General features: G+C 45.9%; 1 long non-coding RNA gene across 1 annotated transcript; it reads right to left on the reverse strand.

Moving 5' to 3' along the window:
• Positions 1-41,411: 41,411 nt before the first annotated feature.
• LOC144227328 (uncharacterized) lies at positions 41,412-47,884 on the reverse strand. The gene is made up of 3 exons (XR_013333911.1): positions 47,777-47,884; positions 45,520-45,677; positions 41,412-45,217 (listed from the first exon to the last, which is right to left on the reverse strand). It is a non-coding gene; the product is annotated as an uncharacterized LOC144227328 (long non-coding RNA).
• Positions 47,885-72,089: the final 24,205 nt, after the last annotated feature.

The following is a 72,089-nucleotide window of genomic DNA, read 5'->3' on the forward strand; positions in this document are numbered from 1 at the left end:
ATCAAATAGTCCAATGGACCGTCTTAAACCTCACTGCTGATGTTGACAATGGGGTATCATGTCTCCTGCAAGAAGCCCCCCTGTAGACTGCAGATAACACAGCAGAGCCCTTACCCCCACCCACTCCTCCATGCCCACATATTTCCCCAGGCTGCTCCTGGCCTCTGGTCTCACCTGCCCCACCTAATTACAACCACCTGGCCAGAAAACACATCACTATCAGGCAATGACAAAACAAAACGAAGATACTCAGGTAGTACCAGGTTCTAGGCTGGACTCAGCTGAGCTGATGGAGCGCCATCTGTAGTCTTCTAGCATTTTGCTCCCTCTCCCTATTGGAATGACCTGTTCATGGGGCCAACTTCTTTCAGGGCCATAAACTGGACAGATATGGCCATGCCTTTTTGTCTTTATGTCCAGTGCCTAGTCCGTAGATGACATATGTTAAATAATAGCCATGGCTTTTCTATGTATTAAATGCTGTCACTTCACCCACACTTGACATTATCTCACTGAATCCTTCTAACAATCCAATCTTACAGGGTAGGCATTGTTATCACCAGCTTACAAACAAGGAGCTTGAAACTCAGAAAGGTTAAGTAACTTTTCTAGGATCACACAGCTAGGAGGTAGAGCAGCAAAATCCATCTGGGTGCAAGGCTCTTTTTTTTTTTTCCCCCTTCAGCTGAGATAGCAGAAAAGACTATTGATTGTACACGTTACATTCAACCAAACAGGCAAAAAGAATTAATCCTGAAAGTGACAGGTCCAGGGCAAAGGACCAAAAAAGAACTATTTTGGTGTGAGCAAGGCGGGTCTCCCAAAGGTGGTTGTTGCAGTCAGATGGTGATGGATGTTCTAGATCCATTAAGTCAAGCTCTAGGAAGGAGGCATGTAGCCCAATTGGCACAGCATCCCTGGCCTCTGGCTTTCCTCATTTCTGCTCCTGTGGCTCCACGGGGGCACCAGCTAGGGATTTACTTGGACCTTGGCCTCATCTTTCTTCTGTTACCCTTCAGCCTGAGCATTCATTTCTTCCTCCACTCGGCTCTGGTAGCAAAGGTTTCCAGGAAGATGGCGCTAAGGCCGAGAGTGAGTGTAAGGCCCTTCTTATGGAAGAAGGTTTATATGCATTGAACTGATGATAGCTATGTTTCTGGAATTGTAACACTTAACAGTGTCCCCACTAGATGAACCTTTTTAGAGGAAGCTTCCTTCCTACTCAGGAAGGTCACCCCAGGCTGATGTTTGGCAGAGACGTACAGGACCTTTGTTTACCATCTTCTAACTCTGCTTAAAACTGAATTTGCATCTGGAGGCTGAGTTATAGGGAAGGCACAAGAGTTGTTCTGTAACTCTTTCAAGGGGATCGCACATGGCAGGCCAGGTGAAGAACTTCCCCCAAGAAAATCAAGAGCAGGAGTCTGGACAGGTGACCAGGACTTGCAGATCAGCAGACAGGCCTCACGCACCCGCTGGATGCCCAGCAGTGGCCTCAGCCGCGTGCACACAGCCACAGGACGGCACTGTTGGGAGAAGGGCAGGAGCCGGCTCTGGACAGGAGCTCAGAGCCCTGGCTGGAGGCTAACGGGAACTAGAGTAAAGAATACCGGCCTGCTCAGGCTCATGTGAGTATTCAAAAGGTCACTTGTCTCAGGGAAGTCTTTTTTAATCCACTGAGAAATGAGTCCACAACCCTTCCAGATTTTTCCAAGAAAGAAAATTGGGCTTCTGTCACTGCCGGATGATGAGCAACAGCTGTTTTGTTCAGAACCACGTTCCACTGTCCATGAGTGTCCAGCTGCATCACGAGGCACGCCTGAAACAGCCGGGTGTACTGGCCTGCTGACCCCGGGGCAGGAGCCAGAGATAAAGATTGTGACTCCGGGCTCTTACCTTGAGCTTGGGTAAGACCGAGAAGGGATCCGCCCCTGCTGACAGCAGCCTGACCATCTGGTTCATCAGGATGAAATTATTTTTGTTTGCGGCCGCACCCACTGCTCCACCTCAAGAAATAACAGGTAGCAGCACCAAATCTGGTTTGAACCCAGCAGAAAGGCACGCACCCAGAGCGCAGGGCTGTGGCTGGACCCAAGAGAGCAAAACGTCTATGGAAATCCAGGAGGGAACAGACAAAGTCTGGAACAAAACGGGGGGGCGGGGGGAGGGGGGAGACGAGCAGGCCCAGAAGTATTTCCTTCTCTCCCTACATGGAGACCAGCTTGGGAAGTAGTGAATGATTTACAGCTAGACTATTTACAAAAAGGAGCACATTAACTTTCTGGATCATTCATCCACAATAAATTAAGAAAACTGAGTTGAAATGCAAGCTTCCAGAAGGCTTAAACTACATAGCAGGCAGTGGGTTAATAACGGCAACTTTTTTTTTAACCTTTGCCTAAATTCAGACGTTAACTCAAGGAATTAGTCCTGTTCAATTAAAGGCCCGTGTTTTCACAGACAAGCCTGAAGCTCATTCAAATCAGAAGAGCCTTCCAGAGTAAGGACTTAACTAATCAGAAAGGGAAGAGCTAGGTGCCTTTTTCTCTCCTGTGGCTCCCTCATCCTGAAAAGTTGCAAGTCAGGTCACTCATTTGCAAATGATCTTGTTTTCAGAATGCAGGATAAATGCTAAAATGATTAATTTAGCAAGGACATTGGAAAAAACTTTGTGAGTTTTGCTGAGTTAAACTGTTTTCAATTAACATCATTTTTCAACTACACTAATTTGGAGACCAGCCTGGAGTCATTATCTCTTTTCCCAGCAGCACCTGCTTCTTTCATTAACAATTATGAGTCCAAAATCAATTGACTAATATGAAATGTCAGGGGGAAGAATTGGGACCAGCAGGGCGACCCTGGTCTGTAGAATATGTTCCCAATCTTAGAATAACCAATTACAGAAGACACCGCACTGGGGGTATCCTGGGCTCGGCCTGTAAGGCATTCAAGTGACATCATAAGGGAAGACAGATCGCTCAAGACTAGAACTGACATGGAGCCTGTCTGCCCTGATATGACAAATGTACAGTGCACGGCCCACACAACCATACCATGCAGGTCTGGGTATGGCCTCACCAATTGTTTCAATCTGTCATCTTTCTCATTAGCTTGTGCCTTTGCAGGTTTTTAACCATTATGAATACCACTCTGTCAACACCCAACACTCTGCTGGTTAGAGGCTTGGCCACCCTTTCCCACTTCAGCCTTACTTGAAGCATCTTCTTCCAGTTTTGTGGGGTAAGGGAATCTGTACCATCAGTATTTAGTCTATATGCAGTCACTTAATCTCCTTACTTTGGCCATGGTGCCCATCTACCTGGTATCTCTCAACCAGAGACCTTCTGTTTTTTTCAGAAAATAAACTTCCGAACATCTTTCAGTGTGGCCCTCAGAGGCATGGGCTGGAGGAAGGTGATCTAGAGATCCAGTAACTTCTCAAATAGGTCCACCCTACTTCCTATATGAGTTCCCCCTTCATGCACAGTGTTCTAGAAGTATCTATGCGTTTCATACAGGTTCCTTTCCTCACTTCCCTCACTGCCATTTTGGGCTTTTTCCGATCTGCTAGGTCAGTTATTACGTGTCCATCTATTATCCAACTTCCAAAATCGTGTTGCTGCTGTCTCCTCTCCTGTTCTCCCTGTCCTTGGGAGTTTGTGGGTTTTTTGAAATCTTTTCTGTAATTTCAGTTGGATTTAGCAAGTGAGCTAACTTAGATAAGTATGTTAAATCCACCATCTGAACATGAAGCCAGAATAAATTCAGTTTTCAGATCTAGCTACACATCCAAGATTTCCCAATAAGACAGTTAGAAAATGGTTCTCTGAAAATAATTTTTAAAGGTTTTAAAAAATTATTATTGTTATTGCTGTTATTGTTGTTGTTTAAGAAAATCCATAACACTTGCAATACAAATCAGAGTTCCTAAACCATTGGCCAAAATGCTTTAAGAACTTCACGAGAACATTGGATCTTCTTTGTGGTGTCCAGAATACACTGTCAGTCTCTTCACTGGAGAATATGGCTCATATTATGATTGGAGTCAGCAGTGAGGATGTTTGATCAGGCTCGGATACAGAATAGGTATTCATTCTGACATAGTCCGGAATAATGGGATGTTACACACACTGGTATGTCAATGGCAGGAGAAATTGATCTACCACAAGAGATACCAATTTGAGTAGCCATTAAAGTTGTCTCATTCTCTTGAGAAAAATAATACAAAACAGCTCAACCATTCCTTGCAGGAAAGAGAAGGACTTAAGTCAGAAGTGGGTTTCCTCTTCCCTATGCTCCTTGGCCATTTTACTCATTTCTTCAAACCCCAACAGCTGCCATGGGAGACAGCATCCTATTATACCCATCCAGAGTATCCCTCTCTGGACCTCATGCAGTTAGTTCATTCAGCCAAGATTAAATGAGTCCCTACCAGGTGCTAGGCACAGTTCTAGGTAAAGCAAACAAAAGAAAGTCCCTTCTTTCACAGAGCTTTTATTCAGCGGGGTGGTAAAGTAATGTCCTTGACAAATGCGTATGTGATAAATGTGAAGGACTAAGAAGAAATTTAAGGAAAGCAGGGAACAGTGACGACAGAGGTATCCCATTTGGGAAAGACCACACAGGGATGTTCTCTCTGATGAAATGATTTGAATTGCTGGAGGAAGAGCATTCCAAGTACAAAGTGCGACCCGAGGCGGGCACACAGCCAGCATGTTTAAGAAACAGCGAGGACGTCTGTGTGGAGGTGAGAATGACAGGAGATGAAATCAAGAAGGTGGGTGGGTAGATCACGAAAGGTTTTAAAGGCCACAGGAAGAGCTTCTCATTTTATCCCGAGAGATTCAGGAAAGCACTGGAAGATTTTGAGCAGGGAATGCCACATTCGGCCATCGGTCTGCCTGCTGAGAAGAGGTCATAGAGGTGGGGCAAATATAGAAGCAGGTACATCAGTCGGAAGCCATTACAAGAATCCAAGCAAATGATGCTGGTGGCTGGAAGCCAGATAAGAACAGTGGAGGTGGTGAGAGGTGACTGGGTGAATTAAGAATGTATTCTGAAAGTACCGCTGATACATTGGATGTGGAATTTGAAAGCAAGAGAGGTGTCCATGTTGACTATAAGATAACTGGCTGGACCAGGGCTGGTTCCAACATCCATGGAACCATGGATCCAACATCCATGAAAACAGGACAGCTAGGAGAGAAGCAGGTGTGCACTGGACAAGGTCAAGAGTTTGATGTGGGACATGCCGAGCGTGAGACACCTACCAGACATCCATGGGCAGCTGTTACATAGACAGTTGAATATAGGAATCTGGCATTCCAGTGAAAGATACAAAATGGCACAGGAAGCGCTCCCCTTACCCGCCTTCAGAAGCCTGAGCTAAAGGAGGAAGGAAGAATTCAGGGGGCAGCGGGACTTAGGGCATCATAGGGTCCAGAAGCTTCTTCTAAGGTAGGTTTTCAGAAAAAAAAAGTGTAGACAAATTGAAATGTCCATCAGGATGAACAAGCAGGAAATCTGGCTTAGAGGACCTCAGAATAAATAAAGGAGAGCAAAAGTATAATATGAGCCGTATTCTCCAGTGAAGAGACTGACAGTGTATTCTGGGCACCACAAAGAAGATCCAATGTTCTTGTGACGTTCCAAAGCGTTTTGGCCAATGGTTTAGGAACGCTGATTTGTATTGCAAGTATTTTGGATTTTCTTAAACAAAAAGAATAACAGCAGTAATAATAATAATTTTAAAAAAAAACTCTTACAGATTATTTCAGAGAATCAATGACTAAGTATGTATTTCTTCCACTGATNATTCCTAGCTTCTCTGTGGCCACAGGGTGTGGCTTTGCGGCAGGCAGGTACCTGAGATGTCTTCAAAAATTTACTTATGTCCTTTTCCTGTGTATTCATCTAACTACACGATCGTTTTCTTTTCTTTTTTTCAGAATTTCCAGATCATCCTTTTCTTTACACCATAAGTATTTTTTGAATATGTACCTTCAGGTACATACTCACCTGTGTGTAAAACCCATGCTGGGCACGGGGCGCCTGGATGGCTCAGTCAGTTAAGCATCTGACTCTTGATTTTGGCTCAGGTCATGATCTCACAGTCTTCAGCTTGAGCCAGGCATTGAGATCTCTGCTGACAGTATAGAGCCTGCTTGGGATTCTCTCTCTGTCTCTGTCTCTCTCTCTCTGTCTCTGTCTCTCTCTGTGTCTCTCTCTCTCTGCCTGTTCCCCCCAAATAAATAGATAAACTTAAAAAACAACATGCTGGGCGCTGCAGAAGTACAAAAACATACAAATTGCAGACATGTGGATAAATGACAGCAATGGAAAAACACTGTTTCAAAGAAGCTTCAAACAAAGTGCCGTAGGATTTTTAGAAAAGATTCCCGACTGGGATGGTCAGCGCAGACTTCTCCAAGGGAGTGCCCTGTAAGCTGGGCTTTAAGAAATGAGTGCATATCCCTTTAGAGAAGATGGAGGGAGAGGAGAGCCATCTAGGTGAGGACAGAGCATATACTAAGAGAATTTATAATAACATTCCCCAGCCTTTTAAACTCATGCTTTCTTGGCTGCAGGTGCCTTGTTACTTGGGGTACAAACCTGCAACATGTAGATATATATAAATCCTAGAGACCTAGGACACAAGTTAGTGAATGCAGGCAACAGTATTGTATTATGATTATCCAACTGGCTAAGACATTAGATCTTAACTATTCCCACCACAAAAAAAGAAATGGTAATTATGTGAAGTGATAGAGGTGTTAACTATGGCTACAATGGCAATCTTATTACAATATATAAATGTACCAGAATAACATGTTTATACATGTTATTTTATACAATGTTACCTAAAATTTATACAATGTTACATGTATTCATTCCTCCCTTTCTTTCTTTCTCTTTCTTTTCTTCTTTCTTTCCTTCTTTTCTTTCTTTCTTTCCTTCTTTTTCTTTTTTCATTCCTTCTCTTCCTCTCTTTCTCTCTCTTCCTTCCTTCACTTCTTTCTTTCTTTTCTTTCTCCCTTTCTTCCTTCTTTCTTTTCTTTTCTTTCTNTTTCTTTCTTTCCTTCTTTTCTTTCTTTCTTTCTTTCCTTCTTTTTCTTTTTTCATTCCTTCTCTTCCTCTCTTTCTCTCTCTTCCTTCCTTCACTTCTTTCTTTCTTTTCTTTCTCCCTTTCTTCCTTCTTTCTTTTCTTTTCTTTCTTTCTTTCTTTCTTTCTTTCTTCACTTCTTTCTTCCTTTTCTTTCTCCCTTCCTTCCTTCTTTCTTTTCTTTTCTTTCTTTCTTTCTTTCTTTCTTTCTTTCCTTCTCTTTCTTTTTTCTTTCTCTTTCTTTCCTTCTTTTTCTTTTTTCTCTCCTTCTTTTTCTTTTTTATTTCTGTCTCTTTCTCTCTTCTTTCCTTCCTTCATTTCTTTCTTTCTTTCTTTCTTTCTTTCTTTCTTTCTTTCTTTCTTTCTTTCAGTATAAAAAAGCCACATCCTCCTTTAATGTTATCTGAATCTCAAAATATATTAAATATCAACTCTTAAAACAAATTGAAGTAATTAAATAAAACGAAGTCCTGAAACTGAATCCTACCCCCTCCAACTTTCTCTCTCCCTCCCTCTCCCTCTTTCTCTCTGTCTCTCCCCACCCACAATCATATACCCACCCAATTCTTATTAAAGGAACAAATAATGTGAAGGTAACCCTTTCCCAAACCAGAACACTACAAGCTAAACATTTTCTATCCTTCCTCCCAACTTCCCCCATGGCATCACCAGCCCTTTAAAAACAACAACAACAAAAAAAATACCACACACACACACAATCTCAGGGAGTACAGTGAAAACAACTGTGGGGGAGGGGCTGGGTGTTGCTGGGCTCACTATGGTTTCTGACAGGAGGAGGGGTTCCACTGAAACTGAAAATCAGAGTTTTCATTTTATTGTTCAAATGTGAGCTGACTTTACCTAAACCTGATAACCTGGCAAGAGTGTGCCTGCAGACCCCCTCTGTCCCCATCGAGTATGGAGAGAGCTTGAAGACTAACAACTAACAAGTGTATATTTTGCTGTAAGAAAAGCAGACATTTTTAAAGCAAGAGGCATGATTCATTAGAAATGCACAGTGGCCAAGTTGGTTCTAGATTTGGTGAGCGATGCATCATCAAAGGGACTTTTATATGAAACACTGAAAGGTCCCGCTGTGACAAGCCTTGGTCACAGAGCAAACAGAGGCCAACAGAATTCTTCCTCCAGAGGGACGGAAGGCAGCCCCCATCCCTGCTCTCCGGGAAAAGGCCTGCCCCTCACAGACCTCTCTCCCTACAGAGTGAAACAGCGGACCCTGGGATTCCAGCACCCAAATAAATACAGGGCTCATTTATGTGTCTAATGGTTAACGTGAGGTGCAAATGCCGCGGGTCACATGGGTTAATTCAGAAAGAAAACACATGCAATCATGCCATTAATCATTGACTTGAAATCTTAACTCCCGCGATGGGCTCAATTCTTAGATTTTCTTCTAAAGAACAGTAATAAAAGAGAGGGGAGCCAGGTTGAGTTCCCAGCAGCTTTTTAGCCAGAAAAAATTGCTGGAGCCATGAGATTTAACATTGGCAATGAGGCTTCGTGAGCTAAGTAAATGCACTGGCTGGCTGTGTCTCCCTAAACCCCATCTTCCGTAATACCGTAAACTAGAATTGCATCTCACAAAGGCAGCTGATTCTGTTGCGGGCAAAGCTCACAGAAGTTCACACTGAACTTGGCAGGCCAGGCCAGGGAACTCTGGCAATTCCACAGATCTGGATTTCAGTTCCCTAAATCTGCCCTCGGGATCCCGTTCTCCAGAGGATGGGCTGGCAGCAGGAAGGATTTATTAGCTCCTATACCTTATTTACAATTTGCAGGGTATTATTCCAGAGAAGAAAAGACGGTTCCGTGGAAGTTAAATCAAGTCTCATGGGGTTTAATGTTTTCTGGTAACCTTATAAGCTTCTCCCCTCCTAACCCCATTATTTTTTGGAGGCTGTATGAAGAAAACTTAGGAAAAGCTGGTTTTGGAGGATGTCACCAAATGAGACATAATTTGGGGGATTTTTGGTTGGTTGGTTGGTTGGTTTGATTTTCAAAAGCTCAAGTCACCTCTGTCCTTTAGGCCTCCCAACATATGGTAAGGCAGCCTGGAAAACAAGAAGAAGGGAGGGAGAGGGGTACAACATCAGGGAGTGGTCTAATCTATTGCTCTACACAGACACTAAGTAAACATTTGAGTCTACAACCACAATGTCTGGTCATTTCTTCCACAACCTGAGGGCGCTTTCTAATTATCAGATCAAAAAGCAGGGTTAGCTCGGTTTCCAACAGAGTAAAATCTAAGATTTTCCACTCTTTGAGTCTTATGTAGCTTTTTATTCTTATCTCCCACTACATCTTCCTCCCCCAATTTTGTCACCCCTCCCCACACTCACCCACACCCCTCCCTACCTGCTCGCCGCCTTCCCGCCCACCAGCCAACCCCCTCCCAACGGACACACAGGAGCGCTAAGGCGCATGCACACACACACTTCATTTCAAGCGCTTACTGAGAACCTCCAATGTGTCAGATACACAGCTGAAATCCTCCCAACAAACCTAAGAGCTAGGTACCTTTTAATGTCCCCACGTTACAGGTGAAGAAACAGCCTCAGAGAGTGACTTGCCTAAGGTCACATCACAAGGAAGCCCACATTGCAAACATGGGGCTAGAACCCAGGTTTCCTGACACATGATTAAAAACATTCCCCCTGTGGGGCGCCTGGGTGGCTCAGTCAGTTAAGCATCCGACTTTGGCTTAGGTCATGATCTCATGGTGTGTGAGTTCGAGCCCCACGTCAGGCTCTGAGCTGACAGTGAGGAAGGAGCCTGCTTGAGATTTTTTCTCTCTCCCCCTCTCCCTGCCCCGTCACAGTGAGCAGTCACTCTCTCTCTTTCTCTAAAATAAATAAACTTAAAAAAAAAAACCTTTAAAAGAAACCATTACCTCTGTTGCTTCCTCACAACTCCCACAGATCTGTCTGTTCAAACATAGTTATTTGCTTTTTCATTAACACATCACACTAGGATGACTTTCCCATAATCCCACTGAACACTCACCTCTCTCCCCTACATTCCCTTTGTACTTGACCTCTAGTAGGGCATTTAACAATATCCAATTTTACGTCAAAGTTGATGCATCTCTGCCTCCCTAAGTATATCGAGCACAGATGAAAGCCGAAAGCCGATGCACGTGTGAGTCCCCGGTGAGGCCCAGCATCATGCCCTGCACACAGCAGGTGCTTAAAATTGTGTTGCTTCTACTAAAAGAACAGAATTCCTGAACCCCTTCAGCAGTGTGAGCATGACAACAGAGAATGGGAAAACCCTGGTTGTCACCATTTTTTATTTTAGATTTTTCTCCTTTCTCTTACGCAAGAGCCAGCGCGGAGATAGATGGCAAAGTGCAGGAATTCTCTGTATCTCCCCTGCCTCTCCTCTCCGACTCTTCCTCCGTTGCCTGGTTTGTCTTTGTAATCTAGAACATCAGCAAATACATTTCATAAGGTGGATTATTACATCAATGACCAAGGCGTGGCCACAGGACAATTCCCCAATGAACTTTATTCAACTCAACTCACCAGAGTGGCTAAGAAACAACCTTTAAAATGATACACTGGAAGTTTTCGCCTGCTTTCTCCTCGAGGATTGTGATGGCTTCCTGTCTTACAGTTAGGTCTTTCATCCACTTTGAGTTTGTTTTTGTGCGTGGGGTAAGAAAGTGGGCCAGGTTCATTCTTCTGCATGTCGCTGCCCAGTTTTCCCAGCACCACTTGCTGAAGAGACTGTCTTTATTCCATTGGATCTTCTTTCCTGCTATGTCACAGATTGGTTGGCCATACGTTTGTGGGTCCATTTCTGGGTTCTCTATTCTGTTCCGTTGATCTGAGTGTCTGCTTTTGTGTCATAAAAATGACCCACTGGAAAACAAACAAGCATAATGAATATATATACTAATCAATATATCTTACAAAGGATAGAAAGCAAAATAGAGGAAGAGAGGCAGAGAATTTATGTCAAAAGGCTATGTAGCACGAGGTTAGTGGTACAGGTTTTTGGAGTCACACTGAGTTTGAATCAAAGCTCTACCACTTTTCGGGGCGCCTGGGTGGCTTAGTCGGTTAAGCGTCCGACTTTCGCTTAAGTCATGATCTCGCGGTTCGTGGGTTCGAGCCCCGCGTCGGGCTCTGTGCTGACTGCCAGCTCAGAGCCTGGAGCCTGTTTCAGTCTGTGACTCTCTCTCTCTCTGACCCTCCCCTGCTCATGCTGTCTCTCTCTCTCTCTCCTAGAAATAAATTTTAAAAAAGTTAAAAAAAAAAATTCAAAGCTCTACCACTTTTCAACCATGTAACCTTGGATGAAGTATTTCATTTCTCTATGTCTCGGTTCTCTCCTCTAAAAAGTAGAGAAAATACTAGCTCCAGTCTTTTATGAGGGTGAGATATGATATCACATGCTAAGTGCTTAGAACAGTGCCTGGCACAGAGTAAGTTGTCATCCAGACCCAGAATTCTACATGGTGATGACCACAATGCTCTAACAGTTGTGCCTATGGAATCTGGGAAAAGCATAGGTCTTGGAGTTAGAAGATCTGATTTAAATTTCAACTGTGCCACTGAACAAGCTGTGTGATCTTGGGCCAATCCTGTTCTTCTCTGAGTTTTAATTTCTTCACCTGCACCAGGGTTTCTCATCTCTCAAGTCCTACCCTATTTTGGGGGGAAGGGGAAGACACATCCTTGTCAGTCTCTCCTCTCTCCTTCAGGTCTCGCCCTGGGCCCCGGGTCATTCTGCAGTAGTGATATCCCCTTTCCTCCCTGGATATGGCGAGTATCATCTCATCCCACTGGTCGATTCTTGCTGGATGGCCCATTAGCCAGAAGCAGATTCACCAGGCATTGTCAGAGCAGAGTCCACCCAATCATAAGCATAGCTTCCTCGCTTCATTATCCATCATCCAGGTGAGGGATCTTAGTGTAAGTCCCTTTCGCGCAATGGCTCTGGGGCCTCTTTGCCAAGACCTATAATCCCAAGGTTGACAAACACCTTGCAGATTGAGGCTGGAAAACAGAAAGATGTTGAAAATAAACAATAAACAATAAACTATGTAAACATCCTTATACATCTGTGGGCCAAAAAAAAGGGCCACAAAGAAATTAGTAGAAAAAAATAACAGATTTGGGATAGAATATAATAGACATGACAGACCAAAAATTAACGTCTGTAAAATAAAAAGATCATTGAAAATTGCCCAAAAAAAGGCAACTCAGAAAAATAGACAAAAGATAATAAATAAAGGATTCAGAAAAGAGCTCATTCAAACAGCAAAATTATTTAAATTAATTATGGTTGGGAAATGCAAATTTATGCAACAATGAGATGTCACTTTACTCCCATTATATGCCAAGAGGTTTTTAAATTGAAAGCATCAAATGACTACAAATGGAGTAAAAACTCAGGGATGCAGTGAAAAGGGTCCTCTCATCTACTGCTGATAGAAGTGGAAATTGTCACAGTCTTTTGGAAACAATCTGACAATGTCTATTAAAATGTAATAAATATCGCATACCCTTCTACCCTTCAATTTCCCTCTTGGGAATCTATTCCATAAACATAAAACTACTGGTACAAAGGACGTGTTCAGAAGAATATTTATTGTAGCCTTGTTTATAGTGACAAACCCAGAAATAATGCCCATCAGTAGGGGAATGATCCAATAAATTATGTATATCTGCACAAAAGGAGATTTTTATAAGCATTAAGAGAATGAATTCGAGCTGTAGCAGTTGGCTTAGAGGGATTTCCACGAGGCATTATTGAGCGAAAAGACAAGTGTGTATAATATGAACCCATTCTTGTAGAATAAATAATGCCAAATTTTCCTTTGTATGATTACATGTGCATGGAGAAAAATCTAGAAGAACACATCCTGGGCCATCACATGTTTTATTTGGTGGAGGCTGAGGTCCATGGGTGATGAACAAGGAGAAATACAGGAAGCTCAGGAGAGGAAACTCAAGCACAAAATGACAAGGGAAAAAAAGACTATAGGATATGTTCACACTTATGAAAAATTCTGTTTGTGTGTCTGATAAAGAAACTAATTGTTTATTAGCTAAAAGGATAATTGGGGAAAAAATGGACAGCCTTTGATCATGTTTGCTTCATCTTCAGGGAGGAGCCTGCTGTGTGAAGCTGGTGTGGAATGGGCGCCTCCTACCTGTGTGGTAGCAGCCAGGACACCTCAGAGCACGGGAGATTGGTGGTGACGGAGGATTTCATTTCACATCCACCTCCCTTCTTATTCCTGCTCTCTCTACCCAGTTCCACTCCCCTGCCCTTCCAGAGGAAAGAAATAGAGACAGTGTGAACATAATATGACTTACTAGTGAGCTAGTAAAGGACCATCTACATTGGCCATAAAAAGGGGTGTTTGGTGTGTGGAGGTACATTTTGAAGTATTAAAGCCACCTTAGAAAAGACGCACAAGACCCAAGGATCAGATGCACATCCTGGAATTTGAAGCCAGAAACCTGGGAGCAAGAGACAGAAGACTTGGGGAAGAAAAGAGCGGAATGTCTTTGAGTCCTTGCAGCAAAAGAGATTAGACACCCTGAGCAAGCCGCCTACTGAAGACGGCTAACGTGCTGAACACTTCACATTTTATCGTTGTAGATGTATTGCTGGGCTGCTAAGAAAAGAAGTTCTCAGACGCCAGAAATAAAGTAAAAGTGAGAATTTAGGGGCACCTAGGTGACTCGGTTAAGCATCTGACTTTGGCTCAGATCATGACCTCACAGTTTGGTTTGTAGGTTCGAATCCCACATCAGGCTCTGCACTGAGCATGGAGTCTGCTTGGGATTCTCTTTTTCCTTCTGCCTCTGCCCCTTCCCAACTCACATGATTTCTTTCTCACTCTGTCTCAGAAATAAATAAACTTACAAATAAATAAAAATAAAGTAAAAGTGAGAATTCAGAGAGGTAATCCACTTTGCTCTTGGGGACTTAAGCCAAACCCTGGTGTTGAGCTTCTGTTTTGACTGTGAAAACTCAAAGCCTCAGTCTCATCCAGAGAAAAGCATGTGGAGGGTCCTCCTTGTAGATCTGAGACTTCAAAGAACAACCCTATCATTATTAGGGTAAATGGGAAATAAACCTATCCCACAGAAGAAATAAGAGCAGGAATCACTAGGGGCACCTGGGTGCCTCAGTCGGTTAAGCGTCCAACTTCAGTTCAGGTCATGATCTCGCAGTTCACAAGTTGGAGCCCCGTGTGTCAGGCTCTGTGCTGACAGCTCAGAACCTAGAGCCTGCTTTGGATTCTGTGTCTCCCCATCTCTCTGCCCCTTCCCTGCTCAAGCGCTCTCTCTCTCTCTCTTAAAAATAAGTAAACATTAAAAAAATTTTTAGAGAGCAGGAATTAATAAATACAAACATAAACATACAACAGAGAGGATCAATAAATCCAAAACCATTCTTTGAAAAGTGCTCTGAAGCTGACAAGTCTCTGATAATACTGATCAAAGAGGAAAGAAAAGAGCAATTAATTTTTTAAATCATATTATGGGAGCACTTGAGTGGCTCAGTCAGTTAAGCATCCAACTCTTGATTTTGGCTCAGGTCATGATCTCATGGTTTGTGAGTTCGAGCACCATGTCCAGCTCTGTGCTGACAGCACAGAGCCTGCCTGGAATTCTCTCTTTCTCTCTCTCCCTGTCTCTCTCTCTCTCTCTGCCCCTTCCCCACTTGTACTTTTTCTCTCTCATAATAAATAAACTTTAAAAAATAAAATTACATTATGAATGAAAAAGTAAACTACAGTTGCCGCAGATAGTAAAAACATTATTCTAAATAGATTTGTGCCAAGAAATTATAAACAGATAAAAAGAAAATTCTTAGAAAAATAAGTACCAAAATGTTATTTAAAAAAATAAAACCTAATGCATTGATGAAAAATCTAAAAATCAATTCCATAGTTAAAAATGTTCCCACTAAATAAACTTATCTTTCCAGTCTTGGATAAATTCTTCCACAAAATAGGAAAATGCGTAACACTTTTCACTTTGAGAGGCTGGTGTAACCCATACCAATAGCCAAGGACAGTCAAAAGGAAAACTACAAGATAATCTTACTCATAAATGCTGATACAAAATCATCAACAAAGCACCAGCACACTGAAACCATTTATAAATAATAAAAAAGACAACACAAGAGCATGAATTGACTGTATAACAGATCAAAACAGAAAGATCTCCTGATCATCTCAATAGATGCAGAAAAGCATTCTATAAAGTTCAACCTCTATCATGATGAGAAATAGATACTAAGCTACAAAAAGAAGAATGTATTATTTTTAATAACCTACCCTGGACATTATAGTAAGTGGTGAATGCAGAGAACTCAGGGGCCAAAAGCATTTCCTCGCAGATGGAAGACAGACAACAGCTATCACCACTTGTACTTAGTGTCACCCTGGGGGTCCAGGCCTCCCCAAGAACCAAGTGAAGAACCACAAGAGAAAACCTCCTGAGGACCCTCCCCACTCCGAGGCTGACTTTGTGGAAAAACAGTTTACAGGAGCAGGGAAAGTTTTCATACACCTTCTGCATGCTGCGTAAAGTCAAGTCCTGCTAATCATAAGGCTATGGGACACGATATGGCATTTTTGGAGGGAGATGTATGGAAGGCCCAGTGCCTGGTCCATATTACAGGTCAACTGAAAATTAATATTGGGAGAAGCAAAAGCCTACTGGAAATTGTTGAGGGGCGCTTGGCTGGCTCAGTCAGTTGATGTCTGACTTCAACTCAGGTCATGATCTCACAGTTTGTGGGTTCGAGCCACACATCAGGCTCTGTACTAACAGTGTAGAACCTGCTTAGGATACTTTCTCTCTCCTCTCTCTCTGTCTCTCCCCTGCTTGTGCTCTCTCTCTCTCTCAAAATAAATAAATAAACTTTAAAAATCTTATATATATGTGTATTGCATGCTTATACATGTGCAGGCATCTGTATTAGTGAAATCCATACAAATCCCTCTAACTGTATAGCAATTTCTACCCCAGAAACTTGGTGCACTTCTCAGAGAGACAGGAAGAAAAACACTTTGAAATTTTATATTAATGCTTTGTGCTAACAGCATGGAGCCTACTTCAAATTCTCTGTCTCCGTCTCTCTCTTCCCCTGCCCTGCTGGCGCCCTCTCTCTCTCTCTTAAAAATAAACAATAAAAAAAATGAAGACAGATTGTTGAAACATCGTACCCTATCCAGCCTTAGTGAATCACAATGCACAGTAGGATGGAATCAGCTCAGTGAGTCCACGAAGCTCTGATTCTCCACCACTCTCCCGGCCACCACTGCCTTCCTCCCATACCCTATAGAGATCAATAAAGACCTGCACTAACTAGCAGAGGTGAAGACTCCTTTCCTGGAGGAGCTAGTTTCTACAATCACTTGCTAGAAACAAAAAACACCAGACACCCTTATGTGAAATAAAACCACTTTTCAAGCAACGACTCTGTTCTCATAGCTCTTTGAACTGATCTGAGACATTCCCAGCATCTTCTTAGAGTTGAAGCATCTCTATCTGAAATCACAGGATTCCATCGGGGGAGAAAACCTTAGGAGAACAGACCCCGTTGGCCATAAAACAATTATAAGCTTTTTGTGACATAGTGAGATGATGCAAATAAAGTTGCTTTTTTGAAGTTTTAAAGCAGTGTGCCTGTACCACTGTCTTACTTTTATGACAGTATTTATTCCATCCCAGCGTCCACTTCAAAAATAGAACTTCCTCTTTCCCCCATCCAAGCTCATTTTTATCTCTCATCTACAAGAAAATATTTGCAATTTCAAAAATTTCTCAATGTTGACTGTCCCCAGACTCTGAACCAAGCAAGGCTTTCTGTAATAATTAGGTTCCCAAGTCAAGGGGGGATTTTGGTTGCTTCTGAAAGCTTAAATTCTGGGGCAGGCTTGAATTTCCTTCCTCTTTCTCTTCTGCGTTTTGCTTCCTTGCTCTTTGTGATTGGGGAAATTTTTTCCTCTCTAAGTCACAGTTTCTTACTGGTAAAAAAAAAAAAAAATCTTACAGCATCACCTTCACATTCCCTTTCTGCTTGTTATTTCTCAGAGTCCCTGTAGTGTTCCAGGGATAATAATGGAGTGCACGCTAGACCGGAGTCAGGGGAGCATGGTTTTACAAGGATCTCTCTCCTGGGTGTGGGGAAAAAGAGGTTGGGTTGGGTGTGAAAGGTCTTGGGTTAAAGTCCTCATTTACTTCATCTTGGGGGAGGATGTATCCCCTCTGTGGGCCTCAGTTTCCTCCTAGGTAAAGAAAATGTTGGTCTACCACAAGAATTCCAGAGTCAGGCAGCAAGTGTGAAGGGAGGAAGTGCACTGAGTGTCAGAAAAGTGCTGGCATCCAGAAGGCAACAGGGAGAGGTGGGGACTGCGGAGATCTGGCACAGGCACGAGCTGAAGGGAGGACTTCTCCACGACAGCAACTTGATTCAACTACCACAGGAATGTGAGCTCTGTTCTGCCAGCCTTCTAATTTCTTTGTTTGTTTGTTTGGTTTTGAGAGAGAGAGAGAGGGACAGAGTGTGAGTGGGGCAGGGGCAGAGAGAGAGGGAGACACAGAATCCGAAGCAGGCTCTAGGCTCTGAGCGGTCAGCACAGAGCCAGATGTGGGGCTCAAACCCATGAACTGTGAGATCATGACCTGAGCTGAAGTTGGACACTTAACCGACTGAGCCACCCAGGCGTCCCAAAAGACTACCTCTATCTATATTGTACCTACATTTATGTATATTGTAACTATATCTAAACCTATTGGTTCGGAAGAACCCTGACGAATCTATATGAGTTCTTATAAGGATTACATGAGATAAGGTTTATAAAGGACAAATTACGTAGTACCTGGTATGTACAAATCTCTTAATAAGTGGTAAAAAGAAACAAATGATTCCAGCTGGCTCCGTTTCTTCCCTCTTTCTCTCCACCCCTACAGAGCCCAAGGCTCCAGCTGCTGGCAGCCTCACCCCTGCGCTGCTATCTCATAGGCTGCAGGTGATGCAAGACTCGGGTTTAGGCTGGAGAAGGAAAGGGTAACATGCCACCCTTTCCACAACATTCTAGGAGCAAGGTCACCTACTTCAGAGCCACGAGTTCAGGTGCTACTGTGGGGTGGCTGCAGGTTTGGGGATTATTATGGCCACATCATTTAGTGCTTTCTGAAACTAGGAAAGCCCCAGGTCAGCCTACTCAAAGGCCACCAGGAGTTAGATGATCCTTGCGTGATGCAACACTAAACAAGAGGTCCAAATCCTAAACTCTCTCCAGATATTCAAACTCCTGGACCGGCCCACCATCCATCCATCCAGCAAGTAAAAACTATCATAGTATGTGCTAAGTCAACAAACCATACGAGGAAGCAAGGAAGACAGAATACATCTTCTGAAAGGGGAGCCCTTCTACATTCTTACCACCCTTTATTTCCTTAGGGTCTGGACACCTGGCCCTGCTGGGGATAAGCCAGACCAGCCTCCCTGCACTCAGCAGCTTTGCTGTCTCCACCAGAGACCCTATTAGAGTAGAAGAAGTCTCTAAAAACTTCTGCCTTTCTCCGGGCAAGCTACTAACTGGGAGCGGCAGCTATAGATTTCTGCCCCAATTGTTTTTGGCTTGGACAACCCATGCTTTTACAAACAAACCCTGACCGCTCTGAAGTCATGTCTGTCCTGGATCTCCATCCCAGGCCACTGTATTGTTTTCCTTTCCTGTGCTCCTGCACTTCTTTACCATAACATTATCGCACGTTCCTGGCGCCGCTGGGCGGCAGGCGGGATGATACGCTGTCATTTGGCATCAGTTGAAATTGTTTCGTAGAACTTCTAATCGCAGGTCCCTTGAGGTGCCCTGCAGGAGCGATATAGCAGTTCGGGGGTGAATGTCACAAGAACGCAAAGCCTGATGTTCGATGTGGTATCTATTTCCCAGATAGGCTGCCTTCTATTGAAATTGGTTAGTGAGGAATCCCACGTGCCCAGCAAGGAATTGGGAAGTGGAATGTACACAGTGAGGTATATATGGAATCCTGACCCTCCGGGCCTCATAAGTCAGATAAGTTACCATACCCCAAGAGCAGATGGCCATAGGCCTGGCACCCCTAAGGGTCCGTCCCCTTCATGGGCATGCTGCCCCAGCTGCCTCTTCCATAAGAGTATACGGCACCAAACAGGTGAAATCAATAGCCTTTATTTTATCTCAGGTCTCTGAAATGATAAGATTTCAGACACTTTAAAATGGGGGTGGGGGAATGGTTAATAGTGACTATAAAACATCATTCGCCAACAGGCACATTCTTATTTCAGAAATGTTAAAAAATTGGGGGGGGGGTCTAAAATGGATAAAAAACAATATTAAAGACCTGGTATTTTAGCAGACAAGTAATTTGTTTGGGGTACAAAGCATATCTATTCTATCATCTTATATTACTGATGATGTTGATGGCTGCAAAAATCACAGTAATCTATTATATTTTCATCATGTTTTACACTTTATAACATGTGAAAAGACTTCATGGTCCTTCATCCTTCCAAAAGAAATCCTGAAGTGCCAACCTGATTTTCCTCCTCTGTCCAGAAAGAATTCTTTCCTACTGGGAAAGAAGCTAAGTTCATCCACACAGGGAACTAAAGGAGGGCGTGGAGAAAGACACAAAACCACACAGCAGGGGAAGGGAAGGGTTTGGGGGCGGCGGGACTTGAACTGAGGGTGTGAAGTATGTATGTGTGAAGAAGGGATTTTCTGTGTATCCTGTGCTTGGATCTGCTTTGCTCTTCTTCCAGAGACGTGAAGAAGGGGTGGAATTCCTTTTTAATTACTTTTGGGTATTGTACTGTGCTTCTTAGTTAAGTATGATACCATTTTGAGAGTGAACCACTTGGGTTGAGGGTTTTAAGGGGAACATGATGATTGATGCTGTAATGTGAGAGAGCAAATATCATTTGGTGAAGTATTTAAAGCAGTTATAAAAATGCTATAACTGATCACTTTTCACTGAGTAAATGCATAATTCTCCATATATTCAAAATGATAGAAGGGGCAATGTCAGTTCAGAGATAAGATAAATTGTCCTGCTTCAATGAAGATATGGCAACTAAATTGAATAACTGTTCGAATGTTTGAACCGAATGATCAACTGGCTTTGAGAATTGTTCCCCAAATTTAGTTTATCTGTATGTTCTTAATCATGACACTGTTAAAATTACTATTGAAAAGACGTGTGCCTTCATCAATTCCACACCTGAGAATACCGAAGTGAAAGGAGAACCCGTGTATGTCCACACAAAGACTTGTATGCAAATGTTCAGAGCAACAGTATTCACAATAGCCAAAGAGTGGACCCAATCCCAGTGTCCCTCACCGAGTGGTAGGGTAACCAGAAGATGGTAGATCGGATCAATGGATTCTATTCGGCAATAAGAAGCAACAGAGTACTGATAGATGCTACAACAAAAAGGAAACAGATACGCTATGCAAAGTGAAAAAAAAACAGACATAAAAAAACTATTTAATTTACATGAAATATCTAGAAAGGGTAAGCCTGAGGATACAGGAAGTGCATTAGAGGTTGCCTGGAGTTGGGGTTGGGAAAAATGGCCACGATAGACATCATGGGGGGCAGGGGGGATGGAAATGTGTTTAAGCTGGATTATGGTGATGGTTACATAGCTCTGTTCATGTACTGAAATCACTGACTTTGTGCACTGAAAATGGGTGCATTTTATGGTATGTCAATTATACTTCAATAAAGTTGTTAAAAGAAAAAGAGAGGAGGAGAAGGAAGTGTGCTATTATTTACGGTGAAACTCAAAGAGATTAATTAGGAAGTGGGGAGAAATGGGTGAAAGTGGCCTGTGTACACAGGAGGGATTTTGGGCTGTAGGATTAGCGTGAAGGACACATAGTGAAAGCTGCACCACAGGAAATATGTGCTATGGCTATGCATTTGGTGGTAATAACGGAGGAGGGAAAGTGATTAACAGAAAGGCAAAGTATTGATTTGCTAGGCTAGAGAACCACCATCAAGTTTTGATGCCTGTTAATGTAAATTCAGGAAATCAGAAGTTTGTATTAAATCCATCGTCAGAAACTTAACCTGTAGGTTAGATGAGGGAACATAGTTTCCGGCCATCACATTTTGCTAGTAAAGTCCTAGCATAAGAACCTTTGGTAAATTATCATCTAATATTGTACAAAGGAAACCAATCTACTAGAATCTTTACAATCTATTGTTCCAAGAGAGTTCAGTTATTGCCCTAGGTAAGTGCTTGGTATTTGGACACAGTCCAAAATATTATTGCTTTGAAAATACTTAATTTGTTTCTACTTTTACAATGTATAAAATCATTTGTCTTGTTTTACAGTACAGTTTTATGGTGCCAAATGAGTAAACTTCTATTGACCGAAAACTTCAAAAACCGAAAGAAACACCTGTTCCTGGTAAGGATTAAAACAAACAGAAGGGAGTATTAAATTCTAGGCAAACAGTAGCTTCCTTGTATCACCCAGAAGATATAGGGACTCAGAAAGACAAAATGCAACACCGAGAAAGAAATTCACAAAGGCATCTGTGCCCACAATTTCTAGACCTTCCTCCACCTCGCCCTTCTTCCTGTCCCGTCTGTCAAGCCACCCAGGAGGTACAGGAAAGGAGATGAGTTAATCTACCTGCCTACCTGGATGATTCTAGAAAGGGTGAGTTCCTACCTTTTGCAATTTGAGAAGGTCCCTAGGAGGTATAGCCGAATAAACACATGGCTAACCATATGTGGGCATTCTCCAGAGGAATCAAATCCCCTCCCAAGTCTCCTGAATTACTGAAGCCAGGTCTTGAGACTAGAAAGGATGAGAATAATTGATACGACTTAAGCTCATGCTTTCCCACCATGCTACAGGAACCCCTCAATCAGACCAGGAGTTGGTAGCTTTATGATAGTGGGGGCCAAGTTCACGTTCTTGTTCAGCTCCAGCAGAATGAACTTACCAGTTGTCTGGAGGAGGCCAGGCTGGGGAGGAGAATGTCAACTCTGTCAAAGAGCAGGACAGTGGTCTACTGGCACTGATCTTGGGACCCGGGGGTGATGCTAAGTGACCTCGCCAAGGCAGTTGGTACACCAGATCTCTCTCCCAACTTGTGCTTGTCTATTTTTAAAAAAAAATGTTTCTATTAATTTTCTCTTGTATGTTTTGGCCCGTTCTAAAGAGTATAGAATTTGAAATCAGAAAACCGAGGACGTAAACCTGGGTGCTCTGTGGTATAATGTTGAATGATCTTGGGGAATTTATGTAAACCCTGAGCCTCATCGAAAATGAGAATAATTGGTCATACCTACCACATAGAGTTGTTTAGAGACTTAAATAAGATCATTCTTTAGAGAAGGGCTTTGTAAGGTGCTGTACATGTGCATTATTATTTTTGAAACCTTGACCCTCACTTTTTTTGGGGTGTTGGCCACTCTCCCTTTGTTCTTGCCACCCACTGATTTTATAAACCAGCCTCCTGTATCTTCATCCAAGTTGTTCAAAAAGAGACAAAGAAGGGTAGGGGGTTAAGGGAGCGAGGTGGGGGAGGACCCGGACAGGATCTGACTGAGGACAGAGTTCTATTGTTCAACACCAGCAGCTCCCTCAAGCTGTCATTAATCAGCACATCTGATTAATGACAGCAACATTTTTTAACCAGCCAAGAACTAATCTATTTGTCCTAAATCAGTCTGTGTTTCCCAATCTTCTAAAAGAGATCATGAAAGGATTTGTCAAACCCCTTAAAATCCAGGATGCTACCCTCATGACCCTCCCAGTCCAGTTTTTTCACAAAGGAAATCTGATTTCCTAGACTAGGTTCACCCTTCCTGAGTTCGTGCTATGCCCATGCACCTTTCAGAAATCCCCACAGGCCACTTGTTCTAAATTTATTCTAGAATGTTCCAGGGAGAATCTCTCCTTGGGGTGATAGGCCTTGGAAGAATCCTGATGGCATGCCAGGTTAGCAAGGAGAAAAGGGGGTCAGGTGCCAGGCTTTGTCTGGGAGCCATCTGCAAGGCAGTGTGGGTGAGCAGCAGGAATGTACTCGGGCATTCACACAAGGAGCCCACAAAGCCACCCTGAAGTGACCCATATCAAAGGTCTGGGGAGTAGGTAAATTGAGAATTAGGGTAGTCAGGCATTACAGAGCAGCCCCTGACCGCAAGAGTATAAAACCAAGATTGGGAGCAGAAGGGATTGGCTGAATGTTACCCACCCCAGGTGAGGCATGAGGAAGCTCAGATGAATTCACCAGTCTCCTACCAGCGTCCAGCCTGATTTATTAGCCCAGCCACAGGAATGATGGCTTTTTCTCTAGAGTATTTTATAGGACCTGTATCCGGGACACAAAGAGAAACTCAAACTTATATATAGTTTCTGGAACCCCCTTTCTCCCACCTCTTAAAAATTCATCCATTTGGGTGTGTCTAGTCTTCTGGCCCTTTCTCCATCAGCCCTGGCTTTTGAAACCTTACTGGCAGTTCCTCCTCCATCATGGCTGTTGGTTGACTCGATAGAATTGAGTCAGGGCTAAGAATATGGGCATTGGTTACCAATAGACCTGGATGTATGTCTCCTTCTACTTCAGTGAGAACTTGAGAAACTAACCAATTTGAGCCTAAATTTTCTTGTTGAAAAATAAGGATAACAGTAATCCCACCAAATGGGCTCTTTGTGAGGCTTCCACAAAATCATGTATTTAAAGCATGTGGCACAGTCCCTACATATCGTGTATGTTGCACACCATGCATGTTCCATATGTGTCCCCATGTCAACCACACCATTACTCCCCATGGTTCACTCTCCCAGGATCAATACTCTTTGCCACGTGGCTCTCCCCACCGGTTTTCCCCACCAGAGACGGTATGTATCATACTGTCTCATTGGCATTGACCTTGGCTGCATGTGACTTGCTTCAGCCACTGGAATGAGGGCAGAAGGAACAATGTGCCCCTACTGAGTCCAAGCCTTACATATCATACCACGTACTTCCCATCCCATTGTGCTCTGCCACCGCCGAGGGCAGGATAGGCCCCCCGGAGGCCTACTGGTACCCGGGCAATGCAAGACTCATTCAGCAATCCTGGACCCACCCCAAGCTTGAAGCCAAGTCTCGCAGAGCTCAGCCTAGATCAGCCAAACCCCAGCCAGCCCACAAGCACACGAACAAGAAATAAGTGCTTGTTTTTGTCCACCACAGAGTTTTGAAATGGTTTTTAAAGCGGCATTATTGTGGCAATAATTTATACTTACCTTGTCCAAGCCTTGGAGATTTAAGCGTATTTAGAGCAGTTAAAGGGTTTATTTCTCTTTTACTCTGTTTCCTGCCAAGCCTCAATATAATAGAAAGAGAATGGGTTCTGGAGCCAGAGAGACTTAATTCATTTCGAGCTTCCTGAGTAACCTAGGACAGGTCACTTAACTTCCCTGGACTCGATTCTTCATCCGTTAAATGGCAATGAGAATACCAGCCCCTATTAGTGTGAGAGCTAAATGGCATAATTTATATCACATATGCATTCTTGAGAACAGAATGGGTTCTCAAGAAAGGTGAGTAGCTCTCCTCTTTTTTTTATGAGTTCATTGTCCTCTGGAGAGCCTCATGTCCAAATCTGGACAGAGCAGAAAGAAGTGAATAGAGTTTGGATGCCTCTTCCAGAACACAGAGGTTGAGGGATTTGGCTTTGTCTCAGACTTGGGTTCATTCATTCACATTTATGGGGCCGTGTCATGTGCCAGGCACTGGGAATCCGGCGGCCAGTAAGACCAGTGAAGTCATTACTCTCACGGAGTTTACATCTTAGAAGAGATCAAAGTAGATAATGAATAAGAAAACAATAAATAAACTACACAATGCCAAGCAGCAAAATATGTCATAAAATAAATACAAAAGGGCAATGTGACAGATAGTGGCAGAGTCGGGACCAGCGATCACGCTGACCTCATTGAGCCAGTGACATCCTCTGCTTTCCAAATAGCAGAAATAGTCCTTTCTAGCCCTTCGCACTCCACACTTACTTACCCAGAGAAGCTCTTGTCATCAACACTTTAACAAGTTACATTTTTTCTTTCGTTAACCACCTGCCATCTTTGGTATAGATCCAAGTAAGTCTTTCTAAATTCATGCTCGATCGTGTGTTCTTCCTTCCTCCTTCTGTGCATGTCTGGATTCTATAAGTTACCTTGGGCAGCCACACCCACCTTCTTAGACACCCTCCTTTTCTTCCTCACTGGCACCATTTCTGGTTTCGTACATAGCGGAGGTTCTGTTTGGAAAGGCTCTCACGTTGTCACGCCATCTTCCCTTAAAAAACCTTGCATGGAGCTTATCTTTGACATCTTCTCCTCTGCCGCCTACAATATTTGACTGTGCCCCCACGTCCCCATCTTGGCTCTCAAGAACTCCTTAAGTGAGGAGATCACCTAAATTGTCCCAGCTCACGTCAACTTCAGTCTTCTTCGCGGCCAGAGGAGAGCTCACGCAGGCAGTTTCCCTCACTTTTGGTGGATGCACTTGTCAGGAACACGTGCCAAGAATTTAGTAGATGCTTTTTCTGCCTTTAACAAAATGAATTTCCAGCTGCTGTCTTGAGTAGACTGGTGATTCGGAAAATGTATCGGTCATACAAACGACCCAGGTAGCTTGTCAAAAATACTGATTCTGATTCACTAGGTCCAATGCCAGGTCCAACACTCTGCATTTCGAAACACATTCCCAGGTGCTGCTTGTGCTGCTGAGCAGCAGAGCATATATTGAATAGATAGTTTCAACCCTACATTATCTCTACCTCTAGGTACCTACCTAGAAAGTAGTCTGGGGCACATGCCCACAGCACTATTTCTTCTCTTTGACATTCTGCCTCAGTTCCAGGGCCACACTCTCCAATTTCCTCCCTTCTACATATTGTTGTCTACAATCATGTCAATTTCCCCAGCTTGCTGTCAAGACAAGGGGAAAGACAAGGGGTACATCTTAGGAGGCCGAGGAGGAACAGGACAGAAGATCTGCCATCATGGTTCAAAGAAAAGAAATGCCACCTGAACCTTAAAGGAGAAAAATTTACAGATAAAACCCTATAATCACATTCAAGGGGAAAAATCATCCATTAGTATAACCAGAAGAATAACCCAGTGATTTTTAAGGAAAAAAAAAAAAAAAGGAGGCGGAGAAGAAGAAAAGATCACAAAAAATACTCATTCAGTTGTTCATTCATTTATTCATTCATTCATCCATTCAATTCACCTAATACTTGAGTATCTATTCTGTGCCAGACTCTTCCAGGTGCTGGATATATATGCTGAAAATGACAGAATCCATCCCATTCCTCATGGAGCCAACATCCTGGGGGAAAAGACAGACACTAAGCAAGGCAGCAGACAAATAGACACATAATTACAAATAATGTTTGACTGCGAAGGAAATAAAGTCAGGCCCCCACCCCCGCCTGCTGTGCAGAAAATGGTGAGCAGCCCCTCTGAGGGAATCATGTTTAAGCTGAGTCCAAAGACGAGAAGCAGTTGGACATGTGAAGAGTCGGGTTGTAGGTGGAGGGAGGAAAGATCACTTCAAGGAGAAGGAACAATATCTGCGACGGCCCTGAGGCAGGGAGAAAAATCTAGTGGGTCTGAGGAACTGAAATGAGCCTGTCTGGCTGGAGCCTAGCATGGTAGGTGGGGAGAGCAGCAGCGGAGGAAGTTGAAAGCATGCTTTATAGTCTCGGACATTTACACCCATGGACTAACTGTGGCTGTTAAGCAAAATGAACTTGAAAGCTTAGTACAAGTGGGTAAATCTGTAATTTGGAGGGACGGGACTTGTTTACACAAATATTCCCAGAGTGTCTACTTGCTCCAAGGTTGGTATATGGAAATCGATGGTAGATTAAACAGAAGAAAAGGATTTGATCGAAAGGAATGGGCAAGACCATTGATCGCTGTTGAGAAAGCTGTTGATTTACTTGGGTAGATATAAACCCAAGAAGGGAATTTGGTAGAGAGTGTTGGGTGGGGGGTGGCAGACATCACTGTAGCCTTGGATTGGACGGGCCTTGGATCATGGAAGCAAGAAGATGCTAAATGCACTGCACATGCTTGTGTGTATGAGAGAGAGAGAGAAAAAAAAAAAGAGAGAGAGGTTAGAAATATATATGAATCATATTAAAGAAAACCCTCCATAATCTCACCAAGCTCACCTAACCTCTTCCATTTTTGCCACATCTTTCTAGCACTTGTTGGCATGCATAAGTGGCCCGCTTGCTATATCCATCGTACAGGTACCATGTTGCCATCCCTAATTGTCACTGCAGCACACACTGATACGTAATGCAGCTCCTCCAACACTCCCTGTTTCTGTGGTCTCCACAATTGTATTTTAAGGGGTACTCCAGATTTTTTTTTAAAGAAAAAATAATTCTCTTCTCCTTTGGTGGTCATGAGGCCAAGTTTTGGAGTCAGACAGGCCTGGAATGAAACCCTCGCTTTGACGATTTACTATCTGGGTAACTTTGGTGAAACTGGCCCCTTGAAACGGCAGTCTCCTTGTCCATAAAAAAGGAACGATGACCCTTAGCTCCCAGAATAGGTGTAAAAACAGAGACATTGGATAGAAACTGAACATAGGGATGTGTCCGTGATGGCAAATGGAAGCCGTTTTATGAATAGCACCATTTTTATTATTCTCTTTGAGAAATTTCAAATAGGATATAGCACAGCACAGAGGAACTCTCCAGAGAGGGAGTTTCATCTACGTTTCACAGCAATAGACAAGATCAGTTGTCCCTTTCAGGGTTTACGGGAAGGTCTTTTCTCCAGATTAGGTCCGGCATTCACACCACGCATTTCTGCTGCCCGCCCTGTCTCTCCCCGCCTGGTCTCCCTCCCCAACAGGGATTGACCTGACCTAATCCCATGGTTTTCCCTCAGGGTGCACATATCCCCAACCTTTGTAAAACCACGTTAATACAATAGACACACCAAAGCATTCATCAGTCCCCCGAAGCAAAAACATTTACCAAAGCTCGCTGGCCAGGCTGAAAGAATTGGTGCAGCTTAGAAAAACAGATCCTTTATAGACAGAAAGCACTGCCTCAGCTGCCTCTGCCCCCCTCCTGTCCACCCTGTGGGTGTTCCCTGCTTATTACATTTTCTTCCTAAAGGCCACTGTCCCAGATCAACCCTTAAGCCAGATTTAAGTGTGAGTGCTCTTCACAAAGCACCCAAAGGTATTTGCTACCCAACATAAAGACAGCAAGTTCTGTGTGTGTGTGTGTAAAATAGTCAATCTGCCACGTATGACTTTGGTAGGAAGGAAAAAATGAGTCCATATAATTCTTTTCAGCAAATCAGTTATTAAGCACTCATTCATCTGACCACTTTTTATTGAACACCTATTATGTGTTTGATGCTGAAAAGGAGACAAGTACTAATCAAGCATAAAAGCCACTTCTGGGTGCTGACGGCCTAGTAAGAGAGCCAACATAGGCATAACACACATGTGTACAGAGGTGTATGTATGCTTAAGTGTACATATTAATGTATGTGTGTGCAAATACAGAAGTACAAAGAATCAGCAAAAGGCTAGAGGAAAGGTCCAGATAAAGTCCTGTGGTTGTTCAGGTGGGGCCCCATTCATTCCAGCTGGGGGCTGCCCTGACCACCCCATTTAATATCACAATCTGCCCCAACTCACACACTCCCCGTCTCCCTTCTCCCGCTTTCCCAGGGAACTTCTTGCCACGTTATTTACTTATTGTTTTTTATCTGTCATCTGCACTAGAATGTAATTTCTCTCCCTAAGGGGCAGAGGTTTTTGTGTTTTGATGTATCCCAAGTACCCAGAATAGAGCTTGGCACAAGATAGGCACTCGATAAATTTCCCTAACCGCAAGGTGAGCAGGGCAGGTGAGATGAGAGTCAACCATCTAGGCACCCACCCACTTAATAGGCATCTATTGAGTATCTTCTCTATGCCAAGCATTATCTTGGGCGCTGAAGATGTAAAGAAAAGAAATTTTCTGTCCCCTCCAGGGGCCGGCAACCTGGACAGAGGGCAAGGGCTCCCTGCCATGTTCAAGAGAAGGTGCAAAGTGGGTGTGATGGAGACGCCCTGGGAATAAAGGTGAAGAGGCACCGTGGGCGCCAAGCCCAGGCTGCATAGCACCCCCAGCTGAGAAGTCCATGCTGACAGCGGAGCCCTCAAATGCTGAGACAAAAGCTCCGTTTTTAAACAACTCCCTTGGTTACAGACATGAGACTCCATCACAGCCAAATAAATCAGACTTGATCCCAGAGGTGGAAAGTCAAGTGGCAGTAACGCGCAGAGCTCTCTTCCTTGCAGCCCATAGATTTTCAAGCTTCGCGCTTTGCCTGTTTTCAAGTCACAGAGGAATGGGGTCACCTGTGCAGACACGCATGGAACACCCCTAGGCTGTTCCCAACTGTGCACAGATTATTCCAGCCAGGACAGGGGAAGGCCAGGTAGGGGATACACACCTGCCTTGGCCTTTTGATTGCCAGGCTACCTTGGGAGGGAGAAGGATTGCTTCTTCTAGCAGCACATGCCTGGAAAGACCAGGCATGGGCCGCAGCCCCAGGACACCCTTATGGCTCCTCTAGCTCACGCCTGAGGACGACCAGCAGTCGGGATCACTCGCGGGACCTTGCCGAGCACTGAGCTCAGTGCCAGCCCCAGGAAAAGTCATAAAAGTGGTAGGAGAGTCAGGAAGAGCTCATGTCTGACCCCAAGGAGGGAGAGAGGAGATGGTACAAAAATAAATGCTTAGAGGCATCATTAGATTGGATGGCTGTTCTGAGCTCTGGAAAAAAAGAGCATATAAAAATGATTCTGTTATAAACTGACTCTTTCCTATATATAGCAAATACAAATAATCATCCACTTCCCCAGTTCATCTGTTTGGCGAGTTCCTGTTTTTAAATGGTGGTTAAGAACTCAGCCGCAAGCAGAAGTTCCAGGGGCAGCCGCAGAGGAATGTCCAGCCATCAAGGTGACCTGGAGGTCCCTGCAGGGGAGGCGGGGTGTGGGAGGGGCCGTTGCAGGAACTGGATGTTTCATCCCCAGGGAAAATCAGGCCACTTGGGCAAAATCAAAAGCACGAGTTGCAGGCCGCTGTTGCTGCTGCTGCTGGGTTTCCCCGGCAGACTGACTGCGAGGGAGTGGACCCCAAGTCAGTCTGCAAACGTTCCGACCCCTCACCCTTCGCCCCCGCTCTGGAGTTTCTTAACAGCCTCGCTACAAACTGCCCCAGATCGACAGTGGGCAGACACCTGTATAAAAGCACATGAAGGACACAAATCTCCAGGTAATTACATGGTCCCAGGTCTGACGTGTTGCTGTCCCGGGTGCCTCTGCCTACGAGCACAAGTGTGAGTGATAAAACCCAGTTCCTCTTCCCCTGTGCAGCTCAGCCAAGGAAATGAGCCTCTATCAGACATCGACACTGATAACGTTCCCGGCTGCTAGGAATGCGTGGAGGGAGGGGGCAAGCAGATGCGCGGCTCACTCCCTCCAACTTGCTAGGAGACGTCCAAGCTGAGTCTTGTCAGGAAATGCTACCTGGTGGTGAGTCCTGTAACTCTACCCGAGAAGCTGCCTTTCCCATTTCTCTTTAATTGTTTCCTCCCTCTGTCCAGGGGAGCAATTTAAGTCACTCTGATTCCCCACTAACAGCCTATTGGATGACAACGGACCAGAAAAAAAGAAGACATTCCAGAAATAGAAAACCACTGTGAAAAAATACCTGCTCAGAGCTTCATTAAGCCTTAAGAAACAGGACCACTCCCTGGTAATCTAATTGTTCAGAATGTAAGGGGATCCACGATAGCACTGGAATATATTTTCGGTAGTCTTCTGGCTGCTCCGGACAGGGGGTGCGGATGCTCTCATTCCACAGCAGGCTTGCACCCAACGGCATTGACAGTAGCTAATAGCGGGTACTTAGTGAATGCTTACAGACCAGGTACTGAGTACTGAGTTGGTACTTCCTTAGCATAAACTATCTAATTCAACCCTCCCATACATCTAGGGGTGTCTTGCCATTGTGACTCCCAATTTATGATCAAGAAAACTGAAGGCACTGAGAGGCTAAGTAATTTCCCCAAGATCACAGCGCGGACTCACAGAAAGCCAGGACCGAACCTCGTTTAGGCCCCCGCTTTAACTGCTGGCTTTCCTGGCCCCTACGAGAGGTGTCCAAAAAAGATTATGCAACCTGCCCTGAAAAATCTGTTCCAGGCTTTGCCCTCAGAAAGTCCCGTACAGGGAATTTGAAGTTCTCTTCTTCTGTTACAGTCCATTTCCTCTTGCTCAGCTCCAAGGGGGGCTGGAGAATTAGGCAGGCAGCTTCGGAGACCCGCAGGGGCAGGGCGGGTCCGAGAGTAGGCACGGAAGGGAGAGATGTGCTCCTTCCGCCCAAGACTGAAACACCTGCGGTGGAGGGAGGTGGCCTGCGGCCCTGGGGAGCCCAGTTCCATCCTGGTGGAGGCCAGAGCTCCTCCCACCCTTGAAGTGCCAAGGTTCGTCTGCCTGCCGAGAAGTCAGGACTCGGCTTCTGATGCAATATACCTGGCATTTTGTCAAGCGCACTGCGCTCATGGAAAACGGCAAAGAGTGCTTTTGTGTCCGTTCTTAGAAGAGGCCCTTAGGAAAACGTTCCGGGCCTCAGAACCCCTACAAACCTGGGGACTCAGTCCGAGTCAACACCAGTTAACACCGGGACACTAAACAACCTGCGAGCAGACCCCCTCCCCCCAAAACCAGAGCGTGCCCACGGGCCTTGTTCAGACACACACGGCTGTGTCCGCCACGCCAGCCCACTGGTGCCGTGGATCCGGGATGGAGCCCCAGCGTCTGCTCTTCTTCCCAGGTGACGCCCTCGGTCCGGGGGCCCTACGTTGTGCCCCCTGAGATTGCGCTGTAGGATCCTGGGTGCTGGGTTGGCACCAGCCAACCCGTTCCCACGAATCCCAGCTGAAAACCCAATTCCGGCACAACGTGGCGTTTCAAATCCCAGAAGCACAAACATGCGGGAAATGAGAGGTAGAGGGAGTGAACAGGCCGAGCCCAAGCTGAATGACACTTCAGAGTAAATATCTCAGAGACAGGGGACTGAGGAAACAGGAAGCTGAAAGGACTTGCAGAGAAAGGCTTCTTTATAGTCAGGTTTCCACCTCATTCCTAACTGTCCCAAAGTTGGTCTGGGCAAAGCCAGCCCTGCCCTGTGCGGTCCAGACCTGCCCGAGGTGTTCTCTCCTTCCTCGGGAGAGTAAATTTACCTCCCAACCACAAATGGCTGCATTTGCCTTCCCCTGGGAAGGCCAGGGACACCTGCCCACCTTGCCGTACCAGCTCATGAACATAGCCTTCATCAGGTCCCTGCTGGAGCTGAGATTTCAATATAAATTTCAATATAAATATAAATTTCAATATAAACACCCATCAAGGCAATCACTTACACTTCTAGAAAGCCTGAGGTCAAGACCTAGAAAATAGAGGGGCACCTGGGTGGCTTAGTCGGTTAAGCGTCCGACTTTCGCTTAGGTCATGATCTCGTGGTTCGTGGGTTCGAGCCCCGCGTCGGGCTCTGTGCTGACTGCCAGCTCAGAGCCTGGAGCCTGTTTCAGTCTGTGACTCCCTCTCTCTCTGACCCTCCCCTGCTCACGCTCTCTCTCTCTCTCTCTCTCTCTCTCTCTCCTAGAAATAAAAAAGAAAAAAAAAATTTAAAAAAGACCTAGAAAATAGAGTGGGGACCTAACATAGTCCACTGAGGGAGTCAATCTTTTTTTTTTTTTAATGTTTATTTATTTTTGAGAGACAGAGACAAAGACAGAGCCCAAGTAAGGAAGGAGCATAGAAGAGGGAGACACAGAATGGGAAGCAGGCTCCAGGCTCCGAGCTGTCAGCACAGAGCCTCACAGGGGGCTCAACCCTACGAACTTCAAGATCATGACCTGAGCCGAAGTCTGAGGCTTAAGGGACTGAGCCACCCAGGCGCCCCCAACCTTCCCTTGTTGTATCTGAAGGGGCTTCATCCTTATTATTCCCTCTGAATGGAAATCCCTTCCTCCTTGGCCTCATGGTGAGCTCCTGGTCTGCCTTCAATGCTCATCTTGGGGCTTCTGTCTTTGGGAGGCGATCCCTCAGCACCCCCAGGGAGAGCTGTCCTTACTTCCTCCTGCGCTTGCACACTTTTATCCTGTTTATGCACCTGAGTGACAGCAGAGAGATGGTTAACCTCTAGATAGTCCCAACCTGTCCTCTCCTTCCGTAGCGGCTAGAACCTTCTTCCCACTCTGTTGCTACTTTTCTATCACTCTCCAGGGATAGAGGATCGAGAATCTGCCTTTTCCGTCATGTAGAACCAAAACCTCGGACAGAAAAATGAAGAGACAGAAGGAAAGAAGAAGGTTTCAAAAAGATGAGAGGCATGTGGATTAGGACCACAAAGATGTTTTCTCAAAGATAGGACAGAAGGCTGGCACAGATCGGGGCACTTTTCTGAGGGAGGGGGGGAGGGGGTTGAAGACAGAGTGCCGGGGAAGGCTCAGGCCACCAGGTGGACAGAGAAGGGAAGACATGGTATCAGAGTAGCTCAGGACTGTCCATGTGGATTCCACTTACAGAGCTTGAAAATACAAGTAAAAGGGGCGCCTGGGTGGCTCAGTCGGTTAAGCCTCCAACTTCGGCTCAGGTCATGATCTCACGGTTTGTGGGTTTGAGCCCCGAGTCGGGCTCTGTGCTGACGGCTCAGAGCCTAGAGCCTTTTTCGGACTCTGTGCCTCCCTCTCTTTCTGCCCCTCCCTTGCTCATATTCTGTCTCTCTCTGTCTCAAAAATAAATAAACTATTTAAAAAACTGAAAAAAGAAAATACAAGTAAAGGACTTACGTTATTCTGAAATATCTCTTGGTCACTGGGACCCTCTCTCTTGGACACTGGGGCCGGACTGCATGGATTACACTTTTTATCCGGCTCCGCCCTTGTGCTTCTCTACTCTACCCCCAGATCTTCCGCTCGACCATTCCCAGTATGTGGCCCAGAGCCTGGCGCACGAGAGGTGCTCAGAAGAAGTTAGTTTTTCTCCTCCCTTCCCTCCTGTCAACCTTGGGCAACCTGTCAGGCTGAAATGATGCCCCAGTGGCCCAGTGTCTCCCCCAGGACAGGTCGGGGGAGAGAAGCAAGTAAAACATCACACGAAGTCTGCCTGGACTGAGAGCTCAATGCTGATCTTGGCTGGGAGCCCACCATTTCCCAGCCCCCTCCTGGCCTCTGGGGTATGGCTAATTAAAGACACGGTTACTCATTTCATTCCCAAGTCGCTATTTAAGGAAGTAGAATCATGCCATTCCTATAAGGCCTCTGACCCTAACTAGAGGCAAACAATGCCAGGGCTTGTGCAAGTGGCTGTAAGTACAGAGCTGTTCAAAGAGCCTGGAAGGGGGGAGGAGCCGGCAAGCCCCTACAGCTGGGCCAGCTGCTGGATCGCCCCCCCTTCTATGTCCTCCTCTCTCCCTCCCACCAAGGGGTCAGGCTCCAGTGACAGTCCCTCCCTGAGCCCCCTGCCAGGGCAACTCCTATGTTTTGTGGACACACTCAGAGTCACACAGATGACTCAGAAAAAAAAAAAAAACACTAACAATCTCCTTTTGGATTTTAAGTAGCAGCAACGTGGAGCATGTGAGATTCTTCAGTTGTTTTTAAGAAGTCAAAAAAAGAAGGAAAAAAACCATTGCTTTTCATCCACAAACTCTTCCTGAGATCTGCTCTCTGTCAGCACCAGGGCAAAGCACGGGGAAAGGAAGTGAATCAAAATCATTCCTGCCCTCAAAGGGCATCCAGTCTTACAGACGAAATAGATGCGTGAGCAGGTAAGTTACACTAACACGGATTAAGTATAAATGTAGAGGTATTGACTTTGCACAGTACAGAGAAGGTGGTGATAATAGGTAGGGGGAAAAAGGTATGCCAAGTATGGGAGACCCGATGGGGTTTTGAGGCAAAAATAGGAGTTCATCTGACCAACTTACCAACCTAGTAAGGGAAGAGCATCCCTAGGAGGCGAAAGCATATTAAAAGTCATGGAAATCATAGAAAAGCAGCTGGAACCCACTTGTTTCAATGAGTCTCAAACTTTTCTAACAAATAATTCATAACTGCAGATTGGAATAATTGAGGGCTATTCTGAAGCATTTAGTACAAACATGAAATTTCTTTCTTAGGATTTTTAAAATTTTATTTATTTTTGAGAGAGAGAGAGACAGAGAGAGACAGAGAGAATCCCAAGCAGATTTTCCACTGTCAGCACAGAGCCCAACGTGGGGCTTGAACTCACGAACCATGAGATCATGACCTGAACTGAAAATCGAGAGTTGGACGCTTAACTGACTGAGCCACCCAGGTGCCCCTGAAATTTTTTTATCAAAATATAATTGACTTATTAGATTAGTTTCAGGTAGCATGAAACTTCTTAGATATTTATTTTTATTTTTTTAAGTTGTGTAAATTGTGCAGTATGGATTGTAACAGTCTCATGTGTTTTGATATTAAAATAATGTTTTCAACTTTCAGTCAGTATTCCAAACATACATTGTCAAATAAAATTTATCCTCCATGGAGAAAGAAGCCTCCTGTTGGCCCTTTTGGGAGAGAAAGGCAGTCTTTATCCAGCCTAAAAACTGCAAAGCCTTTAAAAGAGACCAGAGCTTTGAATATACGAGTAATTTTCACACTCATATTTAGGCCTGTTGACTGACTTTGACCACAGTTACAGTGTCCTCCAAAAACTCTTCTTCAAGTAATTTTGTCCTACTTCCTCTTAGCCCTTGCCATCTGCCATGTTGGTTGATTTGAGTAAAATACCAGTGGAGGGGAAGCCACTGGGAACCAGTCAGCAACGACAGAGCAGACAAAGTGGATTCTCCCAATAACCCAGCATTTAGAGCAATCCCAAGCTGAAATTGCATCGATCGCCAATCAGATGCAGGCTGCCATGTGAGGTTTTAAAATGCCGCTTCAGGTGAAAGGTAATGATTCCCTAATCCGCATGCCAGGTTAACACTCCAGACCAATTAAGCCGGAAACTCTGGGAGTGGCATCCAGGCGTTAAAATTTATCAAACCTCTAGGGTGATTCCAATGTGCGGCCAGTTTGCGAATCAGTGGGCTGGATCCTGGCGGCACTCAACCTTGGCTGCACATTAGAATCACCCGAAGAGGTTTTAATGCATATGGCGGAGGAGCCCAGTCACAAACCCAGTGGAGGAGAATCGCTGGGCCTTGGGTGTGGGCGTCTGTGTGGCCCTTAGCCTGGGGAAGGAAGCCAGCACTTCCCAGCTCTGCACTCTGGGGCAACTTCCTTGCCGTTTCCCAAGTCCGTTGTGGGTGCCTGGATGCACAGCGGCTGTCAGGGCGGTCCCCGGGGCTCCCTGAGCAGGGGCCAGGAGACAGACGCTCTCAGAGCTCAGTGTCTCATGATTTTGAGGTTGCCAGGATGCCTAGGGCCTGAGTGGTTCCAGGAGGGAGGCCTCGGTCACCCCTGCCTGATGCACTGGCTGCCAGTGGTGCCAACACCAGATGTGCAGTGACAACACTCAGCAAACCTGTGCATGGTTAGGGCTCTGGTTAACCTACCACCCATCCGTATCGAGTTGCACGCTGGGTCCCACATGCTTGGTTCTTGCCCCTCCCCGTTCAGACCACTGGCTCCACAGCACAGAGGGGGATGGGCAGCAAGCCTGGCCCCGCAGGCCCCCCCTCCCCGCCCCCAGCTGACACACAGGATGACCAACCACCCCCAGGGCAAGGTCGGCAGATGGCTCTCCAGGCTGTTCCTCCTTGATGCCAAAGGATGCTGCTGGTCAGTGTCCTCTCTTTGTCTCCCGCAGGTAGTGACCTCGTGCTGTCCCCATCTTCAGCCGTGCCTGATGAAGGTGGATATTTTTTTGTGGGAATGGGACACTTCTGTTCATTCCTGTCACAGGCCGTTACCCTCTGGGCTGGTGGCCTTGTACAGCCGGGGTGTGGTCCCCACTGAAAGAGATCACATTCTAGGAAGGCAATGATGACCGCCCAAAGGGGTCAGAACACCGTGGAGGGTAATTTAACATTTGTGCTGGAAGATTTCAAACAACCAATTTAATGTCACCAAAAAGGAATGTTTGCCTTCACACTTCCTTGCTTTCGTGCTTCTTATCAAGAGAGAAGCAGAGGTACAAGCTTTGAGAGGGTCCGGGGCAGCCGATCTTCCCCCAGAATGCAATGATGAGACAGCTGATCAGTAAGAAAGCAGCAACCTTAAATGAATGGTTAAAGATCGATTCCATTTCAATGCAGACTGGCATTGAGGAAGCCTGGCATTGTGATGACATTGCTCTCTTCCAGTGCTGGGAGGGGCGCAGTTACCCAGGAATGCTGCTTTGGACAATATAAAGAACAAGAAAAAAAGTGGGTCTGTACCCTACAAAGAATTTTATGTGCAATTAGTGGACAATGAATTAATACCTAAAGAAGTCCTTCAACCCGTAATGCCCATTTTTCTGCAGTAAATCATTATACCTCACATGGGCCTGGGAATTGTGTAAAAGATGTTGTAATCGCCTTGTTTTATACCCAACAATAAACATATAAACAGCTTTTCTGTACCTGTTATTCTAATATTTCTTTACTAAGTCACTCGTGTGGGCCCATGAGTCTTCCAATATTTTTTTAAGTTTGTTTACTTATTTTGAGAGAGACAGAGGCAGCGCGAGTGGGGGAGAGTCAGAGAGAGAGGGAGAGAGAGAGAGAGAGTCCCAAGCAGGTGCCGCGCTGCCAGCCCAGAGCCCGAAGCAGAGCTTGAACTCACAAAACCGTGAGATCGTGACCTGAGCTAAAACCCAGAGTCAGACACTTAACTGACTGAGCCCCCCAGGCGCCCCTGCAATATGTTTTGTAATCAGCTTGTTTCATAGACAGGAGCTCCACCGAACCGCATTTGCCCAGGCTCTTCACGCGCTATGGGCCATCCTGTTGGGTATCTGGTTTTGCTGGGGTTTTTTCTCAAAAGCCCTCCAGGTGACTCCCAGTTTGCACCCAGAACTGAGCGTTCCTGCAGCAGCAGCAGGTGGGTGAATGAATGTCTGCACCCCTGATTCCAGCCAGGAGCAGGGAGGTGTCTCAGGTGGACTTAGAAGTTGAGTTGTATCCCCCATGCCCACTCCCAGCCCACTCCCCGACCAGAATTCATTTGCCGAAGTCCTAACCCCTCATGCTTCAAAATATGGCCTGGTTTGGAAATACAGTCACTGCAGATGTAATTAGTTAGGATGAAGTCATGGCAGAGAAGGGTGGGCCCCTAATGCAGTATGAATGGTGCCCTTATAAAAAGGGGAAATTTGGACACAGTCCCATACACAGAGAGAGGGCCATGTGACCATGGAGGCAGAGATCTGGTGATGTATCTACAAGCCAGGGAATGCCAAAGATTGACAGCACACCACCGGAAGCCAGGGGAGAGGCCAGGACGACATCTGTCCCTCAGCACCCACAGCAGGACCCGAGTCTGCTGACACCTTGATCTCAGACCTCTAGCCCGCAGTTTGTGAGACTGTTCCGGCAGCCCTAGCAAACCCACATGGGGAGACTCCTCCAAACCAGCAAATAGAAGTTCAATACACACATGTTCTAAATAGACTTAGAAACAAACAAAAAACCAGAATCTCTCTAGGTAGTGAAATTGTTGGAAAGCATTGGAAACTATTTGAAAACTCAAAAAAATAATTTTGTTTTGTTTTTTTGTTTTGTTTTGTTTAAGGCAGTTCACACTGCGGCAGGAAGCATCATAAATCTCAGTGAACATCCTGATCAGCTGACAGCTACTGAGAAAGTAACTGGTTTGTGTCCATTCCTGCACTCAGTTCCCTCCCTTGTTCATTTCAGCCTGTCAGCAGGACAGGTAATTGTATTAAATCTCCTAGCAACTGCGATGCTCTCCTTGTGACCATCAAAGGAGCCTTTCTCTTAATCGATTACAAATCTGAGGTCTCCCTGGCAAGGAGAAGATTCTTAGAAGTTGGCCAGGAGCTGGATTCAAAGGGGCAGTTTCCGGATACAAAAGGAAGCTTCAGGGGAGCCTTAATCAGGTCCCCAGCAGAGGACCCCACAAGTGACCCAGGGGTTCCTAGACAACAGTGGCTTGTACATCGCCCACCAGATGCTAAGTCCCTTGAGGAAGAAGACTCTGCCCCTCACATCTCACCCCAAGCCCAATTTTCATGGCTGTTCTATTGAATTCTCCTACCTAACCCTTTCCTGGACAGAGGCTGATCTTCCTCTCCTGAGTCCCAGGCAAGGACCAGGATGAACAGAAAGCTCACAGATTGTGGGATGCAGTGAGAGGTCAGGCAATGAGCATCTCAGCATGGCACTCACGGTAGTTTTCAGGGTCATGCAAGCCAGAAAAAAAGATAAATGGAAATTTAATTAGGGTCAGTGGAAGGAGATGGGTATTGAACTTAGCAATGAATTTTTCTTTTTGAAGATGTAAATAGAACCTCAGAGTAGAGTCCTTTGGCTCTTTTGAGTCATGGAGATGGTTTTCTAATTGAAGAGTTGAGACCCACTCATCTTCCTATATAAGACATAAGCAGATCTAGGGAGCTTTAGATAAGGCTCTTTAAAAAAATAATAAATGCAAAAGAATGACATTACTATCTTCCATCTTGACACTTTTCTTAGGTCCCCTCCTGCCCTAGGATTTTTCAGTGGGTAAATGCAGAGGAAAAAACTTCAAACATGAAATTATTCAGTTTCAAGTCCACTTCATTTCCTGGCTCTCCGGTGAGCTGCCTGCCAAGTCAACTACTTGTCCCTTCATGCCTTAGCAGTGGCCTCGTTCAAATCTGTTCAAAGAGTCACAGACACCTAGTACCATCCACATGGAGCCCTTGTTCTGCACGGACCCCCGCTGCAGAGAGGAAGCCTGGCCTCCTAGAAAGAGCATCCATCCTAAAGTCCCAGACGTGAATCCCAGGTCCTTCCCTTGTGCAGGTGATGAGTGAAGTGGATCTTCACAACTTCCTGTGGGCATTCAATGGAAGAATAATAAATAAAGCACCGAACAAAGCCCCTGATGTGCTCTAATAGGTGCTCAGTAGAAGGGCCTCCACTCCCCTTTGCCCTGAAGCTCAGTGGACTTCTCATCCTTCTCTCTCCATCCACATGGATAAGGAGAGGGGATAGGGCCAGGGGTTCTCTACTCCTCCTACCCTGAGGCCAGGCTCTTGTGCCGTGCCTTCTAAAGAAGGAGTCAGTGCTGATAGAAGACTGGCCCTTTCCATCTCGGGGAGTCTGCATGCTGGACCTTAATTCCACTCAGTAAACAAGTGTTGAGCACAAACCGGCTGTTGACCCTATGCTAGGGACTGAGGATGAAGCAATGAATAAGAGTGGACCCTTCCTCCTACGTGGATACATCAAAACATCTTTCAACACATCTATTTTCCTAAGAAATTGTTGTCATTTCAGTTTATTTTTATTTTAATAAAAAAAAGATTTATGTTTAATAGAAAAACATTATTGGGGTTTCTGGGTGGCTCAGTCGGTTAAGCGTTCAATGTCAGCTCAGGTCAGGATCTCACAGTTTGTGAGTTCAAGCCCCGCATCAAGCTCTGGGCTGACAGCTCAGAGCCTGCTTGGATCCTCTCTCTCCCTCTCTTTCTGCCCCTCGCCCACACACACTCTCTCTCTCAAAAATAAACATTAAAATTTTTAAAAATAATAAATAAATAATGTAGTAATTTTTTAAAAAAAGAAAAACATTATTTTTCCCCTCTTTTAATCCATAAACCTCAATAACAGTTAGGACTAAATTAATTTCTTTTTTAGAAAATTTTTAAAGTTTTTATTTATTTTGAGAGAGACAGAGAGGGGGAGTTGGAGAGGGGCAGAGAGTGAGGGAGAGAGAGAGAATCCCAAGCAGGCTCTGAGCTGCAGGATAGAGTCCCATGCGGTGCTTGAACTCACTAATGGGGAGATCATGACCTGAGCCGAAACCAAGAGTCGGACACTCAATCAACGGAGCCACCCAGGTGCCCCAAGTCAAACTTAATTTCTAATAATATAAACAGGAAGTGTCTGTCTTTTCAAAGTTACTAAATAAATAAAGCCAGCCATGTTTTCATTGAAATATTTGACAAAACACTTTTTAAGTCCTAGAGAAGAATTCATTCTCTAATTAAAACCCATTTAATGTAATTAATGGACTCTCTAAGGACCTCCTTTAATAGAGAAAGCTTTGTTAATCCGAGATGAGCTACAATATGAATTTAGAGGAAATAAAGTGCATTTTGGGAGAGAAAAACACACGTGCACTAAGTGGAAACGTAGCCATCCTGGCTCCCCAGTTGACTCCACACCATTTGACAGGTAGCTGTCTTCTCCAGTTAGGAACCAAAACCCAACTTCCCTCCGCTGATGGCTGGTGATATTTTTCCTTTGGGAAGGCAGCTTTGCTGCCCCGCTCTCCCTTGCCACCAAGTCAAACTGGCCTTGATGTTGTGACACTTCTTCTCTTGGCCAACAGCTTCCCACTGGAGAGTGAGACCGTTCTGGTCAACCGGGTTTGCTCATGGCAGCAGAGGGAGCTCGATGCAAAATGGAGGGCGGCGTTGTCTGCCCTTCCAGGCGAGGAGACACAGACACGGTCTCTCCTGGACCCCCCGGAAGTACGGCCGACGCAACAGTGGATCCTGACCTAGGCGATGGGGCCCCTGGGTAACGCTTCTCAGAAGCTCAGGTATGTGTGTTATATAGGCATGTATCTGTGCACCTACAGCCATCAATACGTCTCTGTATTTTCAAAGGAGAAGCTTGAATTGAGGTCAATGAAGACTTCCCTAGAGCCTAGAGGTTTCTAAGGAACTTAGTCTTAATTAATAGATCGAAGTAGTTTGTATTTAACACATCAAATAGACAGATGAGAGGCCATTAGACAGATGATAGGTAGCCAGACAGATGAGAGATTGATTGATTTAGAAGTCAGATAGACCTAGGTTTAAACCAATTACTGTCACAAAGAGTCTTGATAAGGTACAAAGTTTCCCTAACCCTACATTTCCGTCTGTAAAATGGGCTCAGTTACCTCTCCAGGTGGTATTGAGGCATAAATGAAACTGGGTGTAAAGTGCTTAGTGAAGTGACAGACAAAAAGTAAGCCTCAATAAACAGGATTCATTACCACTGTTATTCTGATTGAAGAACAGTTCAATAAGGGGGCATCTTCGTGAGTTCAGGGTTTCAGAACTGTAAGGAGACAGACTGGGTTAATGGGAAGGCTCTGATACACATACCAGTAAATGGATACTTTCTGCAACAATGCACAGCTTAAGCGGGGCCAGTCACCCAGTGGTCAGATGTTTCCCCAGTCGCCAAGGGTGAGACAGTTTTGCCAGGGAACCCAGCTTGATTTCCTGGTTCAAAAATCACACCTGTGAAACTCAATCCAGGTGGGAAATTCTTCTGGTTGACTCTGCTAAAGCCATAGATCATCATCAAGTTATTTCTCCAGGTCACTCTGAGGTCATCTCTTGATTAATAACAGCCGGCAAATGGGGGGTGGGGGAGCACAAAATTTAGCCGCCTGGCCTTTGCCTAAAAGTCCATCATAAGCACCTCTCTTTTGTTGAACATTTTCTGGGTACCAGGCACCGTGCACATAGCCTCCCGCACATCAGTTTATTTGATCCTCTAATGATCGTCCAGGGGGGCAGCTACAGTGATCCCCATTTAAAGATGAAGAATTTCAGGCTTGCAAAGTCCAGTTATCTGTGCAAGATCACAGCTAGTCAGTGGTGGAGCCAGCATTAGAGGTAAGTCCCAGAGCTCTTCCCACCAGGCTTTGCTGCACAGAAAACCATTAATCCCCCTTTTCTCTCCCATGTCACGTGTGTTTATACTGCATAGGAGAACAAAAGATGGTTTAAAACTCTCGTTTTTCTCACCTGCTGAAAAGCAGTCCGGCCTATTGTTACTCATCAGGCTGTACCTGGCTCTGGGCTCTTCAGGCGATCCCTCCAATCCTCTTCATAGGGCATCTCCTTACCCTCATCCCTGCTCAGGATTCTGTCTGGCCTTTCAGAAAACAACTGGCAACAGTTTAGCAACTAGTTTAAATCTCTTTCTTTGGCTAAGAAGCCCCTTTGCAGGGGCACCTGGATGGAGCAAAGCAAGAGTGCCACCTGGTGGAATATTTGGGTCACTGCCAACAATATTCCTTGGGCAAAAGTAGGCTAAAGGTACATGGGGACGGACCAGTGTTCACAGTGGCTGGGAACCACTCCTAGACAACTACAAGAAACAACTCACCAGTGTCTAGGCACTAACTTCATGAAGCTCAAAGTCTTGCTCAAATATAAGTTTGGGACTTTAAAGGGATGCATTTCTCCGCTCCAGAGCCTGGGCTGGGATTAAGGTGAGGTAGGAGGTATCCCATCCCAGCAAGGGCAGGACTGCATCTCTTTACTTAAAATTGTGAAATCCTTGGGGCGCCTGGATGGCTCAGTTTGTTGTCTGACTTCACCTCGGGTCATGATCTCACGGTTCATGAGTTCGAGCTCTGCGTCTGGCTCTGTGCTGACAGCTCAGAGCCTAAAGCCTACTCTGGATTCTGTGTCTCCCTCTCTCTCTGCCCCTCTCCTGCTCATTCTCTCTCTCTCAAAAATAAATAAGCATTCAAATAATCTGAAAAACTAAAACAAAAATTTTTTTTGAAATTCTTTTCATTGTGAATGTTTGCATTAATTTTGACTTTTTAAAAGTGCATTAAAATATTAGTTATCTTAATTACTGGGTTTTGGGCACTCTCCCCCCTGACATCATATACCCAAGGAAAACTCCTCTTGCTTCAGCCTAGTATGCAGCTGCTGGGGACCTTTGACAAAGGACTCTGTTTCCTGTCAAAGTTCTGTCTGCACATGAGCTATGCACAGCTCCCATGGCCTCCTTGCACATCTGCCTTCGCTCCATCCCATCTGAGAATGGCCTCAGCATCACCGCCATTCCTTGGATCCGATTCACCAACTTAAGTCAAAAGCAAGTACTCAAACCAGGACGCACTTCAGTGTAAGCGCTGAAGAACCTGACAAAACACATTTGCCTATCGCTGGCCTCCACAGGTCACAGCTTGTGAGCAGGGCCTCCCTGCTTTTGCCGGGTCCCAGACCACTGGGCAAAGTGCACTTGTCCACACTGCATGCCCTCCCTACGCCAGCGGCAGCCAGCGAGGATCTACCTTGGGATGTTGCCTTCTGAAGAAGGTCCAAGGCGAGTGCCAGCATCAAGCCAGATCACCACATCACCCAGTGTCTACAATGGGTCACGCCAGTCCCCTGATCCTCTCCTCGAGGCGAGGAGGGAAGATCTTTACCTAGAACGTATGAGTGGGTTGGGAGGGGGGGATGATTCTGGAAACCCCTGAAAATTCACGCGAAACAATGTGCAGTTTCTGGGCAGATGATTTATCACTTTCTTTCCATTCTCCAAGGAGCCCTTGACCCCACAGAAAGTGAGAATCACAGCAGCTCCATAAAGTCTCCAGGCTCTGTCAAGGGTCTAAGTGAGAAATAGCAACAAGAAGTATCTTTCCATGCATCCCTTGGTAACAAGCACCAGCTCGATAAAGGCCCGCATGTTTTTCAAAATTCAGAAGAACGAAAAGTTCCTCTCCCGCGATACACTGGACTCTCAGCTGGATACTGAGACCCAGAGAGGCCCCCTGTCTTCTCTGCCTTCCCCTCCCTGACATCCCTTTCCGCCTTATTGTTCTCCGGCAAAGTTCTTTTGCAAGATCTAGGCTTCCCTCCGGAACAGTCTTCCACTCTCTTGGCATCCTTTACTCATCCTTCCTGTTGAGCTTTCTCGACATTTCCAAGCAGGGCTGGGCACCTTCCACACTACCGTTACCACGCAGTTGACTTTTCTAGATTTATTTACGTATTTGTCTATCCTGCCCATGATAGATTGTGATCCCATGAGGGCAGGAGCCCAATGTATTCACTTCCGCATCCCCAGCACCTAGCACAGAATCAATGTGTGGGAGGGAGAAAAGAAAGTTACATGGATGAATAAATAAACAGATCAGTGAATGAATGAACCTCCCCCCTCCCCCACCGCACCCCTGCACACGCACACCTCCATGCCTTCATTTCCCAGATGAGGAGTGCGGGCACCGAGGGACATTGGCATGGCAGTGAGACCGAGCCCCGCAGGGCTTCCCCTCACCCCCACCCCACAGGAGCCGCACCCACGCCAGCTGCAGCTGGGTGCCGAGATCACGCAGCACCCAGAGCCCCGCAGCGGCCACCGCTGCAGCACACCTTGCCTGGTCTTTTCGCGGCTCCCGGGCTCAGCGCACACAGTAGGCAGATGCTGACGGAGGGAAATCAGAGGCAAGAAATTGGCCGCTGGCAGATGCCAGCTGCCCCTCTCGACGGGGTCTGGGACACCGGAATCTTCTCCGTGACTGTCATTACCACTGTGAGGACCGCAACGAGAAAGCCTTTGAGTCTCTCAAACTGACTCCCAACAGCAGGCTCAGGGGAGCTGAATTTCATGCCCAGGAATGCGTTGCCCGTGAACCTGAAACGGCTAGTTTTACTTTTGCTTCCTCCCCCCGGAATTAGATTCATGAGAAGTCTGATAAAATCTCCGGACGGGCGGCTCCGGGCTCTGCTGGCCCCAAACACATGGCAGAAGCTGGAAAGAGCTGAGGACGGTGGCTACCCGGCCAGCATAGTTCCTGCTCTCCAGGGAGGGGGGAAGCCTCTGAGGAAAGTCGTGGGCCCCAGCACAGCTGTGGTCCTTACTGGATCATTAGATCTGCCACAAGCAAGATAAAAATTTCAAACAGCAAAGGCCTTCTCCGTGGTCTGCTGAACGGGGTTTCTCATTGTGTTTTGGTTCCTTCTTGTTTCCTCACACCCTGACTGCCTTTGCTGTAACGCCGCGGGAGCCCCTGCCTCTGCGGCTGGTCCCCCAGCAGATCCGGAAGGGGGGCAAGGGATTGGGTTTGTTTTGTTTTTAAATGTAGGTAAATTCGGAAAAGATTCAGGGTTTTGAGCCCTTGTTGTGTGAGCAGTGGTCCGACCTTCGCTTGCCCACTTCTCAGAATCAGAGGTCTCCTTTCCGAAAAACACAAAAGCCCAAACGAGAAAAGAGAAGGCTATCCCAGATTCATAGCAAGGGAAAGGGAAGTCTCCTTGCTGTGTGTCCTCAAATGTACACACTATTCAAAGGCTCTACCTCCTCCAGATGTCGGGTAGGAATAAGCCACTTGTCCCTGACCCCACAGTTTTCTATTCTGTGTGTGTCTTAATCTGTCGCCCTAGACTTCAGACTTCTTTCTGTTCCCTTTCATACCCACATGTGTAATAAATATTATTGGCTGATCGAAAGCCAAATTAAAGCCAAGAGCATTTTTATAAAACATGAATCACTTAGGAAGCGTTACGACAGGGCAGGCCCTTTATATCATATTTTAATCCTCACTGCAATCCTGTAGGGTGGGTGTTTTTCTGGTTTTACAGATGAGAAAACTGAGGCTGGGAAGGATTCCTGGAGTGCAGAGTGCTTCTCAGCGGTGGGGGCTGAATTCCAGGACAGTCTCACTGGCAAAGCTATGCTGCTCACCTCTTTAGACTTCCTGGCATTTCGGCAGATGACCCAGCAAAGCTTTTCACATACTGGGCACAGTAACCAAGACCTAAGGGATCAGCTGCTGCGTAAAACACGGCAGGGCTCAGAGCAGAGAAAGGTTCTCTAGCCTCCAAGTGGTTCATGCTCTTGTGGGCAGAGTGGCAGGGTCTGCCCAGGCCAACCCCTCATTCCCCAAATCCCACCCTTGCCTCCTAACCATGGTCAGCTCTTCTCTCCCATCCACCCTGGGTGAGTATCGGGCCAAAATGTCCTTTGTCTCCTCCCCTAACTGACCCTGAGCCCGAGTGTGGCACAGTATGGTGGTTCTGAGTATGTGTGTGACTGCTGGCATTTGCCCCAGTCATGCTCATAGCAATATCCCTGAATCGATTCCAATACTCTGCTATAGAAGACAGATCAGACCTCAGAATCATTCTCAATACAGCATTCTAGGCAGATGCTACCAATCAATCAGCCTTGTTCTGAGATTAAGCCTTTTTGTCATTATTGGCATAGCAAGTGATCAGTGGAATTTAATTTCCATTCCCTTCTATTCTTCCTGCCTGCCTTCCTCAATGTTTCTGGGATGGGTAGAGGGAGGGATGGATGGACAGATGGATGGATGGACAGATGGATGGATGAAGGGATGGATGGAAGGAGGGAGGGAGGGATGGAGGGGTGGGGAAATGGAGGAAGGATAGAGGAAGGGAGGGAAAGAGGGGTGGATGGATGGATGGATGGATGGATGGATGGATGGAGAGATGGATGGACAGAAGGATGGATGGAGGGAGGGATGGGGGATGGAGGGATGCAGAGATGGAAGGAAAGATAGAGGAAGGGAGGAAGGGACGGAAAGAGGGAGGGAGGGAGGGAGGGATGGATGGATGGATGGATGGACGGATGGATGGATAAATGGATGGATGGAAATTAAGTTCTCACCTTACAGAGGAGTGCTGGTTGGCACCACTCCTAATTCTGCTGACTTCACTCCATGCCAGTGCTTCCTTGACAAAACTTGCTCTTAGCATGTGGCATTCGTTATAGGAACTGGTGAGACTCCTGGGTCATTCTGAGGCCATGGAGGATCCTCAGCGTCAGCACTTTGTTTCTCACTCAGTCTCATTTCCTCCCCCTCTAACATATGCCTGAGCTTAAAAACATCCACTCACCCCATACTTCCTTCTTCTTTTTAAAGCTCAAGCTGACAAGAGAAATTTCTTCTCCCACTCACCACTTTTTTTCTAGACAGATTAAGAAAAAAACAATTCTACTGTGCGGTGCATAGGAATGGCCAATGATTAAAAACTCTTCTGTGTTTCGGGAGCCATCACCACCTTTAACCTATATGTTGCCTAGAGGTTCCGAATCATCCTATGATTTAGTTATGGATGGGGAAGCATGTTTTTGCAGGGCCTTTTAAGAAGCTTTGGCTTTTGGTTTTGAACCAATCAAGTTATGGTGATATTGGAATATTCTTTCCCTAGCAAAATACCCTGTAGTGTTCAAGAGGAAGAAAACGTTAAGAGATTTTTATTCAAGTCACTTTGAAGAGGAATAAAATAGCTCTTATAAAGCAACATGTTTGAGATTTAAGTACAAGTAAATCAGAAGCATATGGATTGTGTGTGTTAAAACACGCTTTTGTTTCCCCGGGAAGGAAAAAAATACTTGGGAAAAATATATTTTATAAAATGGCATATATTAGAAAATAGCTGGAGATTTTTAAGAAAGCCAAAATGTAGCAGGAATGGTCCAGCTCTAGTTATTAATATCCTGGAACCAGCTGGGAAGTAAAATTAGGTGGTGAAATTATTGTACCATTCTTATTCCAAGCTGAAAATGACATATTTCTCATATCTTTTTTAAAAATTTTTTTACGTTTTTATTTTATTTTCGAGAGAGGACAGAGTGCAAGGAGGGGAGGGGCAGAGATAGAGGGAGACACAGAATCTGAAGCAGGCTCCAGGCTCTGAGCTGTCAGCACAGAGCCCGATGACCTGAGCTGTAGTCGGATGCTTAACCGACTAAGCCACCCAGGTCCCCTCATGTTTCTCGTATCTTTCCAACAAAAGAAAAATGAAATACTGAGATCTAGGAGATGAGGCTTTGCGAGTTTTTTCCTTTTTTTGATATTAGTCCTGATAATAATTCTTATCACTGGACTCATAGACTAGGTAAGAGTGTGGAGATAGTGGGGCGCCTGCGTGGCTCAGTAGGTTAAGCATCTGACTCTCGGTTTCGGCTCAGGTCATGATCTCGCGGTTTTGTGGGTTCAAGCTCCACCTAGGGCTGTGCACTGACAATGCAGAGCCTGCTTGAGAGTCTTCTCTCTCCCTATCTCTCTGCCCCTCCTCTGCTCATGCTGTCTCTGTCTCTTTCAAAATAAATAAACTTAAAAAAAAAAAAGTATGGAGGTGGGGACGAGGTCCCAGAGTCCGACTGTTGGCTCCAATCACAGCTCTGCTCCATTAGCCGTGGGATCACCACAATCCACTCACCTCTTTCTGTGTCCTTGTTTTCTCATTTGAAAAATGAGAAGAAGACAACGACGATGATGACAATGCATTACTGCACTTACTATGTGGGTAAAGCACTTGGAATAAATGTCTGATGCACAGGAAGTAAATGTTGGCTCATTTTGTTTGTAATCTTGCCTAGAATGCTCTGCCACTAGATAACTCTATGGTTCAGTCATGCACTTCAGAACCTGACAAACCTTTATGTAGACTGAGAAAAAAAAGGAATAAAATGAAATGACAACCAACTTTAAAGAAATGACAATTATGAGGAGATAATATGATGAACAACTGTACCCTGGCTAATATAGATAATCTACATGAAATAGCAAATTCTTAGAAACACCTAACCTGCCTAAACGGACTCAAGAAGAAATAGAAACCACAACCCAGACCTATAACAAGTAAAGAGGGTGAATCAGTAATCAAAACCTCCCATTGGAAAAAAAGTTCAGGACCAGATGTCTTCACAGGTGAATTCTACTAAATATTTAAAGAAAAACTAATACCAATCTTTCTCAACCTCCTCCAAAACATAGTAGAGGGGGAACACTTCCTAATTCATTGTACGAAGACAGTGTTCTTCTGATACCATAATTGGCCAGTTCTTTCAGGACTCTGTCCTCCCCAGCCCTTCTATAGAACTCCCCCCCCACATATATGCATTCCCTCATCTCAACATATTTTTCATCATAGCACTTATCACCCCCTGATATATTATATACCTATTTTTTTATTTATTGATTGATTCTCTTCTTTCACTAGAATGTGGGAGCTCCATCAGAGCATGGAATATTATTTTTCCATGGAATAACTTCTTAGGCATGAATTTTCTATCACCTAACAGGGGCCTATAGAAATGTATTAAATAAATATATTGTCTGGTCATTTTTTTACTGAAAGAAAATGAGGAGAAATTTAGAGAGGACCTGGGTATTGCAGAACTCCAAGATCTAGCTGACTAAAAGAAAATGAGCCTTCAGAAGCAGATAACCAAGAAAGTGTTAGGTCAGGAAAACAAAGGGAAGTGAGAGTTCTGAAAAGCAGAGACCAGTCAGCAGTGTCAATAATGCTGAGAAATCAAGTACAATAAGAACCAAAATGTCTACTGGACTGAGCTGCAGACCATTGGCCACCTTCATGAGAATCATTTGGGGGACATCATGAGGCTAGAAGCCAGAAGCCAGACTACTTTGAGGGGCAGATGAAGGAAGCAGCCCATTCTGAAAACATTTTAAAGAAGATTTTTTATTAAAAAAAAAAAATAAGGAAGTTGCTAGAAAGGGCAAGTGTCAAGTGAAGATATTGTTTTTAAGTGGGAAAGATCTGTAAATGTTTCAAAGCACATGGAAGGAACCCAGTTGAGGAGAAAAGACACTGAAAATACAGGAGGAAGCAAGGTTCCTAGAAGGAAAGGTATGGGAGGCAGACCATAGGACTGGCTTTAGCAAGGACCAGCCTCTCCTACACCCTCAGACTGCAGGAAAACAAGACCCAGAGAGTCCATTTGACTTACCCACCAGCCCAAACAGGACCCAGGTCTCCAGTGTTCGTTTGACTAGGCAGTAATTTTCTCTTGCTCAAATTAGAATGTTCTATGAGAAGTGAGGAGGAGAGAGGGTTAGAAATCAAAGCTGGTAGATAAAAAAAAAACGCCCACTACAATAGGTTTTGTCATTGAAGACTTTCTTAGGGAGGGTACCTCTTCCTACTCACGAGCTCTTTTCCCTGTGGTGTGAACCCCATTAGCAGAGTGTCTCCCTAAAGTCCTTCCTCACCCCTCCCCAGGACAGCAGAGGGATGTGCCTAATTGAGGAATCTGTGATAAGAAACCCAGCATGCACAGCCCAGCCCCTTCCCGTCTCTTCTTCCTTTTAGGAACTAGCAGAGAAAACATCTAACTCTAGATGGCTCTCAAACCCATGGCAAGCATAGCCCATGCTTACCCTGTGTGGAGGCCAGCAGTGGTCTGCCTCTGCCTTGGACCAGATTGGCTGGTGCCACCAGTATGCGGGCTCAGGATTAGGAAGTCCATTTGCCCACAGATACACTCCACTTTCTCCAATGTCAGCTTTATCAATAGGAAAGATGTTATTTTGGTGTCTCTCTACCCCTCTCCTTTGTCTTTTTTTTTTTTTTTTCTAGTGGGCTCAGAAAAAAGATGAGAAAGAAGGGAGCTAATGATTTCAACAGAAATTATACTATTAAAATTGGCATGTAAAACTTTATTCTTGACATCATTCTTTTCCAGATATAAGGACCAAAAACCCTAAAATATGATATGACTATTTTCTGATATAATTTAAATAGTGAAAGTGCATTCTTTTCAGGGAAGAACACTCCCAAAGGAGAACACGAGGGCCCAATATTTTGTCCATGTGTAAAACCCGAAGGACCTGCTTTCTTAATTCAGTTGGATTGAAGTACAAAATCACAGTTGATCATTTGCTCAGCTCTTGCCAGGACTCCACTGTTTTCTGTCTGGAAACAGCCGTGGCCACATCCACAGTTTCGAACTTGAGAAAATGACCCAGAATCATCACAACGTGGGAAGAGGCTGCACGGCAATGACCATCCTGGGAGGGTGGGAGAGAAACCTGCCAAAGTACATTCTTTGTTGATGAGAAAAATGCACCGACAATTGTAAAATTAGGTGTTTGGCACCCTATTTAGCCATGGAGCCAGTTTTCAACTCACTTCTCTCCAACTTTTTCAGTGCCAAAGAGTTGCTCCTAATAATCATCTCAAAAATAGTCCCTGTCACCTTCTCCAATTACTTCAGTCTCCATATTTCAAATTGAACAATATTGGCCTTGACCATACAACTTCTCTCTGCTGCTCCCAAGTTGCTATTTGGAAATTTATCAAATAAGCCTTAGGTCTATCAGTGAGGACAAAGATTAACAGCAAAATCCCTCTTGCAACTTTACTTGAAAGCTATTTTAAGAAACAAAGGGGCTGGCGATTATTCAACGACTTTAAGGCACATCAGAATGTGTGGGAGGTTTGAAGTCAAGGGTGGGAACGTGGGCCAGACTAAAGGAGCTGGTAAAGGCGAGGTTGAAGGAGACACAGCAAAACTCAGAGCAGAAGCGAATCCTGGTCCTGCAGTGAGCAGCCTCCAACTATCTTACATCCTTGCAACAGTTGTTCGAATTCAAAGCTCCCAGAGAGAGGATCTGACCACTTAGATTTATAAGAGCAGGCACTTTCCTCCACCACCTGCCCTCCAAAATGTAGCTCATGGTGGGAAGCTACCTAAAAGAAAGAAGGAGTACAATTGGAATGGTAGGATTGGGTGCTGGACAAGTGACCCCCATACTTGAGCCCCACGGGGAAGTCCCGTGAGCGTCAGTTTAGTGGTTTGATTCATCCACAATGGTTTATTGCATGGAGATCCTGAGAGCTCTCAACCATCCAGTCACCATGCAAGACATAGTGATTAAGTTCTTCTGAGCAGAGATACATCGGTGAACAAAATGGAAACAGTCCCTGCCCTGATAGAGTTCAGGGCCTTCTCAAATCATCCACCTCGACTTAGAGGCCACTGAGTCACCCTCATTGTTAGGAGCCCACAGTCGCTGTAAAACAATCTCATCCAAACCTCAGCGCTGGTCTGAAAGCCTGGGTGGGAAGGAAACCACTGCACAGACTTAAGGTACTAAGGACCGATATTCTGAGCTCAACTCATCTGCAAATCACAAAGTGAGCTTGAGCTCGGGGTGGACACAAGGAAATGCAGAATGTGATCATGTCATGGGATGGATCACCAGCCAATGACCCTAAGGGGTCAAAAGACAGTAGCGTAGCTTGCCGGAAACTTTGTACCTAGTGATATTGGTACATATTAGTTCAAACAAACATTTCCATTTTGGTAGATTCTTTTGTAAAACTACTAATTTTACATTCAAATAATGAGCTGAACTACCTAAAGTGTGTAGTGTGTGTGTGTGTGTGTGTGTGCACGCACGTGTATGCGTACATGTATTCACTAGAAAGTATAAAAAAGAGTTAGGGGCGCCTGGGTGGCTTAGTCGGTTAAGCGTCCGACTTTCGCTTAGGTCATGATCTCGTGGTGTGGGTTCGAGCCCCGCGTCGGGCTCTGTGCTGACTGCCAGCTCAGAGCCTGGAGCCTGTTTCAATCTGTGACTCCCTCTCTCTCTCTGACCCTCCCCTGTTCACGCTGTCTCTCTCTCTCTCTCTCTCCTAGAAATAATTAAAACATTAAAAAAAATATTTAAAAAAAAAGTTAAAATTTTTTCCCTTGTTTTTCATGGTGACATCTGGGCTTCCATGGTGGTCAATGTCATGGAAAACTCACGAGCTTTGGCAGCCTCCAGGTCTAATACTCTCATCTATCTGTGTCTATGGCCTTTGAGAAGTTTCCTAACTTCGCTGAGGTTTGTTTCCTCATCCATAATATTAGAATAATAATATCTATCCTTTTTCATGCACTGACCATGTGCCAGGCACTATGCTGAAAATCCTTTCAGTATATTATATAATTTAATTTTTCCCCAAATCTATTTTGTTGGTTTCTTACTTATACTGATTTTACAAATGAAGAATCAGACATAGAGCAGTTAAGTTATTTGCCTAAGATCGTGAAGCCAATAAGTGTAGATGAGGTGAGATTTTAACCCAAGTGTGTCTGACCCCAGAGGCCATATTCCCAGAGGTGTTTCTTCCAAGCACCTCATTCTACTACCTGCTTAGGACAGGATCAGATCAGGTGACAAAACCCCTCAAAATTCTCCTCCACAATCATTAGGGACTCCAGCTTCTTCTTGTTGCTTTACCACATTCAACAAGTAGTTTCCACCTCGTGGTCTAAGAAGGCTGTTCCCATCCAGCCATCACCTCCACGTTCCAGTCAGCATAGAAAAGAAGAAACAAAAAGGGGCATATTTCTTCCTGTTTAGGACACCTCCTAAGAATTGCACGCAACGCTTCTGCTTACAACGCAATGACCGCACGGGCACATGCAGCCACAAGGGAAGCTGGGCTATGTGGTCTTCTGGCAGCAATTCATGTGCTTCGTTAATTAAAAAAAAAAAAAAAAAAGTACAATTATATTATTAAGGAAGAAGGGAAAGGACAGCACTGGAGGATAATCTCTGGTGCACAGGGTTATGGAAATGATGAGGGAGAATGTAAATGAGGCACCAGATTCACTTCCCGGCACATAGCAGGCACCTGAACGTAACACCATCACTTACCACGATCGACCTCCATCAGGCATCCTGCAGAACCCCAGCAGAAAATCACAAATTCAAATCAGTGAAGGCAAGGTCACAGAAAAAGGGTAGGAGAAGGAAATATTGTTTTAAATCACCATGATATTACGTGTCGGGCCTTTCTTCCACACAAATCATCGCCTCTGCTCATCTGCGGCATCCAGAGGACCGCGTGGAAGATGATAATGAGAAGGCACTTCAGCCGACCGTCCCTGGCGACATCTGTACCCACCACGTGAGCCGCGGGGTGATGCTATCACAGGTGACCGCTAGTAAATAATTTCTACCGCAACGGTTAATGGAAATGCAGTTTTCATTACAGTAAGAAAATTGAAATCTCAGCCAGCCTCTGTGGGTTCCGTGTGACCCATTCCTCATTTCTCATAAGATTGTGTGTTGTTTTTCATTCCCCTCATGATTAACCTTTATCGTGAAGGGTGGTGGGAGAGCAAGGTAATTGAAATCCCCAGGAAATCTCCACCTCACACTGCCATTCAGCAATCTTCCTCACCCTTCCAGATACCGGGGCTCCAATCAGGTAGGAAAGGGCCATTTTTAATTTGAGGTGGAGATACTATCTAGTAGGAAGGTTCCAAATGCCCGGACCAAATTGAAGTGACAGATAAGCAACCAGTATGGAAGAAGGAAGAGGAGAGGGAGAGAGGAAGAAGGAGGGAAAATGGCGGCCCTGAGGGACCCAAGTCATTGAAAAGTTCTCAAATGTATGGGACAACTTCCCTTGTGACAGGTCTTTGGGGCATGGATACTATGAACGCCTTTCCACATAAAGTATGTTTTCAACTCAGTTTGGCTCTTGCTCTTTGAATTGCAAATGATCTGTGGCTGCACAAAATTTCTCCTTTGTTGGAAAGACCTTAACTAAACATGCTGCAGACTTGCTTCTTCAGAAGCCCCTTTCGCCTCAATTCAGGGTCGTTTGTCCCTCAGCTCCTCATCTCTCATGCCCCTTGTCCTTTTCCTGTCGCAGCCGGCTCCTTCCTTGAAGCTCATCTGTTTTTAAGCCACCCACTCAGCAGAGTAAGCAAGGAGCTAATAGATTTGCAGCGAAGAGAACATCTGCTTAGCCGTGCGAGTCAAAGCGCATAATTTCATAATTTTGTTGAGAAAGCAAAAGAGGACTAGACATCCCCCCCCTTGGCGGAGGCTCACCCTGTTTCAGGTTTTATCTCTTCCCTGTTTTTCCCCTGTCACTGCTCATCATATGACCAAATGGGTCTTGGCTGCCATTTTCTTAACCCAGAACTGATACTATATCGAACATGTGCAAGTAATTTCCAGAAGGGTGACTATGGTAAACATCAGGGAGGAGGGAAAAGTTTGATTTTAATAATTTTTTTTTAATGTTTTTATTTATTTCTAGGAGAGAGAGAGAGACAGCGTGAGCAGGGGAGGGTCAGAGAGAGAGGGAGTCACAGACTGAAACAGGCTCCAGGCTCTGAGCTGGCAGTCAGCACAGAGCCCGACGCGGGGCTCGAACCCACGAACCGCAAGATCATGACCTAAGCGAAAGTCAGACGCTTAACCGACTAAGCCACCCAGGCGCCCCAGGGAAAAGTTTGATTTTAGCAGCGAGCCAGACTCAGAGTTTTCCTGTAACCTGCACGTGTTCAAGGCGCAACCAGTTCAACATGGAGTAGTGATGGGGAGATTCACCTCCGCCATCCTGCAGAGCTGAATGTCTTTTCCGTCTGATTGCTCAAGATGTTCACAGGAGGAAAATTGCCTTGCCCCTTATTTATTCATTCACGTGTCCTCAAATTCATCTTTCCCAGTCGCTGTCTTTTAGCAGATACTAGTTTTGCCATGACTAGCAGAAGTTCACAGGCACTGGAGCTACATTTATCTGTTAGTCTCTTGGAGGGCATGCTATCCCAACTTGCAGGCAAACTGGGCTTCTGGACTGATCTGGGGATCATTTCACTGGTCAGTTGTGTTCAGGTTCCCTCTTCAAGCCTGGAAGCTTCCCTGTCCCCATTCTTACTCTTGAATCTTATTTCATTTGCACTTGTACATGCGGGAGACCTTTGAGCCTGTACATAGCTGGATTGCTAGGAAACCGACAGAGTCCAATTTGCCCTCATCTTTTCCTTTTGCATCTCTGACTCCAGTGAAACCACGTGGTAGCCCTTCAAAGCCTCAGACGTGGAGCTGGTCCCTGCTCCCTGGCCTTCTGCAACAGGACAGCCAGCTGTGCCAGAGGAAGACGGTGGACTAAGGAAGGAAAGACTCATAGGTTATACATTCCAGAGTAATGAGGAACCTTAGAGATCACCCATGCCTGTCACGTTACAGAGAGGAGTGCTGCGGTCAAGGTCACACACAAAGTCACAGCAGAGCCAGGCCAAGAGATGGAACCCCCGGATTTCAGTTCAGGACTCTCTTCAATGAGCTTGGTGAGCCTGATGTGATGCTGGCTGATCTGTACCACATAGCACTCCCCAGAGTCTAGAGTCCCCAACATCGTGTGAAGGTACCAAAGAGACATAAAAGGTAGCACCACTGACAGAGAGAAAGAGGCAGCAACTTCTTTCTATTTATGCACATTTGGTGTTTCCATTGGCCTATTCACAATGGGAGAGTTGAATGGATCTGAAGGACAGGAGGACAGCGAAGGAAATGAACATTGGCAGAAGATGCCAAGATGACTGGCCGAGTAAGCAGTGGGCGCAGCCTGCACGGGTCTAAGTCCCAGCTCTCTCACTACCTCAGTTTACTCAGCTGTAAAATGGACACAATAATACCATCTGCAGTAAAGGTAAGGGTTAAATAAGTCATTTCATGGAAAGTACTTAGGACAGAGCAGGACACATAGGTGGCCATGATTATATTAGCAGGGAAGGAAGTGTGAGGGAGAGCCACGAGAAAAACACAAGGCGTCTGTCAGGATGACTGTAAGTAAATCCCTCTCCCTGTTTCCGGTAGTGTTGCTAGGAGAAAGTACAGTGTGACGCCAAGGGCCTGCATTTAAAACACGGTATTCGTGTGAGGTTAAAACGGAGAGGCCACAAAACACCGTGACTTACAGAACAAAGAAGATTATTTGTCCGTCACAGCCCAGTCCTGATGTGAACTATACAGGTCAGTGAATGAGCTCTGTTTCTTTACGATCATTCGGGAACCCTGGTGTTTTCTGAGTGGTTGCTCGGCTGACTCCTTCATGTTCTTTTCAAACTCAATCACCCCCGTGTTCAGATTTTAGCCAGCATGTAGAGAGGAGGGGTGAGGAGGAGGCGTACCCATGATCTTAAGGCTCAAGCCAGAAAGTGGCACCTTGATCTCTGCCCACCTTTAACTTGCAAGAATTTTGTCACATGGTCACATAACCCCGACTGCGGGGAGGCTGGGAATGGAGGCTAGCTGTGCAGTCACGAGCCCAGAAAGGAGGGGAGAGACATCTATGTTCAAATCCAGTTCTCCTGGTTACCGAATGTGTTTAGAGGCAAGTTACGGAAATGCTTCCTACCTCTTCCTGCTTGTTCATTTAATCAGTTCTTTACTGTCAATCATTCCTCAATTCTACAAGTATTTCTTGAGCACCTGCTGGGTGCTGGACACTATTCTAAGTCCAGAGGACCCAGCTTTGAACAAGACAGACCAAGCCCCTTCCTCTTTGAAGCAGATTCACTCTAAGGCTAAGGAGGAGCCTTCCAAGGGCTCCTTTTCTTTTCATTCCAAATCAATATTCATTTTCGTGCTTAATTTTATATTCTTTTTAAAAATTGTTTTTCTTTAAGTTTATTTATGTATTTGAGAGAGAGAGATAGAGAGAGCCAGAGAGAGAGAGAGAGAGAGAGAGAGAGCACAAGCAGAGAGAGGAGGGGCAGAGAGGGAAGGAGACAGAATCCCAAGCAGGCTTCACACTGTCAGCACACAGAGCCGATGCGGGGCTCGATCTCACAAACCGTGAGATCATGACCTGGATGACCTGAGCTGAAACCAAGAGTCAGGCGTGTAACTGAGAGAGGTGCCCCTTAAAATTGCTTTCCTAAAAAAGGACCCCAGGGACACCTGGGTGGCTCAGTCAGTTAAGCATCCAGCTTTGGCTCAGGTCATGATCTCATGGTTTATCCATTCAAGCCTCACATCAGGCCCTGTGCTGACAGCTCAGAGCCCGGATCCTGGTTCAGATTCTGTGTCTCTGTCTCTCTCTGCCCCTCCCCCGTTTTCACTCATTTTTTCTCTCTCTCTCTCTCTTTCTCTCTCTCGCAAACATAAATGGACATTAAAAAAATTAAAAAGCAAAAAAAAGGACCTCATATTTATATGCTCTTCAGGGCCTCACAAAATTAGGATCTGCCTCTGCTATTCTCATGGACAGAACAACTTAGTTAGAAGAGAGTAAACAGTAAGCAAACAAGCCTATACACCCCCAGATGGAGGTAAGGGTTATGCTGTAAAAATAAAGGCAGGGTAAGGGGCAGGAAGCCTGCTATATGTGCCAACTGAGATCCTCTCCGGGGGGTGTCATGTGAGCAGAGACTGAGCGAGGGGAGTCGTTCCTACTTCTTACTACTGTAAAGACTGGTGCGACTCACCCATCTCTGCAAGCTGCTGACTGTTTTTCAAAATTTATTTCTCGTAGTGGAGTTAACGAGCCCGGGGGACGAGTATTCTTAATGTTCTTGAAACCACATGTGAAAACCTCTCTTTTTACTAAGACTTCTCGTTAGGATTGTAAAAGAAACGAGGATAAAGACCTAGATTTTGGGACCTTTTGATTTTCATTTTTTCAGAGCTTAAATATGCTTGTGACTTCTAGGGGCTACTTGTCTCCGCACTGTCTGGGCTTCTCTGTGTGCCCTGGGTCTTAAAGAGCCTTTTTTACCCCCCACCCTGAACACCTACATGCAATTCCTTATCCTAGAATGAGCCCTTGAGTCACAGAACGTTAGGATGAGAAGGAACTTTGGTGCCGATGAGTCTATTCCAGAGATATTGCTGATTTGCCCCGAGACTCACAGTGAATTTACAGGCCAGCTAAGTGAAGGCCTCAATCTCTGCATTCCTAGGTCTGTAATCAAAATCAGTGACAGATGAAAGGTGCCTGCAGTGCATTGTGACAACAGAACTTAAGGCAGAAGTTGTTAGATAAACAATCACGGATGTGGCCTGCCTGATTTACCCACTTCGTAGGTGGTTATGAGCATTCACCCAGATAACAAATGTTAAAGTACATGGAACAGCGTGCGAGGCATTTAAATGTTCACGGTGGGTACTGCTCTGGTGGCAGAGCAAGGGGAGTGTCCCAACACCAGATGCGGTCCCCGTGGGAAAGGGCGCAGGTGTGGGGCACTGTGGGGTGGTCTGGGGGCCTGTAGGCATGAACAGAGACCTCAGCAGGCAGGGGCTGGCCGTTATGCCTCCGGAATCCCAGGGGCTGGGGAAGGAGTCATGTGAGACCACCCAGAGGGATAGAGACCTTCAGCCTGGGTCAAGGGAACCACAGGAGACAGGGGGCCCAGCTGGAGGCCTCTCCAGGGCCTGTGACAAGGCCAGCTTTAATCATCTGCCAGGCCACCCCATGGAGGCCAGCTGCCGGCCCAAAGGGCTTAGGCCACCCAGCCACGTGAGAACGATCTTATTCCCTTACCTCTCCCCTTTCTGGGCTTCCTTCCAAGCGTGGAGGGAAGCAGCAGCTAGCAGGGGGAGGAGGTGAGCAGAGGGAGAGGCGAGGAGGAGGACCATGCCCCCTTTCCCAGGGCGGGCTTCCAGGATGAGGCGGGTCTGAGCCAAGGGAGAAGAAAAGATTTCAGGCTAAATCAGTTGCAGAGTTTTAACTATTACCTGGGACTTGGGATGCCAAGGCCCGAAGTCAGGCTGCTTTTCTGCAACTCTAAGGATTTTTGTGTTGTCTGAACATGACGGCAAGTTCATTGGCTTGCCCCAGCCATCGCTGGGGGAAGAAGGATTCTGATGCCATCAAATAAAATTTAAAGAGACAGTGGGGGGCCCCGCAAAACTTGGAAATGCCCCTACATCTGGGGCAATAGATAATAGACAGATGGAGAGTTCCATTTTGTTCACAATCCTTGTTTCATGCTTTTCCAGTGAGCCAGTTCTATGTGATTTTAATTTGATACGCATTCTGGCTGTGTCAAAAACGTGCAGTGCTATTTCCTAAATCATCATTTTCTTTCTTTAAAAAAAAGTTTATTTTTGAGGGAGACAGAGAGGGAGACAGAGGCTCTGAAGTGGGCTCTGTGCTGACAGCAGCAAGCCCGATGCAGGGCTTGAACTCACAAATTGGGAGATGGTGACCTGAGCCGGTCGGGTGCTCAACCAACTGAGCCACCCGGGCAGGCACCCGGTAAGTCATCGCTTTCTGCTAATAAGATCCATTTTTATTCCACTGTAGTGTACTCCCTCATGAGTTAAAAGTAATTTTGGACTCCCTTTTAAACTTTGTCTTCCTGATTGCACACGTGACAGTTTTACCTTCCCTAATCCTTTTACTTACTGGAGCCTCAGGGATGTGTATCATATGTCAAAATTGCAGTCACTGCCTCCTTGTGTCTCCAAGCCACAGAGTCCCACACGGTGTTTTCATGCCCCTTGAGGCCTTCCCCATCACTCTCTACTGACAGATTACATGCAGTCAGGTCATTCATTCACTCATTATTTAATGGAGTGGGTACCCCCTTTATGCCACACACCCCGTGCGGTGCTGGAGATACAAACCTGATAAGCGAGCAGCACTCCGCCCTGCCTTCGAGGCACACACCATCTTCTATTTCATGACTAGATGGATGTTGAATTACTGTGATAACAGGCGATAAGCACCACATTGGCATTATATACAAGGTGCGGTGGCTACGGGGCAGATCGGCTTCACAAAAGAGAAGACCATCGGGCTAGAAGGATCAGTAAGACTTTTCCAGGTGGGGGAACCCCTTGTACAGAGGCACTGCATGAGTCAGGGTAGCCTAAGTTACGCCACGGTGACAAAATGACCCGGAGTCTTAGTAGCTAAATATAAACTAAGATTTGTTTTTCACTCAAGCCACACGTCCAACACTGGTCAGCTGGTTAGGGGGTGGGCAGGAGGGCTAAGAGGCAAGGCTCTGCTCTGCACAGTCCCTTGAGGACTGAAACCAGCAGAGTCCATACACTCTAATAGCTGTGCCATCCAGAACGTGTGGCTTGCAAGCTGGCACTGCAGGGAACAGAAAGTTGGAAGGGAAAATTACACCGAAGGTAAACTCCTCAGCACAGAGATGATAGATGCTGCCCCTGCATTGGCCAGAACTAATCACCTGTTTCATAGGGTTGTGAAATGTACGGGGACACACGGCTACTCCACGAGTGTGGTAAATGTCTCTGCCACGAGCTCAAAGATGTGAAACCAGTTCCCAGCCTTAGGAAATGGAATAGTTCAAAATGATTAGAGAAGAGAGTGCAGACAGGTGGTAGCAAAAGTTGAGTTAACAAAGGTAGGGGGAAGGGGTGCCTGGGTGGCTCATTCAGTTAAGTGGCTCTTTGGCTCAGATCATGATCTCATAGTTTGTGAGTTCAAGCCCCGCATCAGGCTCTGTGCTGACAATGCGGAGCCTACTCGGGATTCTCTCTCTCTGCGTCTCTCTGCCCCATTCCCACTCATGCTTTCGCTCTCTCTCTCTCTCTCTCTCAAAATAAATAAACAAAAAAATCAAATAAAAATTTTTTAAAAAAGATATGTTCAATGGGGTGCCTAGGTGGCTCTGACAGTTAAGAATCCAACTCTTGATTTCAGCTCAGGTCATGCTCTCATGGCTCATGAGTCTGAGCCCTGTGTTGGGCTCTCTGCTGACAGCACAGAGCTTGCTTGGGATTCTCTTCCTCCCTCTCTCTCTGCCTCTCTCTCATGCTCTCTCAAAATTAATAAATAAGCTTAAAAAAATTTTTTAATATATTCAGGTCAACCCCCTCAAGAGCTCAGAATGTGACCTCATTTAGAAGCAGGGTAGTTATAGATCTAACTGGTTAAGATTAAGAGGATGTCATCTGGAGGAGAGTAGACCCTTCATCTAATGTGACTGGTGTTCTTATAAGAAGTCAGCTATGAGACAAAGGAGGCAGAGATTGGCATGATGTACCTACAAGCCAAGACACATCAAGGATTGCCAGAAAATATTAGAGTCTACAAGAGGCGAGGAAAGATTCTCTTCTATATGTTTCAGAGAGCATGGCCCTGGCAACACCTTGATTTTTGACTTCTAGCCTCCAGAACTGTGAGAAAATAAACGTCTGTTGCTTTAAGCCATTTGTGTTACTTCGTTACAGCATCCCTAAGTAAGGGATACAGGCATCTGGGGGAGCCGTCCAGTTGAAAGTACGGATGAGGTCAGACTCATCTTCTGAAAGCCCAAGGAGGGGGTACTAAGCCACACGGAGGGGGCTGGGGCATTTGCTGGAGGGAGTTTATTTTGCCCAGGGAAGCGAGGAAAGGGGACTGGCCAGGGAAGCATCACAACGAAGACGACATTAGAAGAGGGCTTTGGAGATGAAGTTGGGAAGGTTCTCTCCTGGCTGATGACAAACTCCTGGGAGCCACGTCTCCGTATCTGACAAGTATCTGACATTTACTGAGCACTCTTGCATTGGGCTCTGTGTGAGGTGCTGAGAGTATGATGAAGAGGGAATAGGCACAGACCCAATTTTCATGCAATTGTAATCTGCTGGGGGAGACAGACTAATGCCTGTCAATATCAAATAACCACCCAGAAAAATATACAGGTGCCCACTTGGGTAAGTGATATGAAACACATTACCAAGTGTTAAGAGAATGTATTTCAAGGAAGTTGTTCAAGCCTGGGGGCTGTGAAAGGCTTTTTGAGGAAGTGAAGTTTGAATTGAGATCTGAAGGAAAGGAGTTAATTTTACATGAAGAGGGAAAGGGAGGGGCCCGTCCAGAGCAAAGGCTCTGGAGAGGGAGGGGAGGCTCCTGCAGATTTGAGGATCTGAAAGATAGGCAAGGTCACTGCAATACAGAAGAAAGGGGGGCTTACCCTGGGAGGAGGCGGGAGCCTGGGCAAGTCAGTGACTTGCAGCAGGGATCCAGATAGACAAGATGAAACTTGCTTTTGTTTTTGTTTTAATTTAGATATCACCTTGATGAGATTCATTGGAGAAAGCCAAGAATAGAGGTAAATAGGGGTGCCTGGCTGGCTCAGTCAGAAAAGCATGTGACTCTTGATCTTGGGCTCATGAGTTCAAGACCCACGCTGGGTATAGAGATTTCTTAGAAATAAATAAATCAACTTTAGGGACACCTGGGTGGTTCAGTTGGTTAAGCATCCGACTTTGGCTCAAGTCATGATCTCCCAGTTCGTGGGTTCAAGATCCACATCAGGCTCTATGCTGACATCTCAGACCTGAAGCCTGCTTTGGATTCTGTGTCTCCTTTTCTCTGCCCCTCCCCTGCTTGCTCTCTGTCTCTCTCTCTCAAAAATAAATTTTTTAAAAGAAATTTAAAAAACTTTTAAAAATATATATTTTTAAAAAGAATGGGAGCAAATAGAACTCTTAAGGAACTACTGCACCTGTCCAGCTCAGAGAGCGTGTTGGCTTGAACAAGGTGATAGCAGAGGTGATGGAGGATTTAAGTATTTCTCTAAGCGTTCAAGGGAAAGATGAGTTAATGAATGCAATCAACTCTCTGTATCTGCCGCTCTTCCATGTTCTTCTCTGTCTTCGGGTTTTAAAATACTGTCTCTCTGAAAAGTGACATTGATGCCTCAGCATAAAACATCCTGACATCTGATAATAAAGGCTTAGTCTATGAAGAAGAGAAAATGAAAATCTGTTCTGAGGAGATGAGAATACTCTGTCCAGTTGGGAAGAGGGGGCCCATAGAAGAGAGAACGGGAGGTTTGACCCCCGAAGATTTTCATAGGTCACAGAGACCCCGAGACAAGGATCTATCTGAAGCAGCTGCCAGCCCTCCAGCTTCCTCTCCTCTGCTCTTCCCGAAGGACATGACTCACAGGCTCTGTGTACGGAAGGAACATACTGTACAGTCGAGCTCTCCTAAGACAGCCTGCAAGATGCTATGATCACTCAGAAAGGGCTTGGGCTTCTGCAGTTGGATTTTACTCTGCTGTTGCACTTACCCTTAGACACGGGGAAGAGAATAAAGTCTGGACTATGGCCTTCATGTTACACAAGAGCATGTGCTTCTTCCCAGGGGCCTGGCACCCACCTGCAGTTCTCCTGAGCATCAGCTTTCTAGCTCCTGAAGGAGGCAGAGCTGTAGTCCTAGGAGCCAAGAGACTTGACCCACTTTTGCACCTTAGGATGTGTTGAGTTCAAATAGTTCGCTCACTTGGGTACCTCGTTAGATTTCAGATGCTGTACTAGGTGGGTCTTGAGTTCATTTTCCTTCCCCATCAGGTCAAGGAAGGACGGAGTTCAGAGGCATGAGAGGCAGCTAGCATCTTCCAATACTCATACTGTCTCACAGCTGATAGAATCTGAAGAATATTGGGATATTACTACGAATCTTTCCTTCTTACTCTTGTTTAATAGATGCTGGAATGGACTCTGGAAACAAAGAAAAACCAGACTCTTAAATCTAAAGAACAAATTGGTGGTTTCCAGAGGGGAGGCAGGTGGGGTGAGATAGGTGAAGGGGATTATCACGATGAGCACCGAGACATGTATAGAATTGTGAAATCACTATATTGTAAACCTGAAACTAATATAATACTGTATGTTCATTATACTCGAATAAAAAAAAATAATCAAATCAATGTTTTCATCCTAATTAACTATGCAAGAGCTACTTATGAAGTGATACAAATGTCTCAATATTATGTAATAATGACATCATAGTCACATTTACACCCAAATTCCAGTGACTCCGAGCTCCCCTTGCCTAACAGAAGGACCTGAGCTCCCCTTTTGAAATCTTCCTGTTATTTCCAGGCAATTCTGAAGGGGTGTCAGTGTCTTGGCCACAGGAACCACACAGACTTCTCCTTGTGTTTTTCTGCAATAACTCACCATTGCTGGAGTCCACCAGAGTCTTAGAGAAGCCTCCCACTGCTGACAGTGCCGAGACCACCTCCCCCACCCCAGCTCTGTGTCACAGCTTGTCATTTGGGTGCTGAGGCCTAAGGCTGGAGTCTCACAGTCTTTCATGAGGACAGTTCCTTTAGACGATGGTTCCTACACATCTCCTTGGAGAAAACTCAAGAGGGTTGAGAACAAAGGCTGTGACATCCCCTCTTCCTTGCTGTCCCTTCTCTGTCTGTGGGACTCTTCATACACCCCAGGTCCGTCTCTCCCCCTTCGGCCACACAAGCCCCGGGCATATCCACAGACATCCAAAGAAGTCCTTTCACTGACCGTATCAGAGCCTAATCCCCTGCCCGCCCCCTCCCCCCATGCAAATTAATATATGTATAGAAAAGGAGCCAAAAGGTCACACATCAAGGAGTTTTCATAATAGCAATGATCCCTGGAAGGTGAGTGTTTGGGTGTTTCTCATTTTTGTCTGCTGACATACCCCCTTGCTCTGCTTGTTTGTCATTATTTTATCTTGTGATGCTTGTTTTAAAATTATGTATGAATAGACATTCTACATTTTATTATCTAATGCTTTCATTCTTAAAAATCACTTAAGATCTTAACATTTGGCTGACACCTGGAAACCCTCCAGCTTATTTCTGCTCTTCCTATAAGCTGCTTGCAAGCCTTCAGGAACTGTTCTTTGAGTGTTATCTGGCTCTGTGTCTCAACCTAGTACATAAGCCGGTGAGAGCTGGCATCGGTGAGCCCTCACTGTGTGCCAGGCGCTGTGTCAAATGCTTTCCGTGGGTTGTACCAGCCCCCCACCCCCGAACTCTGGGTGGGCGCTGCAATCCCCACCACGCTGATGAGGACACAGCCCTTTAGCGCCGACAGAAACCACAAGGCAGCACAGGATGGATGCCACACGGCGCAGAGCCCCAAATTCAAGGGAAGAGGGAAGAGGCCTAGAACCCTTCCAGGGGGGATCTGTTTAGGGCACTAAAGTTTGGGGGGCTTCCTGAGGCTTTGGGGGAAGTCTTCTCCTTCCCCCAAACTCCAGAGTCCTGGGAGACACAGAGAAGGGCTGGGTCCTCTGTGGAACCTCGCCCGCTCCCACCCACGGGCTCTCACGGAAAGTCAGCGAAACTCAGCCAGCCCACTTCAGAGCGGCTGCGGGCCTACCACGCCCGCCCCACCCAACCTCCTGTAAGAGCTGAAGTCACCAGGCGTAGAAAATCAGACGGCCATCTTGGGACAGGGAAAGGAAAAACTCCCCAGCAGCTGCCGCCTAATTGGCATTCGAAAAGGGAGAGGCTTCCAAGTGCAGAAATGAATTAAATAGGCTTTTTTTCCCCCTTCTGGGTGGAGTACCAGCTCCACATCTCCACCCAAGTCACACCCTAGCTGCGGCTATTTATAAGATCTAAGTGCCAGATGGAACCTGCCAGGGGGGAACAGAAAACAGGGCTGGACGACCCCGTGAGCCCCGAGGGGCACAAAGCCTGAGCTTGGTGGCTGGGGACAGCAGCGGGGAGAGGCTGCAGAGGAAGCCAGCGCCCCCGCTGACCCTCTCACGCAGGCTGCACCGCCCCAGCCCGCAGGGAATTTGGAGTGCAGGCTGTTGGATGCTTCTCCTACATTCCACAGCCTGGGGCACAGGGCCGGGTGCTGGGCAGGGACTCCGGGCTGTACCTGTTGCGCCAGGAGCAGCCGGCAGAGCCCAGGGAAGCCGGCCCAGGCCAGCAGCCAGCTGTGGGGTGGGGCCCGGGTCCACGCAGAGGCTGGAACGAGGTGGAGCCTGGTGGTTCAGAGTGCAGAAGCAGGGACCCGGGGGCAAGTCCTGGCTTCCCCTCTCACCTGGTGTGACCTCACGCCTGCTTTGAAGCCCTGGAAGACTCTTACTTGTGAAACACCAGCAGTAATTAGACCAACTGAGTAGGATTTTTGAGAAAACTGAAGACACAGTAAGGGCTGCGGAGAGTTCCCCTGCATTGAAACAACAGCTGTTACTCTTGGACTTTTTGCCCAGATGCAAAAATGTCTCTGTGTTAGCCACTGTCTGGACCAGTGACTTGCAGGGCAAACTCAGGTCCCTCTCCTCCTGGAGGGCTGAAGGGCTTGGAGACAGATCACATCACAGCTTCCCGGTTCCACGTGCCATGGCTGGCCAAAGGCTGGCCCGAGCACACAAGTCATCTGAAACAGGCAGCTGATGAAATCCAGGTGGCCTCCTGGTTCCCCTGCCCAGCTGGTCTGCTAGGGAGTTAAAATAGTTTCTCCCCCAAAAGCCCTCTTCTTCTCTGGCGAAACCCTCCCTCCACCCCCCCCATTCGGGAACTTTCCTGAGCCTCAGACCACACTGGTGTTCCTTCCAGAGTTTCTAGAGTAGCGTTGCCCTATGGAAATGGAATGCAGACCATGCCGGTCATTTTAAGTTTTCTAGTAGCCACAGGAATAAAAGTAAAGGAAACAGGGGGTCCTGGGTGGCTCAGGTGGTTGAGTGTCCAACTCTTGATCTTAGCTCAGGTCTTGATCTAAGGGTTCAAGCCCCACATTGGGCTCCACACTGGACATGAAGCCTACTTTATAAAGGGAAGGAAGGAAAGAAGGAAGGAAGGAAGGGACGGAGGGAGGAAGGAAGGAAGGAAGGAAGAAAGGAAAAAGAGAGGGGCCTGGGTGGCTCAGTCAGTTAACCATCTAACTCTTCATTTCGGCTCAGGTCATGATCTCACGATTGGTGAGATCAAGCTCTGTGCTGACAGCATGGAGCCTGCTTGGGATTCTCTCTCTTACCTTCTCTGTCCCTCTCCCACTTGCACATGCTCTCTCTCTCTAAATAAATATTTTTTTAAAAAAGCTTTAAAAAAAAGTCAAAAGAAACAAATGATGAAGTTAACTTTAATATATTTTATTTAACCCAATATATAAAAATTAGTGTCATTTCCAAATATAACCAATATAAACATTATGAGACATTTTACATTCTCTTTTCATGCTGCGTATGCAAAATCTGCTCTGTGTTTCATACTCATCTCCATGCACACTAGCTACGTTTCAAGTGCACAGTCTGCACGCGTGGCCAGCGGTGCCTGGGTGGCCCGGCACAGCCCCCAGAGCATTGGCCGGATTTGCCATGGAACTGTTCAGTGTGGTCTCCAGCTCAGGTCTTCGATGGCGTCAGGAGAAGAGCAGGGTGTCAATGCCAGTGTGGGGAGCCTGGCAAGAGAGCCTGAGACGGATCCAGAGACAGGACGTCCAGACTCCAAGCATCGTGCTTCTCTTCCGTCTTCTCGTGGGGTCCCTGACCGTGTGGGTATTCGTGTCAGGGTGGGGATGGGTCATGGACACTGAGAACAAAACATAAAAGCCACTGGCCCCCAAGAGATCTGAAGACAATGGGACGCTAGGGCTTCTGCTTTTAGAGGACATGGTTTCTGCACCTCCCTCCAAGTTCACAGCCAGAGTGAGGCTTTCAGCTGAGACCAGGTGGTCATGGTTGGGGAATAAAGGGATCTGATGAGGGAAGAAACCAAAAGAAAAAAGAATGAAAGGGGAGCATCTTTGAACCCCCAGCTGTAGGAACAGTGGCAGCCTTTACACACAGCCTCAAAAACTGGAAAGCTTCTTTGGCTTCCAAAGTGTCTGCAACATTGTTAGGTTTGTGGCCTTTGAAGGCTCTGTGTGCCTCTGCAGATGAGGAATAGTTTCCAAACACACTACATGAAAAACATTTTCTTTTTGTGCTCTGAGGACCTGAGCTTACTGAGGTCTGATCCTACCAGTGAATATGGGGGAAGGCACTCCCTGAGGGGTAAGTTGCCCCGGTAACAGCTGTGCTCAATCCCATTAACCCACAGGATTATGGTGCTTGCGCTTGCTTGTGCAGAAAATGCTAGAACCTTCTAGAGAACTCTGGATGGGGCCGAGATGGGACTTTGTGGCTGGTGCCTGCTAGTCCTAAAGCCACGGAGGGGACCACTCATAGGTTTGCACAGGTCCCCGCCCGCCTGGGGCCTTTCCAAGCCTCGGGCTGACCTAGCTTTCTGATGCAGTCACTCCTCTCTGTTGACTGCCCATCACGCAGACTGCCAAGCTAGTTACTGAGAGGACCTGGGGTATAAGAAAAATCACCATCTATGCTGCAGGGGAGATTATGGGGACAGTCTGAACCAAATGATCTCCCTGGCCAACCTGACCTCAGTGCAGCTCAGCCTTTACAGAGGCACTAGTTACCCCAAAATTGAGCCAGTGGGCAAAGGTGGGGGCGGGATGTCCCTGATTTTGTCTGGGATACTTCCATGTCTATCCAAAAAATGACGGCATGGGACACATTGTCCCAGAAAATATAATTTCCCAGAGAAATTGCCACAGCACACCCCCTTGAGAAATAATTTGCTTTCTTCTTATCACCATAAAAATCTCAAAAAACTAGAATGTTCAGGAAATGAGATTCTTCCGATAACTGGCCTCTTCTGATTAACAGGAAACGGTTTTTATTTTAACCAGCGATGCTGAAAATCTCTGTCTCGTGGACCAGCGCCTGGCCTGTTTGTAATCAGCCAGGGCCCTGCTGGGCTGCGGGGCATGGTAAAGCCAGATGCATGGGCTGTCGGTGTAGAAGCCATGAGCCACTGAGTCAAAGCTGGTTCCTGGCCTTCGGCTGGCATTTTGTTTCTGTCTGGGTTTAACCAGACCCTTTAGATGAACTCATTTTCTTGTAGTACCTCCCCTTTCCCTAAACTCCAAGCATAAAAATTCTATTTGAGGGCTCAAGTTAACCAGGCTGAACTTAGAAGTGGCTCTCGTTGGAGCAAGATGTCTGGCTCCCATCTAGGGCCTGACCATATTTTGACTATGGGATGGATGACTTTAGCGTTCACTTGGCAAGGGCATTTCCATTTGGCTCCCCATGAAGTCACAGAAATTCTAGTTATTTCTGTAGTGTGCTATTGCCTGGTTTATTTATAAGAACCATCCATCGGGACTGAGCTGTTCTGTGTCTGGAGGCACTTACATTATCACAGTTATGAAATGTTTATTTTCTTAGATCAGCTTAAGCTGATACAGCACTTTTGAGCCATTAAGAATCTTGTAAATCAAGATAGTTTAGATAGGGGACGATTTTTCTGATGGGGGCTAAATCAGCTGAATCAATGCCTCTCCCTTGATTGGGCTCTTACATTAAATGGGTGTGACTATCACATGCTCCTTTGAGAAATAGTGTTGCCTAGTTAGGAAGATTTGCTGCCAGCCCACTTTGTTTCTTCTGGCTCACACCCCAGCTGGGAAGTGCAGCTTCCAGGACCTGGGGAGATGAGGCCGCCCCAGTGAGGCAGAGGAACCAGTGATGAATATTTCAAGGCTATGATTTGCAAAAAACTGGGCACAAGAAGCCCAAAGAAAATATTCCAAATTAATGAGGGTTGAACGGGCTCACGGATTTAAAACCTAAACCCAGATCTATTTGGAGAGCCATCTGGCAGCGCCTATCAAAAATGGGAGATTTCACTTGTTCAGCAAAGATTGAAGCGCCTCCTCTGTGCCAGGGGCTGTTCCAGGGTAGAACAGTGAAGACGACAGGCCTTCCCCTCACAAATCTCGCTTTCCTGTGACAGGGGCAAATAGAGAAGCAAGTAAATATACAACGTGCCGTTGACAGCACTAACATGAACAGGGGAAGCAAGGCTGGGTCAGGGGAGATAGACCAGAGGGGCAGGTGGGGCGCAGGGTTACCGATTAGGGGGCTCAGGGCCAGCCACTCTGAGGAGGGACCAGAACCAAGTGAGAGAACAAGTCAGGTGACTGGGAGAGGAGCTTCAGAGGCAGAGGGAACAGAGAAGGCAAATGCCGGCACAGGGAGCGTGCTGGCCGCAGAGCAGAGAGCTGGGTGTGTCTAGGGAACAGCAAGGGACCGGGACAGACGGGAAGGGAGAGGAGAGCGAGCTGGGGTGGGGTGAAGATCGCGTGGCGCCTTCCAGCAAACTGTCCTCAATATCCATCCTTTTCCTTTTAGTAATAAAAGTACACCTCCCCCCCACCCCCCACTGCTGTCTTCTCATGGCTCATGAACAGTGTGCTTCCAGTCTCTCATGCCACTGGGTGTGACTTCTCGGTGGGGTTCTTGCCAACGGGCTGTGAGTGGAAATGATTTCTGCTACTTCTGCTACTTCTTGGTTTGGTACTTAGAGTGGGCTTTTATCCCTTCCTTCTGGTGGCGCCGAGGGCGGGCACTGGGGAGCCCACCTTGTCTATGAGGACGAGGGGAAAGCCCCACATGGAAGGTCCCAGGCAGAGGTTCAAGTGTGGTCCTAGATGTGCCACATTAGCACCCTCTGGAAACTTACAGAAATGCAGATTGTGCCCCCCTCCACTCCAGACCTACTGAGTTAGAAACTTTGGGGGTGGGGCCCAGCAATCCGTGTTCTAACAAACCTCCAGGGGGTTCTAATGCAGTCAGGTTTCAAAACCACTCTACTCTTGAGCTGAGTT

Source organism: Crocuta crocuta, unplaced genomic scaffold, assembly GCF_008692635.1.
Source record: "Crocuta crocuta isolate KB4526 unplaced genomic scaffold, BGI_CrCroc_1.0 scaffold223, whole genome shotgun sequence".
In the NCBI taxonomy this organism is placed as follows: Eukaryota; Metazoa; Chordata; class Mammalia; order Carnivora; family Hyaenidae; genus Crocuta; species Crocuta crocuta.